The following is a 72,089-nucleotide window of genomic DNA, read 5'->3' on the forward strand; positions in this document are numbered from 1 at the left end:
GCATTCTGAGTTTTCTCTTCAGGGACACACTGGCTTTGTAAAACATTTGCTCTTTTCTTTAGTGTGACAGAACAGCAGAGCCCCGTACTTTCAGTCCCTCCTCCCTGGGAGCCACCCCACACGCCCAAGAACTGGCAGAGAACCCCAAAGCCGGCCCAGATACAGGGAACTGGGGGTCTCTGGGCTAGGTTCCAGCTCATGCAGCGGCACACAAGGGGTCGGCCCAACCGGTGGTGCTGGGGAACTGGATGCTGCCCTAGCTGAAGGTTCTGGAATGCAAGGGGCCGGCTGGGGAGACATTGCCAAGCAGCACGATGCATCCTCTGCAGGTAGTCGGCGGGGCGGCACAAGTGGGGGTGTAGGGGATTGGACTGGGGTGGAAGCCCCAGATATAAATAGGGGCATGCTGGCGCATAGGGGGAGGTGGAACGTCAGAGGAGACACAAGGAAGAAACGGAGGCACAGAAGGGGAGGAGCGGAGTAGACAAGCAAAAGAAGAAGGAGACAAAGAGGGGCATGGGAAGGAAAGGGCCACAATGCGGGAGGCCGTGGAGGAAAGGGTGTTATGTGTCAAGGACACCGGGAGAGAACACCAGGGGGCCATGGGACCCGTTGAGACAGAAGGGGGAGGAAGTGACCCAGGGCAGGGCTAAGGAGATAGGCCTGTGGACTGATGAGTTAAGGGTGACATCCCATCAGTCAGGTCACAGGGAGAGGAAAGGCTGCCCCTTGCCCTTAGGGACCTGGATCAGGACTCAGAGAGAGGGCGGGCCCAAGTCCCCCTTCCCTTTCTTCACCGCCTACTGTCCCAGTCAACTGGAGCAGTGTTTTTGGAAGCGGCCAAAAGGGGGGCCCGGTGAGGCCTGGCGGGATCAGCAACTCAGGACCAGACTTGAGTTAGCTAGCACAAGAAATACTTGATTCTAGACAAAATGAATCCACCTATGCACATTTCCTGCCTGAGTTTTCCTACCCACTCTTGAGCATCCTTTGGGATTAGGTCAAAGTTCTGTAAGGAATCTAGAATCGCCCTGCTCTCCCACCAGCTTTTAAAAGGCTGTGAAAGCATGCTTCTCTATTGTCCTTTCCTGTCCAAGGTTTCTGTGTCTCTGTGAATACCTCTGAATTGCCACATACCAAAACCCCTCAGGCACTGTGCTTTTAACAATCCAAATTCATACTTGATCTCTTTGTGCTAATTCAGAGGAAATGCCACCGCTCTAAACACTTGCCCAGACAAACTTGATTGGGTTGGTTCCCACCTCTGCATACATTATGCAAAAGGGGTCTCATCTGAATGTAATACCCCAGGGTTTAATACCCCTCTGTCATCCCTTATCTGGGGATATTTAACACAGCCCCGACACATTTGTCTAATTACATGTACACTGAGGCATCTGATGATACGACAGTTCTATAAGATAATCACATTCATAAGCTGTACATAGATTCCACAAATCATCGCACATATGGACCTGCATTGCCTAATAAAGGCTCACTTGAACTACATGCCCTTTAACTCAGCCACATACAAGGTCATACTTCTGGGAATGAAGAGCATAGGTTACACTTACAAGTAGGGGGGCTGTATCTCAGGAATGCAGTGACACTGAAAAGGATTTAGCAGTATAGTAGATAACCAATTAAATGTGCATTCTCTCTGTGTGATTACATAAGCAGGGGAATCTCAAATGGGAGTAGGGAGGTGGTATTACTTCTGTATATAGCATTAGTGAGAGCATTAATGCAATACTGGACATCCTTGGAATGTCCAGTTATGGTGTTCACATTTGAAAAAGGATGTTGACAAACTGGAAAAGGTTCAGAAAAAAGCTAGAAGAATAATTGGAAAATATGCCTGTACTGCATGAAACTAAAGATGTTGAATCCATTTAGTTTATTCAAGAGAAGGTTAACAGGTGATTTAATCATGATCCACATGTATCTACATGGGGAAGAGACTTCTAAAAGTAGACAGTGCTTTAATTTAGCAAAAAAGACATAATGAGATCCAGGGGCTGAAAGCTGAAGTTAGACAAATTCAGACTAGAAATAAGGTGCAAATTTTTAACAGGGAGAATAATGAACCATTGGAACAACTTACTAGGTATGTGGTCATTATCCATCCCTTGAAGTCTTTAAATCAAAACTGGATAGCTGTCCAAAAGATACGCTGTAGCTCAAACAGAGGTTATAGGCTTGATTTAGAAATTATTGGGTGAGGTTCTTTGCCCAGTGTTATGTATTAGGTCAGATTAGATGATCTAGCTTTAGAAGCCATGAATCTCTGTTGTATCTTAATTTAATGAACAGCAGAGCAGAAAACACACTATGCAATTCATCACACTACCCACAGCCCTCACTATTACATCATTTCCTAGTTCTGCGACTCAAGCCACTTAAAGATGCAGCTGTCCAAGTGACTACAGACAATATGTTTTAACAGTTATCTGTCTGTGGAAGCTTTCTAACTAAACTCAGAGCCTTAGGGCTGACCTTCAGAATGCTGTAGCTTGGCAGAAACAGAGCAGAGCAATGCACAGGCTGCCATCCACAATACTTTAGCCAAAAGTACATAGAAATAATGTTTTTAAAGAGCAACCTATATGTCATATCAGCCCATAAAGCAGAGAAAACTGTAATTAAAGTTTCACTGGCAGGGCCCTACTAAATTCATGGTCCATTTGGTCAATTTCATGGTCATAGGATTATAAAAGTAATACATTTCATGATTTCAGCTATTTAAATATGAAATTTCATTTGTTGTGTAATTCTAGGGATCTTGAGCCAAAAAGGAGTGGTGTAGGGGAGGGGATACAGGAAGTACCTTTAGCACTGCTGCTGGTGGAGGTGGTACCATTGCCTTCAGAGATGGGCAGCTGGAAATTAGCACCTGCAGCCCGGGAGTGCAGGTCTGAAGGCACAGCCACCTTCAGTAGCAGTGCAGAATAGTATGATATGGTACTGCACCCTAACTCATATGGTGCTGCTGGTGAGGTTCAGCCTTTAGAGTTGGGCAGTTGGCCAGCAGCTGCTTCTCTCCTGCCATCCAGCTCTGAAGGTAATGCAGAAGTAAGGGTGGCAATGCAGTAATCACCCTAAAATAACCTTGCGACCCCCACTTCCAATTTCCCTTTCGGTTAGGGCCCTCAGTTTGAGAAATGCTGATCTCCCTTGTGAAATTTGTATAATACAGGGTTAAAGCACAAAAAAGACCAGATTTCATGGTGTGAGAGACCAGATTTCATGACCTGTGACATGTTTTTCATGGCCAGGAATTTGGTAGGGCCCTAATTATTGGCTTTTGGAGTATAAACAATGCATGAAACCAATGCACATATGTGCATGTGATCTCCTAACACATCTCTCATTTTATTGTTCACTGATGTTTACTAACTTGTCTTCACTTCAACTGTTAACTTGAGTTACTGTGCTCAAGTTACTGCATTTCAAGTAGCTTAGCTTGTGTGAGGGAGACTGCTGTGTGAAACCTAACACTCCAGCTGCGGAGGATGATGTGAGTAGCAATAGCGTCATAGGATTAACATCAGGTCATATGAAACTTGGGCCGCTGCCTCTACACTCTAGCTCAAGTACCAACAGTAACCAGAGATTCAGTCAACCCACTTTGATGTGTGATCAGGAGTCAGGTTAGGGGCAAAACTCAAGTAATAGCTGGAGCTAACAAAGCCATGAAGACAAGCCCTTAGGGTATGTCTACATAGCAAAGTTATTTCAAAATAACAGCCCTTATTTCGAAATAACTTTCCTAACATCTACACAGCCAAACCGCTATTTAGAAATAAATTCGAAATAGCAGAGCCCTTATTTCAAATTTGGTAAACCTCATTCTACGAGGAATAACAACAAATTCGAAATAGCTATTTCAAAATAAGTGCTGTGTAGACACTTATTTCGAAATAGGGGGACTCCCGCCTTCCCAGGGAGACCTGGTGGCCACTCCAGCCTAAACCAAGAACACTCCACTACCTCCCCCCATCCTTGGAGCCCTTAAAGGGGTAGACTCTGGCCACAGTGCCTGTGCCAGCTCCAAGCCTGCCAGCCCAGAGCCAGCAGTCACTGCCCCGACCCAGTGTCCCCAAAACAGGAGCCAGCAAGCCACTGGCAGCCAGCCCTCCACCACTCCCCAGGCACAGACTGCCAGCTCACAGGAGCCTGCCAGGGTCTGGAGAAGGTGGACACCTTCCTGGTCCAGGATGGAGATCATGGACCTTATTCATGATCTCTGCACTAGACGGAGGAATGCAGCCATCTATGGCAGGATAGTTGTCAGCCTGGCCACCAAAGGCCACATGCGAACCCAAGAGCAGGTTTGCATGAAAATCAAGTTGGTCCAGTGAGACCCCCAACCCTGAGCCCTGAGCTTCCCCTCCCCCTTCTTCCCCTTCCTTCCCCCTTTCAGCTCCCTCCTCACAGGTTTCCCCCTCCCCTTTCCCAACCTCTCTTCTCCCCTCTCCCACCTCATTTCCCCAGTATCACCAGAGTTTTATTCCCCCCCTAGTTTTGTTAAATAAAGAGAGTTTGTGTTCATGAAAATACATGTATTTTATTTGACATCAGGAAGGAGGGTTAGGGAGGGGTAACTGGAAGGACATGAGGAAGGAATGAGGCACAATTCCCTAGTGGGGCAGACCAGGGAGGCTCTTAGGGTATGTCTACACTGCCACCCTAGTTTGAACTGGGGTGGCTAATGTAGTCATTCAAACTTGCAAATGAAGCCCGGGATTTAAATATCCCGGGATTTATTTGCATGTTCCCGGGAGCCGCCATTTTTAAATGCCCCGTAGTTCGAACTACCTGCCCACGACTACATGCGGCACGGGCTAGATAGTTCGAATTAAAGCTCCTAACTACCATTACTCCTCCTGCAATGAGGTCCTCAGGGTAGAAGCTCTCCCACAGGGCCTTCTAGACACTAACAGTCCCCCGATGGACCTCCTGGATGGCAGCCTGCAGAAAGTGCAGCCAGACTCGCAGCAACGCATCCACGAGAAGCAGCAGAGTGCCCAGGGGCAGCTCTAGCTTCATGTTGTAGTACTGTGGTGTCCCGAGTGAGGGCAACCAAAGCACACAGACAAAGTGCTTTGTTGTCCCTCATCAAGATAGACAAGCAAGCAGGGAAACCTGAGAACTGGCTGTTTGGGGGAGGAGGGAGTCCCTTTAAGTACAGACCTGAGAGAGCCTCAGGCAGCAGCTCCACACAATGGCTGTGTCTACACTGGGCCATTTATTCCGGAAAATCATCCGCTTTTCCGGAATAAGCTGCGAGCTGTCTACACTGGCCCTTGAATTTCTGGAAAAGCAACGATGCTCTATAGTACAAAATCAGCCGCTATTCCGGAAAAACTATTCTGCTCCCGCTCGGGCATAAGTCCTTATTCCGGAACACTGTTCCGGAAAAGGGCCAGTGTAGACAGCCCAGTAGTCTTTTCCGGAAAAGCGTGTCTACATTGGCCACAGACGATTTTCCGGAAAAAGGGCTTTTCCAGAAAAGCAGCCTGCCAATGTAGACGCTCCTTTTCCGGAAAAACTGAAAACGGAATAGTATTCCGTTTTAAGCATTTCCGGAAATTTATGCCAGTGTACACACAGCCCATAAGTCCTGACCTGGTGCCCTGCCGGAACTGGTTCCAGCCAGCCTTAAATGTGATTCAGCATCCACTCAGTGTGGATGCACTATTTTGAAATAGAAAAATGCTATTTCGAAATGCATTTTGTGTGTAGATGTGTTATTTTGAAAGAAGCTATTTTGAAATAACACTGTAGCGTAGACATAGCATAAGGGTATGTCTAGACTGCAAGCCTCTTTCGAAAGAGGCTTTTTCGAAAGATACTTTCGAAAAAGCCTCTTTTGAAAGAGAGCGTCTAGACTGCACATGGAACTTTTGAAAGAAAGCAGCAAGTGAGTCTGGATGCTCTCTTTCTAAAAAGCCTGTTTGCTTTCAAGAATGCCTTTTTTCAAAAGAGCACTTTCGAAAAAAGGTGTTCTTCCTCGTGGAATTAGATTTACCGCCGTCGAAAGAAAAGCCGCGTTCTTTTGATTTAATTTCAAAAGAACGTGGCTGCAATCTAGACGCAGGTGAAGTTTTTTCGAAAAAAGGCTACTTTTCTCGAAAAAACCCCTGAGTCTGGACACAGCCTTAGAGAGTTATGCTGGTGTGCCTTTTACTAATTACACCATGTCAGCAAACATCAATGCATTCCAGTGTGTTTGCTTAATAAGAGGCAACTAGGAATCTTTTAGTGAACATCATCCTCATGGTCCATCATGTGGTCCATGATGCAATGACTACAATTATCATAGCTCAGGGCACAGATTCACTGACAAACCTTCAGCCTCCTTGCATAGAAATCACCTGTTTAGAAGTAGACATTTTAATTTGTCCCAGGCATGGAGTAATGAAAACATAGACAATTCAGAATTCAGTTATGACATTACTAGCTGATGGGCAAGCCAACACCCAACCTTTACATATTCTGTTTAGAAAGTGTGTGGTGTCTACATTCTGCACCACTTAGCTAAGATATTGATGCCTACAAATGGAAGGATTACATGATTAACGCTAAAGAGATCTTTTTGCTTAATCATTTCTTGGGCTTAAGGTTGACAGTACCAACCACATAGGGAAATTAGAATAAGCTATTAGAGATCACAGACTCTAATTCATACACAAAGACTGAGCACATCATTTTCAGGACATTCTTGCATATTTTTCTTTAATCTGCAGAGTGATCCAGAGTACAGTTTCCCCCTGTTGTACAACATTGTCACGGTTCTCAAACTTCATGGAACTGCGATCTCCTCTGACAGCAAAAATTATGCACAACCCCAGAGGAAGGGTCCAAATCATGATCCCACCTGAATCCTGCTGCTCCAGGCTATGGGGGGCCCAACATTAAAGCCCAACACACTCACTGCCACCTGGGAGAGCCTGTATCCTGAGCTCCATCACCTGGGTGGGGGAGAAACCAAAACCTGATCACGGTTGCCCAAAGCTACGGCCCTTGAGCTGTGGCTTCAGGTCCAGATGGTGGGGCCTGGGCTTCAGCATTAGGCCACAGTAAGTCTTATGCTAGTCCTGGTGATCCCAGTAAAATGGGGTTGCAACCCACAGTTTGGGTATGTCTACACATCAGCGTTATTTCAGAATAACTGACATTATTCCTAAATAACATAGGGTATGTCTACACTACAATGTTAGTTCGAACTAACGGACGTTAGTTCGAACTAACATTCATAGGCGCTACACTAGCGCTCCGCTAGTTCGAATTTAAATCGAACTAGCGGAGCGCTTAGTTCGAACTAGGAAAACCTCATTTTACGAGGACTAAGCCTATTTCGAACTTACTAGTTCGAATTAAGGGGTGTGTAGCCCCTTAATTCGAACTAGTGGGAGGCTAGCCCTCCCCAGGTTTCCCTGGTGGCCACTCTGGCCAACACCAGGGAAACTCTATTGCCCCCCTCCCAGCCCCGGACCCCTTAAAGGGGCACGGGCTGGCTACGGTGCCCGTGCCAGGTGCAAGCCTGCCAGCACCCAGCCAGCAGACCCTGCACCTGGCACGGCACAGAGCCACCCACCCGATGCCCCCCAGCCCACCCCCTCTTCCCGGGACCAGGCTGGCGGCTCCCGGGAGCTTGCCCGGGACCGCAAGAGGCGGGCACCTTCCTGGGCTAGTGCAGACATCGTGGACCTCGTCCACGATCTCCGCACTAGGCACAGGAAAGTGGCTGGCTAGGGCAGGAGAGCTGCCAGCCTGGCCACCAAGGAGCAGGTGTGCAAGAGAATCAAGGGGGTCCACTGAGACCCCCGACCCTGAGCCCTGAGCTTACAATGGCCGTCCTGGGTCAGACCAAAGGTCCATCTAGCCCAGTAGCCTGTCTGCCGACAGCGGCCAACCCTAGGGACCTTGGAGGGGATGGACCGAAGACAGTGACCAAGCCATTTGTCTCATGCCATCCCTCTCCAGCCTTCCACAAACCTTGGGCAGGGACACCACTCCTACCCCCTGGCTAAGACTACTCCATGGACCCAACCTCCATGACTTGATCTCACTTCCCTTTCAACTCTGTTCTAGTTGTAGCCTTCACAGCCTCCTGCAGCAAGGAGTTCCACAGGTTAACTATTTGCTTTGTGAACAACAACTTTCTCTTACTAGTTTGAAGCCTGCTACCCATTCCTTTCCTTTGGTGTCCTCGGGTATGTCTACACTACCCCGCTAGTTCGAACTAGCTGGGTAATGTATGCATACCGAACTTGCTAATGAAGCCCAGGATTTGAATTTCCCGGGCTTCATTAGCATAAAGCCGGCGCCGCCATTTTTAAAAGCCGGCTAGTGCGAACCCCGTGCCACGCGGCTACATGCGGCACGGGCTAGATAGTTCGAACTACGTAGCCATTCCGAACTATCTGTACTCCTCGTGGAATGGGCTAGATAGTTCGAACGGGCTAGATAGTTCGAACTACGTAGCCATTCCGAACTATCTGTACTCCTCGTTCTACGAGGAGTACAGATAGTTCGGAATGGCTACGTAGTTCGAACTATCTAGCCCGTGCCGCGTGTAGTCGCGCGGCACGGGGTTCGCACTAGCCGGCTTTTAAAAATGGCGGCGCCGGCTTTATGCTAATGAAGCCTGGGAAATTCAAATCCTGGGCTTCATTAGCAAGTTCGGTATGCATACATTACCCCGCTAGTTCGAACTAGCGGGGTAGTGTAGACATACCCCTCTAGTCCTTCTTTATGGGAACTCATGAAGAACTTTTCTGAATGCACCCTCTCCACCCAACCCCTGCTTTTTCCTGTCCCACCTCCATCTCCTCTTTTCTAAGCTGAACAGTCCCAGTCTCTGTAGCCTCTCTTCATCTGGGACCTGTTCCCAACCCCTGATCATGTTAGTTGCCCTCCCCTCTCCCAACCTTTCTCTTCCCCTCTCCCACCTCCTTTTCCCAGTCTCCCCCAGTTTTGTTCAATAAAGACAGAGTCAGTGTTGGAAGAAACGTTATCTTTATTTTGTACATCAGGAAGGGGAGCTAGGGAGGGTAAGTGGAAGGAGGTGAGGGAGGAATGGGGTACGAGCCCCCGATGGGGAGGACTGGGCTGGCTCTGCGGGCTTCTGGGGATGGAATCTCTCCTGCAGCCCCCCAATTGCCCCCTCTCCCCAGATGGCAGCCTGCGGCAAGTGCAGCCGGTCTGATGGCCGAATGCTGTGATGTGCCCAGTGTGGGCACTCCAGGCACTCCAAGCCAGGACTGGTTTTCAAGCGGGGCACCCTGAGAACTGTCTGTCCGGGGTGGGGGTCGGGTCCCTTTAAGCGCAGCCCTCGGCTAGCCTGAGACAGCATATCCACGCTCTAAGTCCTCCTCTGATGCCCTGCCGGCACTGCTTCCAGCCATCCTTAAACCCTGTTCAGGGTCCACTCAATGTGGACATGCTAGTTCAAATTAGCAAAATGCTAATTCGAACTAGTTTTTAGTTCTAGACACGTTAGTTCGAATTAGCTTAGTTCGAATTAACTAATTCGAACTAAGTTAGTTCGAACTAACTCTGTAGTGTAGACATACCCATAGTGCGCGTTTACACTACAAGCCTTTATTTCACAATAATATCAAGCTGGAGAACTTTTTACTCTGACTCATATTAACCTTCATGTCATGAGGAGTAAGAGAAATCGAAGAAATAGTACTCTTCTTTCAACTTCCTGCTGAGTAGACAGCGCCAAAAACCGAATTCAGCTATTTCGACGTAAGCTATGCAATTGATGTAGCTGAAGTTGAGTAGCTGAATTTGACCTTAGCCCTGCTATGTAGACATCCCCTTTGAGAGCTGCTGTTAAGTATTGGATATTTTAAGCAATTTATTATCCCTTTTCTCCCAAGAATTCAAGTGATCCTTTCTCGCCACCCCATATAATGAAAATCAGAATCCCAAACATGGGATGGCACCTTGAAAATGAGAAATCTACTTCTGATATATTAAATATCTGGAATCTCATAACGTAAAACAGAACTATGGAGAAAATATTCCATCAGATGAAATGGGGATATATCATTTCTATGAAGTTTTACACAGCTATTTTTACAGTGCCAGTTAAATAAAACACTTTTAAAAATCAAATTAATGTACTGCTTTTGAAAAGTGCTGGATTGACAGCCCTGAAGAATGAAATCTGTGCACATGAGAGAAAAAGAAAAAGGTAAGCAACAGCAATTCAAGCTTCTCATGCATTTTCCTGAGGGAAAAAAAGTATTATAACCATATTCTGGAGAGACCAGGTGATTAGGTACATAGGTGCTGACAAATATCTAGCTCCCCACTTCCACCGTTACCACACGGGTGTCCATCTGCATCATGAGGAGTCAAAATAATTTTCAAAATGAAGCCCCAAGTCCAGAATACTATAGCTGAGATTAGTGGCCAGAGTAGCTGTAGTATGGGTTTTATAGTTATAAAACCTATGCCCATTCAGCACCTGGAATGGAGAGTGTTGATAAATGCAACTAATGGGGATCATGATTTTTATAAGGTGGATACATTTAAAATAAACATCAAATATAAAAGTCATTCAGTCACCTATGGATCAGGCCATCTCTGAGCATGTGACCTAATATGAGCTACTCCCTATTGTTATATTTAGCGTTAAAAAGCTTACTATTACTAATAAGCATGCATGAGATTTAATATCTTTTATAAGAACCTATTGCCAGGAATGTGTGTGCTAGACGCCCAATGCAACATGTTAAATATGAGTAGTGAAAACATCAGCAGGGGCCAATAAATAACATACCTATCAACAGAAAGATCCATTCCCAACAAGTGAGAAGAATGTGAAAAAACAAGATAGATAATAGTTACATAATACAGAAGGAAGCACAAATATGGTCAAAGACTGGCCAAGTGGAATAAAGAGAACTTCTGGTGTACTCTGAAGTAGGCATGAGAGAAAGAGAAAGGAACAAATATGTTGGCCCTTTGGTCCTGCATTGGGAATATTTCTGGAAGTGCTGCAGCCACTTCTTTTTGATGTTGGAATGTCATAAAGTCCATAAAGCCAGTCCATTTATACCAACTCTCATTTGGTGGTCTGGCCTGATGGTTTCGAGTGGGCTCTCAAAGTTGCCTGTTTTTAGAAGTTAACCCTTTCATGAATGTCTAATATACCACAGGTTTCTGCTAAGTCCTCTGAGCCTTCTAGACCCCGAGAGTATATCTACACTACAGAGAAAATTGAAGCTGCCCCCATCAATCTTCCAAGGTTTGAATTAGTGGGTCTAGCAAAACACGCTAATTCGAACTCAGAGGGGCACTCTAGTGGAAGCCAGTAATCCATCTTTCACGAGCAGTAAAGGAAGTCGAAGGGACAGCGTGGACAATGCCAAATGTCGAGTTAAGGTACTTTGACTTCAGCTACACAATTAACACAGCTGAAGTTGAGTATCTTAATTCAACCTTACTCTGTAGTAAGATTGCAGTTCTATATAGTTGAAACACATTATTATTATTGTATAGTACAAGCAGGAATAAAATTAATAAGTAAATTATGATTTTTACTGTTGTTGGTAAACCAGATAAATAAGATTGTGTGTCTCTGTCTAGGGACTTGGTATCAGGAGACTTGCATTATAGTCCTAATTTTTTAGTTGTCTTGATGTGCGATCTTGGGCAAGTCACTTATGTAAAACGTTTCAGGTGTCAATTAATTCCAAGTACTTGAGTTTTTTGAGAGTCCAACTTGAGATACACGGAGGCACTCAAAATTAGTAAGTGCTGTTGAAAAGGTTTTGATGCCTCTGTTCCTCCATCTGTACAATGAGAAGAATATCCATCTTTGCAAAGTCCACTGATAGCTTTAAGTGAAAAATCTCATATTAGCAGTGTTCACGATTTCATTATTATAAATAGACAGTGTAGATGAAATAGCATCTGATCCAAAAGTAATAGAAACCGAACAATTTCTAAAGTAAAAAAAAAAAGTCAATTTCTTTCCTGAGTCTTCACTTCTTGGTTGCAAGCAGGATTGGAAGCAAAGTAATGAAATACCACAAGAAAGGCTACTTTACAATTCCAATCATTATTAGAATCCCTTTTATCTAAAGATGTCCGAACTCTAGACAAATTAATGAACTAAATCTCATAGACCTCTGTATTGTCAGTAACTATTCTCCTTGTTGTACAGATGGAGGAAATAAAGATTTATTTCTTTATATATAAAAAAATGCTCAAGGTCACAAAGGAATTCTTTAGCATAGCTGAACTTACCTCACTGAAGTCTCAGCCCTCTGGTATAAACCATACAAGTGGCAAGAAGCAGGCGGTATATGACGTTCAGGCTCCCTTGTTAGATTTACAATCCAATGTCTGGCCAAAAGAGGTATTTATATGGTTTGAATAAGCATCTAAACTTTGAATCAAGCTGATGAATCTTCTGAGATTCACCCATCACTAACTTTTATATGAAGCTTATTCAACCAGGCCAGGGCTTCCTCACTAGCTTGATGGAGTGTTATTTTACTGCTTAGGCAGGCTCAAAGTAGGCAGGAGCTAACAACATGATTAGTGGGCTGCTGCATAGGTCAATGGCAGCTTCTTCCAGGAAGAATATGAATGACTCATTGCAGCCATGAGAGAAAAGGTGGTGAGGTAGTGCCTTTTATTGGACCAAATTCTGTTGAGAGAGACCTGCTTTTAAGTATAGACAGAGCTCTTCTTCAGGTCAATATACAGAGCTCTGTGCAATCTAAAAAACTTCTCTCTCTCACCAATAGAAAGTAGTCCAATGAAAGATATTACCTCACCCAAATTATCTCTCTAATATCCAAAGACTGACACTTGTCCACAAACATGCTATACAACCATGTCCATTTATGGAACAGTTCAAGGGAATTTATTCCTGCTGTGAGAGATGTCAGCCTGGCAGGGACCTGGGTAGTGACTTGCTCCACAGTTTTGTTTGCAGTTGCACTTATAGTAAATTCCTGACATCAAGGTAGAATTACCATAGTTCAGGCTCCCCAAAAGAGGACACACTTGAGTGAAGGTTAGTGATAGAAATGTAGCTGTGTTAGTCTGGTGTAACTGAAACAAAAAAACATGACTATGTAGCACTTTAAAGACTCACAAGATGGTTTATTAGGTGATGAGCTTTCATGGGCCAGACCCACTTCCTCAGATCAAATAGTGGAATAGAATTGTCACAACCATATATACCAAAGGATACAATTTAAAAAAATGAACACATATGAAAAGGACAAATCAAATTTCAAAACAGAAGCAGGATGGGGGGGGGGGGTAAATGTCTGTGAGCTAATGATATTAGAGGTGATAATTGGGGAAGCTATCTTTGTAATGGGTAAGATAATTAGAGTCTTTATTCAAACTTAAGTGTAAAGTGTCGAATTTTAGCATGAATGACAGTTTAGAGGATTCTTTTTCAAGTGTATTCTTAAAAGGCCTTTGAAGCAGGATGCAGGTAATCAAGTCGTTGAGACAATGTCCTTTCTGGTTGAAATGGCAAGAAACTGTTTTTTCTTTGTGATCCTGTCTAATATCTGTTTTGTGGGCATTGATCCTTTGGCGAAGTGTCTGAGACGTTTGTCCAATGTACATAGCAGATGGACACTTTCGGCACATGATAGCATAAATTATATTTCTGGATGCACAGGAATATGTGCTCTTGATCTTATAACTCTCTTGGTTAGGTCCAATAATGGTATCAGCAGAGTGAATATGTGGACAAAGCTGGCAACGGGGTTTGTTGCAAGGGAAGGTACCAGGGTTGGTATTAGTGTGGTATGTCCTGTGGTTGTTGGTAAGAATCATCTTGAGGTTAGGTGGTTGTCTATAGGAGACTATGGGTCTGTCTCCCAGAGCCTCTTGGAGTTTAGTATCCTGTTCCAGTATAGGCTGTAGTTTATTGATAATGTGTTGGACAGGTTTAAGTTGGCGGCTGTAGGTGATGTCACGTGGTGTTCTATTGTTGGTTTTCTTGGGTCTTAAAATAGATGGTTTCTAGGTATTTGTCTGGCTCTTTCAATTTGCTTTTTTATTTCTCCGGGAGGGTAGTTGAGTGAAGGTGACTGGAGTGAATCTGGAAGATATTTCGAGGGTGCCAGAGGGATGGGTGTATAATGTGAAGGGATATATGTGGGTACTGGAGTTGTGTGTGTGTGTGTGTGTGTGTGTGTGTGTGTGTATGTACTGGGAGGAGGATTTAGAGAGTGCTGGAGGGGTGTTAGTACTGGGAAGGGATATTTTGGAGAGTGTTGGAGAGGTGTGTGTGTGTATGTACTGGGAGGGAGGTATATGGCGAGTGCCAAATGGGCTATTTGAGGGGTACTGGAGGGAGTGCTGCTGGGGTGTGTATATACTGGGAGCAGGTATTTGAGAGGTACTTGAAGGGATATATGTGGGATGCTGGCGGTGTGTGCATTTATTGGAAGGGTATTTGGGGGCGCTGGAAGTATGTATGTACTGAAAGGGGGTATTTAGGAAGTTTCTGGAGGAGATTTGATTGAAATTGTAAATAAATGTTTATGTCTTGCTTTTGCAATGGCATGTACATGTATGTGAATTGCTGCCCTCAACTGGATGGCATTCGATTCATTTTGTTCTATACAGTGTCTTATACTTCCTTCATTAGAAGTAACTAAGCAATTTCCAGGAGTACATTACACAACATGACTAATATTTGACATGTGTGGTTTTTTTTAAATCTCATCCTGTCTCCGGGGTGGGGGGGAGAATTATATTTACAATGCACTGTATTGATTTGGTAAGGTTTTTTTTAAATGGACCCACTGCTATGTTTCTGTATGAGAAAGCAAAGTCAAAAATCACATCTTATGTGTGGCTTGGAATGGTCCCTAGTTCCTGTGGGAGTTCCACAGATTATGACCAGCCCCCAGAGAAATCTGTTTCCTGAATGATCAGACAAACCTTATCTATAGTGAAGAAAATCCAGTTGTGCCCAGGAAACAGAAATGTTGACTATGGTTCTCATCCTGGAGTCTTAGGTAGTCTTAGATATCCTGGGCCCAAGCTATTGAGTACCATGGAGACCTGAGACACTGAATTTGATGCCATATTCTGTTGGAATCCAGTGCCGGGAATGCAAGTTTGGTGGGCTTGTGGTACCCTACATTGCAGAAGTGCATTGCAGCATTCTATACTAGTTGGGAGTTTCCAAAGAGTTGGTGGCAACATGCCCAGTATATTGCATTACTATGGTCCAGAAGGAAGGTGACAAAGGTATGAATAACTAAGGCCAGTCCACCATCTACCAGACTTGGATGGAATCTCCCAGCCAGAATGAGCTGGTAGAAAGCTTTCCTGGTTGCTGTGTCAGCATATCTGAACATATAAACCACAATATTATTTTCTGAAGAGAGATTCTTCTTTGTTATCTCATTGGTTAGAAGCCTGGACTTTTGGAGCAAGAATTCTCAGCTATGACTGTGAAGTCTCATATATTCATTTATCCATAATAGCCTATTTGCCTATGTTTTATGCAAATAGCTTTATCTGTCCTTAACAAGATTTTATTTCTCTGTCACTAGAAATTCACTTTGTCCTTTAACATTGAAATAAAAACATTCTGAGCTCACTTTGAAGAGAAAGATGCCATAGAAATCTTTTAGACTTTTTAACTCATGGGGTAATTGAGTTTTACTGAAATTAATTTTGTTTACAACAAAAAAGAGAGCAGAGGTGCTTAATATTTGTGTTCAATATGACTTCCAATCTCAGAATCTCAGATTTCCCATAATACTAAGTGTTGTAAAGTGCTTTGACTAATGTAATTGTTAGATATTCCCTGACTAGCTAATGACTGTATATTCATATTGATATTATGGGATGGTCCCTTAGGGAGAAGCCTCATATTGTTTCCTGTCAGCGTGAGTCAGCTCGCCTGCTGAAATTAAGTGCTACAGGCAATTCAGAATGTTCAAGAATAAAGCCTGATTAGTTGAAGCTGAGGTGTACATGGCAAATAGAACACTAAATGTGAGCTAATAATCCAAGAGGTTGCATAGAAATAAATATCAAGATACCACTCAGTCATTTTCCATAAATAAAAATTAAGTGGGTGAACGTCTTTCAAACCTCCCATGTTGTGAAAATCTGGTCATAATGCTGTTCATTGTGCTTGTGTAAAAAGAAAGAGGTAAATAGAGTGTGGCGAATGAAGTCTGGAATAACATCTTGCTTCAGTCCAGTCTCAAATGTAGAGGATAGTTCCCTGGAAGACAAAATTCTGCTAGTATATTCACTTCTTATGTGTATTAATAGAGAGAATCAGTTTATTTTGGTAATATACAAAACTCCAGTGCCAGGAAGAGCTGATAGAAATGTTGACTGAATGTGGACAGTGTTGGCATCCCCAAGCTCATGGCCTTGGAAAACCATAGCACTCACAGACAATAACCCAAAACCTCCTGTCTATCATGTGTCTCACACAAGTGATCTCTGGACTGATTCACACAACCTAAACTAGCTGTTAAATTGGTTATTTGGTCTAGAAGTGGACATAGGGAATGTAAGCAGCACACCAAAATTCTGATCAAACCACTGCAGAAACAGGAAGAACGTTTTGAACCTTTTTAGTGGGTATGTCTACACTGCAGAGTTTTTTTTGGAAAAACAGCCATTTTTCAAAAAAAAACTACACTTACGTCCACACTGCAATTGCATTCTTTTGACAGAAAGTCAAAAGAATGCAGGGGTTTTTCCAACAGCGGTAAACCTCTTTCTACAAGGAAGAAGCCTTTCGGAAAAAGGACAGGGAAGAGGCCTCCAGGAAAAAGTACAGGTACCCTGATGGCCACTTAATCTGTAGTAATCACAACTTAAGTGCGAGATAGCCTCCACATTGATTGGATGCTATCTTTTGAAAAAGCAGATTGCTTTTTTGATGTGCTTTTGCTGTGTAGATGCTCTCTTTCTAAAGAAGTTTTTCCAGAAGATCTCTTCTAGAAAAGCTTCTTCCAGAAGAAGCCTGCATTCTAAACATAACGGGCTCGTCTACACTGGCCCCTTTTCCGAAAGGGGCATGCTAATTTCACAGGTCGTAATAGGGAAATCCGCGGGGGATTTAAATATCCCCCGCGGCATTTAAATAAAAATGTCCGCCGCTTTTTTCCGGCTTTTAGAAAAGCCGGAAAAGAGCGTCTACCCTGGCCAGATCCTCCGGAAAAAAGCCCTTTTCCGGAGGATCTCTTATTCTCTTATTCCTACTTTGAAGTAGGATTTCCCTATTACGACCTGTGAAATTAGCATGCCCCTTTCGGAAAAGGGGCCAGTATAGACGTAGCCAACGAGTGTGTCCTGACAAGCACATGACACCAGTCAAATTTCACTACAGTACCAGCAGAAAAAGTACAAATCTCCCTTCCTTCAGAATAAAATGCAAGGTCTGCTTCTTGACTGTTGCTTATGATGGATGAAAAAACAACAATGAAAGAGAAGGGAGAAATAGAATGTGAGAAAGAAGAAGAGGAAGGAGGAAAAATGTAAGCACACAAATTTATCACAAATGTTCTTCATGGTTCCCGACAGGTCATTTAAATCAGATTTTTCACAGAGGGTTACTAATAGGGCTTTCCTCATTTTCTTGGGTGTCTAACTTGAGATCTTGGTGTGTGATTTCCACAGGAACTGAGCAGTGTTCCCCTGAGTGGAGCACTTGGATAGTCACCCAGGAGCAATTCAAATGCCACCCAGCTGATTAGCAGAGCATTCACAGCTGGCAGTATGTGTTTATACTGGTGGTGCACATCGGCACATTCCTTGGCACACATAACAAAATTTATTCCATACATGAATGGAAAAAATAGTTACTGTGTTATGAGTTACAATTGAGTTGCACTGTTAGGGTATGTCTAGACTACATGGCTCCGTCGACGGAGTCATGTAGATGAGTTGACTACACATAGGAAAATGAAGCGGCAATTTAAATAATCGCTGCTTCATTTACATCAAAATGGCCGCTGCGCTGTGCTGATCAGCTGTTTGGCGGCACAGCAGGGCAGTCTGGACGCACCGTGGTTGACAACGGAAGCCGTTGTCGACTGCTCTGTTATGCCTCATGAAATGAGGTTTACTGGAGCGACCAACAAAGGCTCCCGGTGTCAACCGCGGAGTATCCAGTCTGCCCCACTGTGCTGCCAAATAGGTGATCGGCACAGCGCAGCAGCCATTTTGATGTAAATGAAGCAGCGATTATTTAAATTGCCGCTTCATTTTCCTATCTAGTAAACTCATCTACATGGCTCCGCTGACAGAGCCATGTAGTCTACACATACCCTTACATCGTAATGCTATGTTCATAATCTCAAGATAAAAAAAACCCAAAAAAACAAAAACAATAAGCAACCTAAAATAATCTATCTGTTCAGCTTTACTTTAAATATATTTACATCATATCTGCTGTTCTCCAGAGCCCATCTCATTTCTCTTGTTCTGTAATAGCATTTGGCTATTTATTTAATATGCATTATATTGGTTCACTATGGGTATCTTTCATACTAATGTGATAATGAATGGGCCTGATTATCTCTGTGACTACAAGTAGCAGAATGAGCCTCTGTAAATGGAGCAATTCCGAAACTTCATTTAAAAAAATCCATGCTGTCAAATTTCAACAATATCAAACTCAGCCTGATCTGAAGTCCACTAAAGTCCATGGAAAATGTCTTTTTTGTGCTAGCTGTACTATATATTGTTTTAGAACCAGAGGGTATATTATCTTTAGATTCTGTTGCCATACCTCAGACACTCCACCGGTTCTCCTGTAACCCTATTGACTATGCTCATGCATCAAAACTGCTGTCCAACTTGGTTCCATAGCATGCAGGTGTTTGTAAAGTTCCATGTGCAGACTGACTCTTTACTTCCAGGCCCACACTTGCACTGGAACCAGAGCAAGGTAGCATGTGACCACTTTAAAGAACATAAGTATGCCCATTGAAATCGGTAGAACTATTCACATTATATAAAATTAGGCACACAGGTCAGGCCTCTGTTTTAACAGAAGATTAAAAGTTTCAATGGTCAATTAACTAATATTTCACCATGGAATCAATTCCATTTTACTCCACTAGTGTTTCTTTTTGATGTATTTTCTTGTGGAGCAACTACTGATATTGCATGTTATTTTAGAAATCCCACTGAGCGTAGTTATAATCACCCCCACAAATTTCTGTTCTTAATTTTATATTTGTTATATGAAACTCTGTGGAAATAATAATAAAAGTTAATTAAAGCTCCATGGTACAACACAGCATTTCCAGTTGAACAGATGGAAGCTACAACTTAACTCCCCTGCACCCTGTAAATACACATTTAGTTCTTTGACTTTGATATGAAATGGCCAGCCACTGTTTCCTCTGGGGAAATATTCTCAGCAGAAAAGCTGGGAATCCTACAGTCGATAAAAAAATAAATAAATAAAAGTGAAAAACAGGAAAAAGAATTTCTGAATAAATACAGCTATGAAGAAAAGACTGATATGCTTACAAACACTTTTTATACTATCCGTTACATCTTTTTATCAGAGAACTGTTCAACAGTGTGAGACTCGTTTTGATGCTATGTCATTCAAAAGAATACAAAATTTCCAAAGGCTGTAACTGATATGAAATCTCTCTTTTAAAATCTAGCTGGTACTGTTATATCAACTGTACAGTTGTAGCACAAGTTAAAGTAACTATAAACAGTAATGTTTTCAACTAATAATATCTTGAATAGTTTTTTTATCTTGTAATAGGCAAGTTCAGATCACCCCATAACCAGAGTGTAATGAAATTGTCAACATTTTCTTCATTTCTTCTTTTCCTGACAAATGGTGTGAACATATCACCTTTTTCTCTTAATGGAAAACCTAACTGGAATACATCAAAATGCTATTAGGTTTTTCATTTTCTACCACAATTTAATGCTGGGGAATGCATGCAACCTTCATCTACGCACCACTGTAAAATATACCCTGTCCCTGATAAAATGACTGCAATGGAAAATCAAACAGAATTGTTCTCTGTTTTGTATTGCTATTCCTTTGTTACAGTGTCTTTTTTGAGTATGTGGTGGGGGGAGAGGGGGGACAGAGGAGGGGGAGGGAAGGAGGGTGGACTAACAGGGCTACATGAATACACATTGGTTATGTTAACTAAAATGTGTTTAAAATATTCTTACATAATTTTAAAGTGCAAATATGTTTAATTAAAAAGTCTTCAGCACTAACGCTACTTATGTATACACTGCATTTTTTATAGAAAGGATGAAGCAGAAATCTACTTACCATAAATTTTAGAGGATGCTGATTGGAGTATTATGTGGAAAAGGGAGAAAAAAGATCAAGTACCTTTATCCCAAGGGAAATATCTGTAACCTATTCATTGTTTAATTCATTTTATCATGGACTAAACCAATAATGGGATATACAATAAATCCAAGCTTGCATGCACAAAATGTATAAGTCAGTGCAGGGACAGAAAGGAAAATTCTTTCACCTATAAAATTATACCTCCCAAGGCCTATTCCTATATTTATTGAAGGTGTCTGCCTTTAATGGGAGCAGGATTGGGCCCTTGTATTTTACCTTAAATGAAAAAATAGAAAGCTGTAGGTCAGCATGTTTGCTAGAATCACAGTTCAACCTGAGTACAAAGTGCAGGAGCATGATAGTCAACTTCATAAGTAATTGTACTTTCCTAGGGCAGAGAAATTTAAAAAGAAAAGAAAACAGGTACAGTTCTAGCAGCTCTAAACCAATTGATTACATTTTTAAAATTCAGATTTATTTGATAATGCAGAAATTAGTTGCATCCTTCAAGCCAAATTGAAACTAATGAAGCAAAAGAAAACAAAAATCTTTCTAATGATTGAAAAAGCAAAACAAAACCCATCAGAGAAAAGAAACAAATTGCAGAAACAGCTTGATGTGACACAGAAGAACTAAAATGAGACTTCAAACATAAGGTTTCAAGAATAAAAAACACTTAAGCGTTTTGAAAAAACCATCAAAGTTACAAGCTAGTATTTGACTAAAGGTAAGATTGGATGTGCAAAGTAGCTTCCTACAATCCAGATTGCAATGTCTGAATAAAAATATCTCAAAATAAAATTAAGATGTTTGATTTTTTTCAATGAGGTAAGTACCTCAGGATACTCTATAAAGTAATTTTGATACCAAGAATTGTGTATATATATGGTTTAGTTTTATTTTGTTTCAGTATGAATGCTGCTGCACATCAGATATAGTTTTTCTGCTAAGATGTGAAGAAAAATAATCAGAACTGTCTTAGAACTCTTGATCTGATTTATTTTGAAAGTTCTGCATAACAGAACTCATTTAAAGTTTTGGTCAGATGTTACAATGTAAAATAACATCATCAACTTTTGCTGATGAATTGGCAGTTAAAGGTGTAACATTTCTGAGCATCAGAAACATAAATCAATTCCTTTGAAAATACTGGGTAAATAAAATATGCTTTCTCTATACTAAACCACAGAGTGTACAATTTTACACTCACCCTGAAAAATAAATAATGTAGATAGGACAAAAGATTAAAGTTATTGAAAAACACTTTTTAAAATACAAAATTGAATATAAAAAGTCATTCTGTTGAATATTGTGTAGATTTAAGTGCTGCCTTTGTTGCAGTGCTGCAGCATCTGGATCTGGTCCACTGAGGCTGCAACAGTGGCTATAGACAGTGGTTCTCCTCTTCTCCATACTCATCACAGTGATGTAGCTATTGTCTCAGTCAGAGATATTGTCAGCCCTTAGGAAAACCAGAGATCAAATGTAGAGGTCATTAGCTAACACCTTGTGGTCTTGCTGTAATCACATCCCAATTGCATACATCGCAATTTACATAGCATTACCCATTATGCTTTGTGCTGCAATTTTGCTTTTGGAGGTCGCTCTAACTTGATTAACTCTTTTTAAAAAGTGCACTTGCTTAGCATCAAAGCCATGCATTTACAAGTTGTATGATATCCCTTTATGGCAGTTTCTATGAAACCAAAGTGCTGTGTTAAATTGTACTGGGACTCCTGAAAATGTAACCATATTGGAGAGAAAAAAAAAAAGAGGTAAGACCCAGAATCTTCAAAAACATGTCCATTGTAGGATTAGTCCATTCCTGTATTTGTAAACCACAATAGAGGTATTTTAGAATAGCTTTTTATAACCTACTTGTTTGTTTTATTTTTAATTAGAGACCTGAACTGTATTCCTCCCTTATTTATTTTCTTCAGCATTAGCTGTTCATAGTGGATGTTCAATCCACTAGGTATGTGTCAGAATTTGGATTGGATACCCATTATCGAGATTGATAGCAGTTATCAAACCTCAAAAAATGTGTGTGTTCTCTTTTAAATATTAGCTGTCATGGTATGATAAGTTGTGTTGGATTGTATGTTGCACAGTATAACGCATAGCCCAGTGGGGCACAGTTTTAAAGATGAACACACAATATTTTAACTTCATGACAAAATATAGAAACAATGCACACACACAAAATTCCAGGAGTCAGTATCTATTCAAGATACATTAAAATTGTTCACCACTATCTTTTGTGTTCTATCTTGATTTAATTGAATTAGTAATATGGAAATTGTGTTTTCGCATCTGATAGACTGGATAAAATTTGCTGAAAATTTGAATAATTAGTTAAGCAGAATCTGTACAAAGGTTATAAGCTACAGATAAATGCAAAATACAGGAAAGAGCAAGTGCAAATTGACCTGTATTATATAGGAGGGAGGGGATAATCAAGCTCTGTTATGCATTTTACAGGATATTGGTCAGCCAAAACAATGTGAGATGCTTGGAAAAGGTAATCCATAATGCATTTTCTGGATATATGTAAAATCCTTCCCATTTTGAAAGAGTAAAATCATTTTTTGTGCAGAGTAATTTCTTTTTTATTTGATTTAATTAGAAAATCTTGGTGACAAGTTATTGTATTTAGCAACAAAAATTAATACTGTTACTGCTTAAGATGAAATATGCACAGGTGCATTCAAGCCCTAATAGCATCATTTTAGTCTGGTAGTGCAGTCCTTTTCTTACACGCTTAAATAATCTCAAAACATTTTACATAGATTTTTCTGCAGAAATTTACACATTAATGCAGTCTAATTGGCTACTATTGCAGCCTTGAATGCTATCTGCAATGTTCAGACATCTTTAATAAGGAAGCTCCAGAACAGTTTTTGGCTTTTAAATGGGGACTTTAAAAGTACGTAATTGTCCCTTTGTGCGTACAAACTAACAAAAACACTTTTATACTGACAGAGGTTTGCTGCTCTTATTTATTTTTTTTATTTTTTATTTCTTTGAAAGGTACTGGTGAAGAGTTCACTTCTGGCAAAGTAAAATGTGGTGTTCTAATTAAGTGGAAAACTTGAAAAGGGAGGCTTTTTGCAGAGGGGTCTCAATTGCTTCTTGTAACCTTTCTGAAAAGGGCAGAGTGTTAAAACAAACCTCCCACTTTTATTTCAAAAGGAAAAAAAATCAGAAGCTAAAGATAATCTCTCCATTAGTATTATTAATAGTGTTCAGCTTTCTTCACATGCTTTAGAAACAGACAGACTTGTCATGAGCATCACATTTGCAAGCGCTGTCACAGCTACTGAAGGCTCTGGTAAAAGCACAGAAGTGTGTTAACAGTAACTGCAAGCAGCCTTTGGGGAACAATAGGCTTACCTATACTGTGCCCAGCTATTCAAAAAAACAAGTTGCTTTATTATACTCCATACTCGCTTTAGTGCTCATATAGTGCTTGACCCAGCCTCATTTTTTGAAGTACTGTCACCAGTTCTAAACACCTTTTTCATTCCCTTTGGATTAGCTAATTTGACTGTTTCAACATTCACCAAAGAACATTGAATTCACTGTCCAATAGATTCTAGTACTAGAGAAAGGAACCTTACTTCAGAGGTTCTTCCATTTTTCCTCTGCAAACACATTTTAAGATTTGGTTTTCTTTATCTAAAAATTATTTAATTATCTTGACAGATACATGTTGCCGCTAATTATCTAGGAAAAGTTCTTGGCATTAAGACAACAGCAAAAAGTAACCCAGAATTTTGAAAACAATTGTAATAGTATCATTAGTGCCATAAAACTTCTCAAGCACGTCAGGATCATTCAGCAATAACAATGTAGGATACAATTATAAAAGCCTTGCCTAACTAGGAAGTAATTTATGTTTGGATTTGGCTTGTTGTTTAGGTAATTAATCTGCCCTGTGTTGGGGGCATGGTTGAACAAAAATGCATTTTAACATGCTTTGTGGATGTTCATGTCTTAAACTGTGCTATGGAAAGCAGGCTAGCTTTGCATGACTATACTTTGTTTGCTGCAATAAAGCAATTGATGCAGCATAATCAAGTTGAATAACTAATCAGCTGGAAAAGGGTGAGAGATCTTTTTTGTTTGGTTCTTAAATCAAGTAAGTCCCTAACTGGCATACTTGACAGGATTAAGCAAGAAGTAACTGTGTAGGCAATCTAATAATCTGTTTTAGGCAGAAGTTAATTTTGTCTACCTTCTACATCTATTGGGAGGCAAAGCTATATAGTAGGTAAACAAGGCATACTGTATTTAAGTATGGCAAACGAAACAAATGGGACTTGAGCAGTTTTTATGGGAATTTGGTATTCTATTTCAATTAAGGTATAGCAAAGAAAAAATATATACTGCCAAATGGTATTTTAAATATTCTGAGAGCAAGGCCTATATATGTAGACTTTAACTACCTTGGGCAAGATGCTCCAGAAAGGTCTTATCCCTGAGAAATTTTTGTAATACAGGAAGGACAGCCTCATTCTAAGACCAACAGCTATTGCCTGTGTACCCTCTGCATTTCAGTTCCTTGGGTAAGCAAGAAGCAATGGGCTTCTCAAAATCTGACCAAATATTTGTATGATAGGATGAAACCATCACACAGAAAAAAAATCCGTCTTTGCAATTTTTTTTCCACATTTCTGCTTCTCATCAATGAGTAGGTGGGAAGGCATCTAGTCAAACGATACTTCAGAGAAACAGAAGCACAAGGGAATAATTATCCCTGCTGTAAGGATACTATATTGAATGGTTTCTTATCTGCAGAGACTAAAAATGTGAACAAGTCCCATGACCACACAGATTCTCCAACTGTTAAAAAATTAAGAGCTGAATAAGGCAGTTTCAGATAATCAGGAAAAAAATAGTTTTCCTCATCCACATTAAGATCCCCAACGGGGAAATTGAGCAGGTGGCCAACAGATAGTCGAAAGCAGTGCCCAATGGTCCTCAGGACTAGAGCTATATAAATGTTGTGCTGCAAGGCAGGTGCTACGAAGGAAATATATAATTCCGGATTCAGGAAGTGGGCTATTTGCCAGTTTTATAAAACAGCCAGCACCAGCCAACCAATGAACCAAAACATCCTTCATATCAAGGGAATGATTTTAACCAACTTTTTATCTCAAGAAATTTTGCTTTGGGTATGTCTGAGGTCAGAAGTGAAATGAAATGTCAGCCAAAGCTTCACCTTCCATATAATATAGAATAATATTGTTAGGATAGTCTGATTACCAATTGCCTTTTTATGAAATGAAGCCTCAGATTTAATATCGTGGGATCCTGATATTTCCCCGCTAGCAGAGGATGGGCCCCTTTAGCAACAACTATGAGTTCCTTATGTAAAATAAAGTGCAAAGAATGCATTTCTTCCTGCCATGAGTTACACCTGGCTTGTGGATAAAGATAATGGCTCTAGTCCCTGTTGCTTCCATTTCTTCTTTTCTTGTGATGACTTAATTCATCACAAACAGGGAAAGCAATAAAAAATATGGAAGAAGCAAGTGCAGCAGCATGAACATAAAATGCACCTTTTATATATTCAAATTCATATCCAGTTGTAGAAATATTCATGACTAATATTAAACTAAGCCCAGAATTAAGCGAAATGCAACAGACATATATTGAAGTGAGCATTTTATTATGTGCCATGTCAGTCAGATTAAAGAAAAGAGTGCATGACACCGACAGGATATTGCATGTATATCAAGCAATCTATTTATATATGACAGGGAGGGTTTGATTTCTGGAAGGAGTGACAACCCAGTGAAATAACTGCTCGCCTTCAAAATTACTATAGCATAAATGTATGCCCTTTAGAATACAATTTTAAATTACAATTAACAAAATGTAGATAAATATGTTTTGGAATCAATAGTGACATACTGAATAGAGGAAGAAGAAATAATCTGTAAAGATACAGAGAGGTTGCTTAGAGTCATCAGCACCCAAGATCTAAAATACTGAATGAGAGAAGCAAAGAGTAGGTCTTTGAAAGTAACTTAATACAAGTGATGATTCATTAAAGGCCTTGAAGTGTGTGTCTGTGTGGCTCTGGTTGCCTTTGTTTCATAACCTAGAGATAAAATATAGAGATAAATCTGCTGTCTTTTAGCAATAAGTGATCTGTATGTTAGCCTGTTTATAAAAATAAGCAATAACATCTTACTTGCCTTACTACTGTTTCCAGTCCAATTACAGTTTTAGTTTTATTACATACATGTTTTTGCTTATTTCTTCCCAGGTGTACCATTGAGTAAACAACTGAAGAAACAGGCTCATATGCTAAAAATTGGTAATTATTGCATCTTTCTTCTCTTTTTTCCCCTCTCCTACAAAAAACCTTTTCTGGAAAAATAAGCAAGAATGAAAGCTGAACCCACTAACTTAATTTCTATGATGATAAAGTCCACTGGAAGAGAATGTTTTTGAGTTCACAATCATTAACCTTGGATGCTTATACAAGGCACAGAGATAAAGAACACACAGTGGTCCATTGACTTTATTTCCTTTTTTCTAGAATTATAATTTGTTGTATGACTCTTACATGTTCCCAGGTTTTTCTGCATAGAACACATATAGAGACCATCTGACCAGCAGTCCATAAAATATGTTAAATAGAAAAGAGGAAATTCTGCGCGAAATACATCAAGCTGCATTCTGTAAGCAGTAATGAGAATGACTGTAGTCAACTCTCTTCCTGTTATTTCCATGAGGTTTCAGCAATATCAAAGTGGTACATTTGGGGGAGCTATAGGACAGATTCAATCAGGGCTGGCTTTATATATCAATAATTTCAAACTGTATTTTCTCATAACCTTTCCTTCTTTGTTCAAAAGGGGACTTCCATTTTAAATTGTAATCTATGACTTTTGAAACGAATGTTAAAGTGTCTCGCCGACAAATTCTTCTGGTTGGTTTTCTTCTCTCTCCTTTCTTTCTCTCCTTTTGCTGTATTGAAAAGCCATCATGGTAGTATTATATGGAGGTGAAAGGTACTAGACTTTTAGGTGACAATTAAGCCCCCATTTGTTGGTGGGATTGCTATGGGGATTATGTATTTAGGAGATGCTAATCAGAGTTCTACACGGATGTCAAAATTTAGCATATATTAGCTACTTACAGCTAGAGATTAAACCATTTCTACAACCCACTGCTAACATTTTAGTCTGAATACTTTTTACTTTCAAATCTCACTCTACATTAAGCTTGATTACTTGTGGCTTCGTAATGCATTTGCTAATATCACCTTAATCCTTCTGTGGCATTATATAGTATAACAATGAATAATGACCCACATACAGGAGCAGTTGTATCACAAGATCCAAGGAAGATTTAGTACAAGGAAGCAAAAAATCCAGGGTTGTCATGCTAATAATTATATCTTGGGCTCAGAAAATCCTGGCCTCTGACTAGATAAAAGCAGCTAACATTCAAGGAGAATATTTACCTTTGTTTAACAGATCCCAAACTTCTGTTACAAACAGGTGTTTCCTGTACCAGCGCTTCACACTGGTGTGGATGCAGATTTATAAACTGTTTCAACTTGGGCTATGGAAGTTATTTAAAAAAAACAAAAACTAAAATGAGAGTGGCTTAATTTTAGTAACATTTTAAAGGTAATATTTTAGATTAAAGTGTATATTTCTAATTTAATAAATATGCTTTGGAATTTACAATTCCCTTTTTCATTTTTTTGAGTTAGTAAAACATTAAATTAAAAGTGGGGTACTGTGGTTGAAACTGCTATGTACCTTAGTGAAATTTTACCTTAACTGTTTGGACAGAGATACCAAAGCTCATGTAAATGTAAATAAATGTTGGTTTACTACTAGGCCTGCCAATGGGGAATGGGGAGGAACTGGGACAGTTACTCTGAGGCCTGATAATTAAAAGGGGCCTGGGGATGTGGTTACTCTGCTCCTGTGGAGAGCAACTTTAAATAATTGGTATGCTCTCCTTCAGAAGTGGCTGCATTTCATGTAAATTAACTAATATAACTCTCATTTTGAAGAGAAATAACTTTTGGGGTCAAAGAGAATATATCAAAGCAAAATGTACTTTATAGTTATGAAAGGATTTAATGTAAACTCTTATAGCTTTGGTCAGCTCTTAAATTAGGGGATTTATCATCAAAGCTTCTGATTCTCTGTGAGCAAGTTGGGACCAAACCATGGCGCTAACCCTTTAAAGGTGCATTAGAGAGAGAGAGAGAGAGAGAAAGAGAGCGAGAATAATAAGAAACAAAAGTGTAGATTCACAAAAATGTTTAGACACCTCTCTCATATTCATTTCAGTGGTATTTAAGTACCTAAGTACATTTGGGAATCAAGGTCAAACAGTCTTTTTCACTTCTACTTGGAGCAAGTATAAGAACATAAGAACTGCCATACTGGGTCAGACCAAAGGTCTATATAGCCCAGTATCCTGTCTTCCAACAATGGCCAATGCCAGATGCCTCAGAGGGAGTGAACAGAACAGGTAATCATCATGTGATCCCTCTCCTGACATCCATTTCCAGACACACAGAGGCTAGGAAAACCATTCCTACCCAACCTGGCTAATAGCCATTGATGGACCTAACCTCCATGAATGTATCTAGTTCCTTTTTGGACCCTGTTGAAGTCCTGGTCTTCATAATATCCTCTGGAAAGGAGTTCCACAGGTTGACTTCAGGTTTTCCTGCGGGAAGAAAAACTTCCTTTTGTTTGTTTTAAATCTGCTACCTATTAATTTTCATAAATTTCAATTAATAGTGGATATATGGAGAACAGGCATTGCAGAACTGGAATTGAACCACAAACCTTCCAGAGAATCCCATTGCAGCAGGGTCCATCATAAAGAAGGCCTTGAATTGTAAACAGATGTTCAGTGTCTCAATTTACCCAGACGTGAAATGGACTAATTGTGGATGATATACTGATGTACGAGTCTCTTGTGTCTGTAATATACCTCTTTGGTTTTTTCAGACTCTTTCAAGTCATGTAGTTTCAGGAGATAAATGTTTTGGATTCCTTTGAGTCAGAGTTGGATTTCCATTTAAAGTTGTTAGGATTTTGATTTTTGAACATACAGAGGGAAAGGAATTGATCAGCTGTCATTTATCAGTACATGTGCACTAAGTCTTATTTATTACTACATGTACTAGTGTTTGTTATTCTCACATCTACGTTGATTAGAGAGATCTTCTGGTCCTCACTTTTTTATTTTTCCTCTGAGGTTTTACCATCATTGATGCTTTGTTTGAATTTTATTTTTGTGGAAGGAATGGAGATTTTTAGCCCAGTAAGGGACATACATTTGCAGGATCATTCTCATTTCTCAAATTCTCTGTCGAGAAAGCTAATCAGCCAAGACTGTGTGTTGTGCATTGAGAGATTGCCACTTCTCTGGACTTCTAACATATACAAATCAGTCTTAACATATATGCAGTTTATTTCTGATTTCTAAGAAAGTAATTTTTTCCTTGGAACAATGAAGATATAGTTAACCATTCTCAGGTGAAGTGACAAACCAGTTCTGTTCTTCTGTCCACTGACATCAAAAGGTAAATATCCATTGATTTCAATACAGAATTTGGGAACTAAAGTAATAAATGGTACCTTCATACAGTAAGAGGAACAAAAACAAGTTACAAGAACATAATGGTTGCTTGGTTAGGCACTTATGAGTGATGAAACTCATACAACCTGAATCCTCCCATTGAGCGTATAAATTATGTTACAGTCTTTAGTGACATGGTCACATACTATGCATAAATAAAATATATGATGGTGTGTGTTACTCACAACACATCATATTATACAAAATGTACTGCAATCTTAGATATGTGTTTGTAACATTCTAAATATTTTTCATTATTGTACACATATAGCAAGTAGTGTATATTCTAATTTAGAGGTGGGCAATCATTTTTAAAAGGGGGCCACTTCAAACATTTTTGAAGTGGTCTCAGGCCACCCCGGAAGGCTCGGGCCTAGGGCAGAAGGGGTGGTTGCCAGGAGACTTCTCGTGTTCCCCCACCCATAGATTCTGATTGGCCTGGGAGTAAGGGAGCATGTGAAGTCTTTGCCCCCTGCTCCTGGCACCGAGAAACAGTCACCAGCTTTTTTTAAATATCTGGCGGTTCCTTCTAGGTGCTGCAGTGGGAGGAGACTTCATGTGGTTCCCTCTCCCCCAGGCAAATCAGGACCTGGAGGCAGGGGGCGTATGTGAAGTATCTCTCCTCCTGCCCCCATGCTGCCAGGGTTGCGTGGTGGCTAGAGAGAAACACTGGCTGTTTTAAAACTTTGCTTTCTCCCTTGCCAAGGTTTCGTTTGGCCTGAGGGTAGGGGAGTGGCAAGGCAGCCTCAGGCCAGATCCACTGGCTTGGCTAGCCAGATTCAGCCTGCAGAGGCCCCTTTGCATAGGTCCCTGTGCTAGTGAAACTGAGTCCACTGATAAGAAAAATATAGTCATAGACATATCAACTTTAAGGTGAGAAGGGACCACCATGATCATCTAGTCTGACTTCCTGCACATCACCTAACTCACCTACTGCTATAACAGATTCCTAAATCCATGGTTTTTAAAACCATGTTGTATTTTATCCAAATTATGATTTATCTCCTTAACTACTTGCTCTTTCAAACATTTTTCTAAGACTTGCATGCTATTGAGGTAAAATGAACAGGCCTGTAGTTTCTTGGATCGCAATTTCCCCCCTTTCTTAAAAATATGTACTGTGTTAGCAATTCTGAAGTCATAAGGTGCAACCCTCAAGTTTACAGATTCATTAAAAAACTGAGTCCACTGATATGAAAAGTCTACCATGAGCTTCTTTTTAATCCAACAGTCTACAGGCCAAGTCTAGCAGTGTAATAGAAATCTTTCCTGGCATATATAGGCCACCTAAGATTTAGCTAAACTTTTTCATCATAAATTCCCTTATTCCCTGCATTGCACCTAAGGAAGGCTACACTACATGAGCAGTTCAAATTACTTTAGCGCTAACTGCTTTTATCTATGGCCACAGGGTTCACCGGAATTATCGTTCTGATCCAAAGCCCATTAAAATGAACAGGAGTCTTTCTAATGATTTCAGTGAGCTTTGGATCAGACCTAAGCATTTGGACTGAATCCTGCTTCCATTAAAGTAAATGGCAAAACTAATATTGATATCTTTGACAATAGCATGACACCCTTGTAAATAAAAATAAACTAGGAAAAATTCTTTAATTTACTTCCACACATTTCTCTTCCAACAAAGAATTAACCTGATTGAGACATCCATTTCCTTCTTGACTAGAAACTAGTGCACTATAAATATCTACTTAAACTCTGTACAGTTGATACACATATCTGTTTTCAAATTTATACCAATTATATATTGGCACTGTGTTTTTAAAACTTCATTTCTAGGAGCAAATTTATACTCACCCACATGGCAAAAACAATGATAGTTTTATTTTCTTATGAACTTTCACTTCATTAGCGATTAATTCCCACTTAAATTTGCTATCCTAATTAATCATTTACATTACTGTTTCAGGTGTTCTGGCTAATTAATATTATAACCTTCATTGTATTGTGTCCAACAGAGAAGATTTTTGTGGACATAAATTTCTCAGATTTTGCAGTATGCAGATGCCTTAGCTACCTGTGTTAACCTCTTAAAAGAAGAATTGTTGCTAATCTTATTTCATTTCAGCTGATGTTTTTTGTTCTTCTGAATTTTCTTGAAGAACTGTCATGGATTTTCTTGTAGAAGTTATCTTCCCTCATTCTTTCTTAGAGAATCTGCATTCCTTTTCTTCTTAAAGTAATCTTATGTGTACTATAATTGAACTTTGTCCTTACCTTCCTCTTGTCCATGTTAGAAAATCGTGGAGCTTTCATTTAACTTTTTTGTAACTTTGCCTAATTCTTAGTTATGGTCTAATTTCAGTAGTTCTGTCTTCTCTTCCCTCTTTTTTCCCCTTTCCAAACTAGGCCAACAATATTCTTTTGTGCAGTTTTGCCTCATCTTCTCATACTCAATTTCTTTTCTTTCCTAATCAATGATTGCTTGGGATATCCAAGTCTAATGAGTTTTTTTCATAAATCAGACATATTTTAACTGTCACTTGAGTGTGCTGGGTTTTATATTCAACCAGTGGCACACTCCACAGGTAGAGTAATTGAGAATGGTCAGTAGCTTCTAATCTCTGCTCTCAGAAGCACTGCTAGAAACTCCTGGCCATTTTAGACTGTGGCTAATGCTATCTTGTATTGGAATCCTTGACTACTCTTGCCAACAATGACTTATGCTGCTGTGACTTCTCCAGAAAGCTAAGGAATGCCAGCCTTTTCTTTATTATTAGGGTTTTGCTCCAGTCTCCCATGCCTGTTCAACTCAAGGTTGGACAACTGCTGTGCTCTTTATTAGGAATTATACCATAGACATATTTATACCTCCAGGAATGGTCCTCCAGCTGTACAACTAGCTTCCTCTGGATATCTAATGTGTTAACTGTCTCAGATGAAGGGATAAAGCCAATCTTGCTGGTCATACATTGGTTTAACTATGAACCCTGAATAGAGTATATTTGTTGTTTTTGACTGAAGCAGGATTAAGCATAGGGAAAAGGGCAGTTGTTTTTGTTGTCTGCTGTGGACAGTTTTAATTCAGCTTTCATTTAGTGTTTTTCATGCATGCATATGCTCCAAACTATAATATAACAGTCAGTGGGCAGGAATAATATGAAGAAATGCACATATGCCAACGGCACAACACTCTGAAAGTTTGTCAGTACAAATTATAAGAACTATATCCAAGCAGTTTTCGGAGGAAATCTCGGTTTCTGCAGTGTAATACATAAATTCAGAGTAGAAAGGATCAGGTTTAAAGAAGGTAAAAGGGATTATGTCCTAAGTGATCACAAACTGAAATATCCTATTTATTTTACATTTTTCATTACGCTTCAACAGATGTATAGCAGAATCCATACATGACAAATTTGCTCCAGATATGATTGCAAAAAAATGAAGGAGACAGAACCAGCAAATGATTCAATAGATAAAGAAGTTAGGATATGTTTCATGAAGTGTTCCAAATATGCATTTCAGTGGAGCGAGGATGATTTGAAGCAGCTCATGTGATTCAGAGAACAGGCCATGATTGTGTCTCCTTTATAAAGTAGGCTATGAGAATCTTTCTTTTCTCTGAGGTACTACCACCAGTTTACACTCATCAACATTAAATGAGGCATAGTTGTACATAGAAGTTTATAGAGTAGTTAGGAGCAAATGCTATGTGAGAATGTGAACAGATTGTGCCTTTGGCAGTCAGCTAATCTGTGACTTTCACTACTTCTAATAAAGCTAATGTCTAAGTAGACCTGCTCCTGATCTTTCACTTGCATATATTTGAGGCCAATATATAATGTGACCATGTTCATTTTTGCATAACAGTCCTTATTTTTTGAATATGCAGCACAACTGATCTCTTAAATCTGAACTTAACAAAAAATAACCTAAGGGTTTGATTTCTACGCAGGGATAAAACATGGAACAATGCAGTAATGAGCCCCCAAGCTTTAATGATTGGGATGAAGACATCTAAAATGTAAAACCAGTTTAAACCAGTATAGTGGTCTGATTCTGCGCTAATGTACTGTATTGTTGCTGAATGCAGTGGCAGATACCAGTATGGGTCATGGGGCAGAAAGTTACCTTCAAGGTATGGTAGCAGGGGGCTAAAGTTTTCAGCTACTTATTTAAAAGTGATCTTCCTTCCTGTCCAAACTGAGGAGGGGGAAAAGAGAATTAATAGTTTCAAAGAATTCAAGGACAAAAAGAGACCATCTAGTTTGTCCTCCTGTATAATGCATTTCACCCAGTTATTCTGATATTGATCCAAAGACTTGTATTAGGCTAAAGCCCAGAAAATAAGTCAGTCTTGATTTGAAGACATCAAAGGATCACCCTCACTCTTGAAATGCTGTGCTGAATTTTTAATTTGAATTTTTTACTTTCATTTCTAAGCATTAGCTATTGTTTTACTTTTTTTCCTGCTAGATTTGGCACACCTTTAGCACTTACACCATAATCATGCCAATCTTTTTGAGAAACTGAAGAGATTTAACAATTCAAGCTGCTGCTTCCTTTTGTCAGGCATCTCAACTGCACCTTGATTGCCCCAAATCCCCACCCCTACACTTTCCTCTGGGCCAAAAGACTCCATCTGCCCTCCAATCACTTACAAAAATTTCCATCTTTGCCTGAACAACTTTTACAACATGGCCACACATGTACAGTACAAACCTCAGTGGCATATGGAAAACTGAAAATCTGGGGGCAATATAAATAAGTTGATATCAAAATAAAAGAACAAGGGGCACTCTCTTTATCAGGCTGGTATGGGTATTTGCAAGTCTGCAAGTAAAGACGTAATATTCCTGAGGGAACAAGGGATGGTGGGTGGTGATGTGAGGAGATGAAAAGATTACTTTAAATTTTCATTTCCCCCCATCCTGTATCTTTCCATAGTGAGAGCCTAATACCTTAATCCATTCGGTTCTGGAAAGGGGAGTGAATGTATATGAGATAACATTTAGCTGTTGGAAATATTGTCCTGGTAAATATGAGCTACTACCAGCACTGGAGATTAATACCTCAAATGAGGAGGAATCAAGCTCAGGAGGCTGATCTTTAGGTGTGTCCTTAGCGTTCAATAAAGAGAAGTTTGGAGAAGCAAGGAGATTAAAATTCAAACGATCCATCATTCTTTTTGGACTGGCCCATAAAGAACTGAAGATTGGATTTCTTTTCAGGAGGCTGACAGAGTTGAGCAGAGGATAGATTGGATGTCACAGGCTAGCAAGGCAATTGCAAGCCAAAGCAGGGGCACTATGGGCAGAGAAGGACTATCTATGATTCCTCCCTCTTCCTTTCCATCTGAGATGGAAATTAGGATTTTACATCTACTTTGCCCTTCAGTTGGGCATGTGCAGGAAGGATCCCCTGAGGATCTTGGGTCCCATTCATAGTTTGGCCACAGACATCTTGTATGACTCTGGGCAAGTCATGTAATCAGTTCTGTGTCTCAGTTCCCTGTTATACGACTGTGGAACTAGGGTGCAGCATAAATTGACTTTTGCAAGATCACATATGTAACATTCAACTTTTTTTCAAACTAGGGTACAGCGATATACCAAGTGCCTTTAACAGCTATACCTGGAATGGAAGGGCCGATCTGAAACAAAGTCAGGTCTACGACTCCTCCCTCCTCCCTTCCATATGAGATGGCTGCACTGATAGACAAGGTGGAACAAGGGGTGCCTCTTGCCACATTTTCTGAAAAGCCAGGAGACAGACACCTTTTCCCTCCTTTACAGCAGCTCAGTCAAAGGAGTAACAGTTCGTTACTAAGAATGTCTTCTTCCAGAAACTTCCCTGTTTGCTTAGGAAGGGGACAAGGAAAAAGTGTCATACTCTAAAGCTTAAGTACTTCGCAAGTACCATGATATTCAGCCTATCCTTCAGAAAGTATTCTTTTGCTGTCTGGTACACAAAAGATACTAAATATTGCAGTAATCCCAACAGCTAAGATAGCAGCAGTAACCATAAAGAACATCAACAGCCAACAGATGTTCCTCTCACTTAACGAAAAGGCAACACACAGAAACCTGTCAGGGAACATTTTAACTTGTCCACACACTCATTAATGGATTTTAAAGTCACCAAATTGTTTCAGGCCAATTCCACAAGCCAGCTACATAGGGAAGCCTTAGAACTTAACTTCATTTACAGGTTTGATTCCTATCACAAAGATATGAATAAAGACATTGGCTGGGTGACCCACAACATTCCACATCCCAATGACATAAAAAAACCAAACAATGAGTGCTTAAGAACAATTTGCACCTTCTCTATCAGTTTCATGTATTCTAATCAACTATTTTGTTCCCCTTTCTTCTTCTTTTTCCTTCTCTCCCCACTCCATCCCCTATTTATTTAGAAATGGGACCTTTAATAACTCCATTCATCTGAAGAAGTGGGTTGTGCCCACAAAAGCTCATGATAGCATCTACATGTTTTGTTAGTCTTTAAGTTGCTAAAAGACTATTTGTTGTTTTTTAAGTTTTTAACGAAGATAGTTTGAGTTGATGTTATATAACATGCAGAGCCAGTTGAAGTGGAAACCTTGGTAGTATAGCTGTGTCTATTTAGTTTTATTGGGGTGGAGGGAGGGGAGATGAGGAAAAGGGTTATCCTTTTCCATGATGGTTTAGAGATTTGTTCCAGACTAGTAGCCTATGGGCTGAGGAGATGAGAATTCAGTCAGATATAGAATGCACAAAAAAAGTATGACAAATTGCAATGACAAGGTTGTGTTAGTAGCTTATGATGTAGTGAAATGAAATCCTGACCCAGGGAATACAGACAGTCATGTGCTATGTGCTGGGTTCAGAGAGAGAATGATGTAGCCAGAAAAATCACCACTACCCTCACTGTCAACCTATAACACTCGGCTCATCAGTAAATTAAGTCATTTCTCTTGCACCCAATATTAAAGAGTAGAATGATGCATTTGGTATTTAAACATCATGAAGTACGTTATTAGATATGCACTGCTGGAATTGAAAGAAGTACAATGTTTTGGTCGTGAGCCTTCAAGCTTGCTGACTGAAACATTTAACATTTTTATGGCCACATGTGTGTGTCCGACAGATGCAGCTTTAACAGAAACACCAGAGAGAGACATCCAGGAACTTTGGGAAGTTCAGATGCAGATTCTGAATCTCTTAGAACACACTCACAATTTCTTCTCTATTCATTGTAGCCCAAGGTCCAGTGTGCTTCAGCAGCAGCACGTGAAACTACGAGCTGTGAACTACAAACTGTAGCATGTTGGGAGAATTTCCTGCTTCCTGCCAGAATATGCCCTCTGCCTCCCCTGCAGGATCTCCACACTGACTGAGCTGGAAGCATGTAGGCTGCAAGTAGAGAAGAGGCTGCTGAACTGTAATTCTGTTCCATGTTCTTTACAGAATAAAGGCTCTTCCTGGTTGTTTGTTGGACTGGGCCTGGTTTGAGGTGCGCACACACAGACACATAATGCAGGACACATAAAGGAGCCTCAGGCCTAGTCTCACAGGCTATGTCTATACTGCAGAGCTTTTCTGAGATACCAGAGGTATCCCAGAAAAGCTCTGCCACGTCCAAAGACAAGCGGACATGGTTTTTTTGGCATCCCTGTAAACCTAATTCAGGGATGTTCCAAAAGAGGTCCCCCCCCCCTGACATTTGGCCCCGTGTAGAAGGGCCAAATATCGGAAAAGCCTCTTTTGGAAGAAAAACAAAAAGATACGCAAATTGGTCTACACTGGGACCTTACTCCGAAATTAGCCCCCAAGGCAAAATTTGTAAGTGATGCATCTGCACTACCAAACCTGTCATTTCAGAATAAGGGGCTGTGGAATTCGAACTCTGTAGTCCTATTTTTCACAAGGAAACATATTCCTTGTGAAATATTCCTATTCCTGAACTTGTAAGTCTGAAATAACTTGAGTGTGGATGCTCTGGTGCTGCTGATTCAAACTAATTGGCCTCTGAGAGGCCTCTTGCAGCTCCCCAAAGTGCTTCCTGGGGCTCTGAGTCTGAGATCACGCGTCCACATTAACAGAGCCTGCCTGAGACTACATTCAATTCTTCCCTGTAAGTGAGGACATCGGACTTTGACAACAGAGGCATGTAGATTAGACTATCCGGCATAGGAAAATGAAGCGGTGATTTAAATAATTGCCGCTTCGTTTAAATTTACATGGCTGCCGCGCTGAGCCGATCAGCTGTTTGTCGGCTCAGCGCGGTAGTCTGGACACGCGGGGGTCAACATCAAAGGCATTTGTCGACCACCCAGGTATGAGAAATCTCAACTGCATACCTGGATGGTCGACAAATGCCTTTGATGTCGACCCCCGCGCATCCAGACAACAACGCTGAGCCGACAAACAGCTGATCGGCTCAGCGCGGCAGCCATGTAAATTTAAACAAAGCGGCGATTATTTAAATCGCCGCTTCATTTTCCTATGCCGGGTAGTCTAATCTACATGCCTCTGTCACCAGAGGCATGTAGTCTAGACGTACCCTAAGTGGCGTCCTTGAAGTCAAGGGGACTATTCATGTGAATAATAACTATTCATGTCTCTAAGGGTTTGTAGGTTCATGCCCTATATTTTACTAGAAAGAGAGTCAAGCTGCAAAGTTCATACCTTGATTTCTGGCACCCTAATCTTCAAATAAGTTTGGCTCCAAGATGTTAAATGGCCCGTTTTAAGAGGGGGCATCTTTTACAAAATTTAGATCTGGATTCAGGTTCATGTTTGAATATCTCTTAAATTTGCAGGTGGCCAGATCTGGGATTATGATTTGGGCCTGTCTCTGTAAGTTTTATCATAAAACTCTTTTAAACCTGTTGTATCATACTGGTTTACATCTTGCAAAGATGAAGTGTGCAAAGCTAAATTAAAATATTCTCCAAGAGAAAAAACAACCTCTCTCTTCAAGTAGGTCTTGTATAATGTGGACTGAATTTTTCACAAGCGATCATACACATCTCTTGAGGTGAGAGGGCAATGTCTCATCCAGAGAAGCTAAGCAGTTCTAGCAGAAGAAGACATGTGGTGCACTTGTCCTTAGTAGAATTAATTTAGATACGGGTTGGACCTTCCTGGTCCAGCACCCTCGGGACCTGACCAGTCCCAAATGAGGGAATTTGCCGGATTAGGGGAGGTCCCCTACCACCAGTCTCCCAGGATACTGCCCCTCCCTCTGGCTGGCTCTGCTCCAGCCTCATGGCCACAGGGTTCCAGCCTTGCTGCTACAGGGCTTGGCCTCAACATGGTGCTATCAGTCATCTGGGGATCTCCAGGGACGTGGCTCCCCAGCCACCGTGGCCCCACTTCTGCCCTGCCTGGACAAGGGTCCTTGGGGACAGGGCTCTGTGGCTTCCTTACTTCTGTCCCACCTGGTGCTTCCCGAGGACTAGGTTTTGCAGTTGCCCCACTGCTAGTGCTCCCTACCAGGGTTTCCCAGGGACTGTGCTCACTGGCTGCTGGTGACCTTGCTGCTGCCACATCCTGCCAGGGCTCCCCTGGGATGGGACTCTGCCGGTGTCCTGATGCTGCTGTGCAGAAATGGGGCTCTGAAGGGGCAGGGCTCACTGGTCCTGCTACTGTCCTGCCTGACCGGGACTCTTCAGGGTTGGGGCTCACCAGTCTGATGGCGGGGATCCCCTCTGCTGGACTCCCTGGCTGGGTTGCATTCCCAAACACTGGGGCTCTCTAGTCCAGCAACATCTGTGATCTTGCTGGACCACAGATGTTGTTGGACCAGAGACTCCTGTATTTAAGTATCAGATGAATAGCTGTGTTAGTCTGGATCTGCAAAAGCGACAAGGAGTCCTGTGGCACCTTATAGACTAACAGATGTATTGGAGCATAAGCTTTCGTGAGCAAAGACCCACTTTGTCAGATGCATGTGGTGGAAATTTCCAGAGGTATATATAAATATGCAGGCTAGAATAACACTAGAAATAACTATGTTAATTCAGTCAGGGAGGGTGAGGCCCACTTCTAGCAACTGATCTGGAGGTATGAACTGCTTTTGTAGTTGGCTAACCATTCACAGTCTTTGTTTAATCCTAAACCGATGGTGTCAGATTTGCAGATGAACTGTAGCTCAGCAGTTTCTCTTTGAAGTCTGGTCTTGAAGTTTTTTTGCTGCAGTATGACTACCTTTAAATCTGCTACTGTGTGTCCAGGGAGATTGAAGTGGTCTCCTACAGGTTTTTGTATACTGCCATTCCTAATATCTGAGTTGTGTCCATTTATTCTTTTACATAGGGACTGTCCAGTTTGGCCGATGTACAGAGCAGAGGGGCATTACTGGCACATGATAGCGTATATTACATTGGTAGCTATGCAGGTGAATGAACCAGTGATGGTGTGGCTGATCTGGTTAGGTCCTGTGATGGTGTCACTGGTGTAGATATGTGAGCAGAGTTGGCAACTACACTTGTTGCATGGATTGGTTCCTGAATTAGAGTTATTGTGGTGGGGTGTATAGTAACTGCAGAGCTACAGTTCATCTGCAAATTTGACACCATCAGTTTAGGATTAAACAAAGACTGTGAATAGCTAGCCAACTACAAAAGCAGTTTCTCCTCTCTTGGTGCCTCACCCTCCCTAACTGAATTAACCTCGTTATCTCTAGCCTTATTCTAGCCTGCATATTTATACGTGCCTCTGGAAATTTCCACTACATGCATCTGACGAAGTGGGTCTTTGCCCACGAAAGCTTATGCTCCAATACATCTGTTAGTCTATAAAGTGCCACTGGACTCCTTGTCACTCCTGATTTAAGAGGTTCAAGCTGTACCACCAAATTCCCTAGATCTATTTTAAGGTTGAAGACAGGGATATATCTTGCTGAAGTTTGGAGCACCCTGCTCTGTGCTTCTTATTCATACTGTGTTATAATATAATATAATATAATATAATATAATATAATATAATATAATATAATATAATATAATATAATATAATATAATATAATATAATATAATATAATACAGCAGTGAAAAAAACCATGAATCTGCATGTTTTTGCAATTTCACACATGCCCGGGTTGTGTGAATTCCATGTTTTTCACTATAGATGGTATAAGAAATGTATAGACCCATGGAGTGTGTGCCACTCTGTAAATTATATTAACATTTGATTAAGTAAATGTTGACTAAACCTGACCTCAAACTGGATTTTTTTTTCAACAAAATTACAATGAGACCACATGTGTCTGACCAATTTAAATTAAACAAATTCATTTTTTCACAGACCCACATAAAGTATTTTAAGGGAAAATGCCACTTAATAGTATAAGGCCTACTTCCTGGCTTTATTACTGATTGAAATTGCCCAAGATAAATTCAGTATTCAAAGAATTTCCTGTGACATGAACATGACTGGAGAAATAATTTTCGACATTAAATTTGGTGAACTGCTGAACTTTGTTAATATTTTTTGCAGTGTTCAATTCATTTTTAATAAATTGTACAAGCACTGGCAGCACAATGAAGTCCAAAGCCCTAAGATTGAAAGTCTGAACAGGTCAAAAGAAAAAAAAAGTTGGCTTGAGATCTTGTGCCTGTTAAAACACTAACTAGAAAATTAGGCAGGAAAAACAGTTACAAAAATATTGAAAGTATCTTTGATCAGCTGGTTGAAGAGAAGTATCATGACAAACAGGAAATTACAAAGAATAACTATTTTGACTGTAGTGGAAATAGCGACTTAGGTAGCTTCAATTCAAACTAGGTACAGAATATTTTCCTGGAATTTAAAGGAAAGGTATCCAGATGTCTAAACATTCTACTCAATGTGGCTTTTATTTCAGTTTTGGCAAGTCTTCAGAAAACTGGTAGACAAGTTTAGCTGGAAGACTTTTTCCAGCATATTTACATAATTTCATACATATTTTATGCTTCTGCATTACATCTTTTGGCAGTGGTCATATTTAATTTTAAGATTCTCTTAAAATATTACATATATTTGTATGAATTATTTCATTGCCCCATGTCAAAGTACTTTATATATTAAGAAAACATTTAGGCCTGTGAATGGCTACAGTAAACACAAATGAGGGTAATCTCTGGAGAAAGACATTACCAAGTATTCAGTGAAGTGTCCCTATGTAACTATAACATACTGTTCTCAAATGAGTTAAAAATGAACAGTGGTGGAATAAAATTGTTGTATTTCATTAGGCTACAACCACGTTTTGTACTCTGTATTTCTAAAATAAAATGTCAAGTCACCAAACTTTGTGGGTCCACTGAAAAATCAAAATAATGGCTCTTGCTTGGAAAACCAGGAGAGAGAAACCTGACACCACAGCAAATAGCACACCCAGATAATAAAATAAATGCAAATATGAAACAAAACAGGTGGGGTCAGCAATTATGTACTTGAGAGCAACTTCTTTTAGCTAGCAGCTGTTGCATAATAAATAGCAAGGACAATATAGCACTTTATGCCCCAATCCTACAAGTTTTTGAATGACATCTGATCTCACTGATATCAGGTAGGGCAACCAGCAGCTTCCAGGTAATGCTTAATAAATTGTTCATTTGGGCCCCTATAGTTTATTGGAATTTCCTCCCCTCCTTGCCATGAATCTACTTGTCTGTCTAGCTTCCCTGGTCTTTCACACTGGGGCCTTTATTTGTCTCATAATTATTTTAAGTTTGAGTCCAAAACACTTTAAAAAAATCTATTTTTCAAATAAATGTATCTGTCACACTATGTCCCTGGAAAAAAAAGACATCTGGCTTTTCTTGAATGTTTATCCATATTTTACATTCTGTGTTTTTAATTAAATGAAGAGTGTAGAAGGGACTGTTTATACAATATGTGTATATGCAATTAAGGGGGAAGAGAGGCCCCTTTCAAACATAATCAACTGGGAGATAGCAAAATTATTATTCTGGATCTTGTTCAGAATTACATACAACTCAGATGAGTAAAACAGCAGATACTATTGAAAACCAACTTTATTTTCCTCCTCTGTCTCGCAACAAAGACAATGGGAAAAAGACAGAGATCTAAGTATAGATATAATAATAATTTAATAATACTGTGTGCTTGTACGGTACCTCCATCTGATGATAACAATACACTTTACAATGAATATTTAATCCTTGTTAATTAAGGTATGTATTTTGTTCCTTCTTCAGATGAAGAAACTAAAGGCTAGAAAAATGTAAGACCACAACTTCCAGCTTAATTTAACTTCATTGGGGTTGCTGGATACTCTGGGTATGTCTAGACTACATGGCTCTGATGACAGAGCCATGTAGATTAGTTTACTAGACATTTGCAAATGAAGCTGTGATTTAAATAATCGCCACTTCATTTAAATTAAAATGGCTGCCGCGCTGAGCCGATCAGCTGTTTGGTGGCACAGTGCAGTAGTCTGGACACTCTGCGGTCGACATCAAAGGCATTTGTCGACTGCCCCGGTAAACCTCATCCCACGAGGCATAACGGGGCGGTTGACAAATGCCTTTGATGTCGACCGCGGAGCATCCAGACTACCGCGCTGTGCTGCCAAACAGCTGATCGGCACAGCACGGCAGCCATTTTAATTTAAATGAAGTGGCGATTATTTAAATCTCTGCTTCATTTGCGTATGTTTAGTAAACTAATCTACATGGCTCTGGTGACAGAGCTTTGTAGTCTAGACATACCCTCGGTGACCACTTTCAAATTAAATTTAGCCTGAGGACCAGATTCTTGAAGGTTTTTAAAATCAGGTTTCATTAAAATCAGTGGCTCTGGGTAGAAATGTCTTAGCCCAGGTCCCAGAGGAATGGCATAGCTTGGTATGGATCTCAGAGCTTCTGACTCCTACACTTTAAAAAAACTCTCTAAAGTGAAAGCGGCTATTCTAAATTCTTACAACCGGAGAGTGACTGGGAAAGTTATGAGCCTTTTCATTTGCAGCAAATGTATTTGTTTGGTTGTTAATTCAATATGATGATGCCAGGAGCTCCTGATGCGCTCTAATACAGTACAGTTTCACTCCCCCTCTGTGTTACTCATCAAGAGGGAATATTTGATATTTGATATACTATGTTTGTAACTTGCCTGGGGACTGAGAGAGACACCTGAGCTGACAACATTTTAAGTAAAATAGAAGTCCACACAGCTACGCTTGCTTGCACTTTCAGTCTTCTGATAGATGTATAGAAACCGCATAATATTTCAGTTCACCACTGTTTAAAGCCTACAACAGCTCAGCTTTGTCCTCGTCAACCTGCAATCATATAAAAAGTGTGGGCCAGAGGCAGGGCCATATTAAGGCACAGTCATTAAACAACCATGCCTAGAACTTCAGCTACAGGCATAGGATGACTCACCCTCTCTGTTTTTTTAAAAAAAATCTAGTCTGGAAGAAAGATATGAAAATGTGAACCGATGCCTGAGTTTGCAGCCTTCTTAAAGTAATAGCTCAAGAGCTGTGACCTTCCCCATTAATCTGAACTATTAAACTTGGTGGCATTTTAAGGAGAGGTGGGGACATGACAGGAGGTGGAATCATTGTGGAGTACATTTGGAGCGTTCCACAAGCCCTATATTGTCTTTGCTTAACCATGGAAACACACGGAATATGGATGCTGCAGGCCCCAAATATCCGTGAAAACCTTCGAAGTAGGAATAAGAGATCTTCCGGAAAAGGGCTTATTTTCTGGAGAATCACGTCTAGACTGGCGCTTTTCTCCGGCTTATCCCCAAGCCGGAAAAAAGCGGCAGCCATGTTAATGCAAATACCACGGGGGATATTTAAATCCCCCGTGGATTTTGCTATTCCGAAGTCTACATTAGCATCCCTTTTCCGGAAAGGGGTGCCAATGTAGACACAGCCCCACTGAGAAGTGAGTTATCCTATAAGCCATGTTTTTCAACAAGTTTTCTTCTTCTATACATTCAGAATAATAACAGCCTGTAGCATGAAGGCATAGAAAGTGCTATCATACTCCACCTCCTTAGTTGTAATGATTTTAAACAACCAGTTGCTTCTACCTTGCCTATTCTACAGCTGAAGGATGAAACAACCATGTTTTCCTGCATCTTGACAGATCCTCAGAATTGAAAACTGGAAGAGCTATTTTAAGAATAGTGATAGTTGTTTCATCTGCAGACTCAGGGATAACTCTGTGAGATGATAATGGTGTCAATTGGAAATGAAACTGCTTAAGATCAACCCTTGAACTCCCTCACAATTCAATCCCGGTCATTTTAGAACAATTGCTTTTCATTATGGGCACTTTAATTCCCTTGCCTCTAAACCAAATCATTTTTGTTTATATACGAAGTGTCAACAGATACTGTACATATTGAACTCATAAAAGTCTTGTGTAACACACTGCTCAGAAAAACAAAATGAACTGAGGCCTACACAAACAGGCTAGTCAAAACTGTTAAATCATACTTTTAAGGGTCCCACTGCAGAGAAGGTCTTGCTATTTTCTTTCTCCAAGCACAGGCAGCTAACATAAATGCTTAAAAAAGACGGGGAGGAAAGGAAAAAAGAAAAGAAAAGCAATAGCATTAAATTCTTGCTAATCCTGATTTTTTTCTTTCTTGTCTCTTACCAGAAGGTTATTTTGCAATGGAGGTCAAAGAGTTCAGCATCAGCAGTTTATGTTGAGAGACCCGAAGGAGAAAAATTGAGCTATTTTCAAAGAATCTGGCAGCTAACATAACTATCTAGAGATTATACTGTAGTTTTTTTTTTTTTTTTTTTTTTTTTTTTTTTGCAAATCTTCAAGATCAGGAAAGAGTATAGGGTCTGTTTTGCATGCATTCTTTGAACAGAAAATCTCTTTGATTTTAATATTTTTGGAGGACTATTGATGTAAGAGCAAACCTTCTTTAAATAGTTAGGGATAAAATATTGAAGTAATACAATACAGCAGTTTTGGGACAAGTACTGCATAAATCAGCTAAAGTCCTTTTAAAGCATATAACTGGCTGGCAAGACCAGACCCATTTCAAAACTGTCATAACACCAGCTTGTTTTTCAGTTCTGTAATTCAGAATGTCTGGATTTGAGTAACTTTTTTTCTCTTCAGGATACAACACCAATAGTGTAACAAGAATAACTGTACAATTGGTGTACATTCGAGTAGACACATATAAAATAGTTCCCATCTCTTCTCTAATTCTTATGTGTATAAATTAATTAACATTTCTGGCGTCAGCAATAATATGTGAAGCACTCACCAAACATAAAAGAAGGTATAGCCTCAGCTTTCAGTTGTTTAGGGTATTAGGCCCTGATCCAGCTCTGTTCTTTATATGCATGGACTGCTGTAGAGCCCCACAACTACCCACATGGAGTTCATTGCAAGATTATAATGGGTTGTATTACGTACCCACTCGTACCTATTGTACAGTGTGTCCAGAGTCACACAAAAATGCAATGGTTTCAAACAGAATGAATCTCATGAATGTACTAGATGACTCACAAAAACAGAAGTTTTAGGGCTGGTATGGCATTAATTCACTTGCATTCTCTTTATCACTAGTAAACCAACTGCATATTTCAGAGATATGTTTCAAATTAGTCAGAATGTTAAATAAACCTGCACAGATTATATAATTTGTAAAAATGCATTTTGCTGATTGCATAGTTTTTGCAAACAATGACTGTTTTAGGGTATATCATGACAACCAGCCGAAACTAGACCAAACTTTTCCATTGGATAATCAGAAAGAATTAGAGTTAGAACAGATATAAGCACTAACATTATGGGGTCATGGAAATAGAGTTTATTAGCTGGAATTCCTTAGTAATATGATGATTCATATAGTCTCAAACAAATCTGGGTTGTGTTAATAACTGTTCTCCCAGGCTATGTCTAGACTGCAGGCTTCTTTCGGAAAAAGCTTTTCCAGAAGAGATCCTTCAAAAAAACTTCTTCTGAGAGTGTCAACACGGCCAAAGCAAATCGAAAAAACTATCTGCTTTTTTGAAACATAGTGTTCACACTGAATGGACGCTATCTTACATTTAAGCTGTGATTACTATGGACAGAGTGGCCACCTGGGCACCTGTGCTTTTTCCTCTTTCCTCTTTTTTCAAAAGAACCCCCTCTTCCCTGTCCATTCATGCCTTTTTCCGGAAGAGCTCTTTCAGAAAAAGGCTTCCTCATACAAAGAGGTTTACCAATGTTGGAAAAAGCCCTCTGTTCTTTCAATTTTTTTCAAAAGAACTCTATTGCAGTGTGGACGTAAGTGAAGGTTTTTTTTTTAAAAACGGCCGTTTTTCCAAAAAACTCTGTAGTGTAGACATAGCCCAACTCACTAGTGTCTCGTGGCACCATAGTTGGTAGACAAGACCAGGAATGCTGTAGCCGAGTATAAACAGATATTGCATGATGAGAGTTGAATATGATAAATAGTATAAAATACTTCTTTTCAAATTAATGACAATATTTTTCTGTTTTTTTCTGCGACTAATTATTAGATTCGAACAAATGCCCCATGAATATTAGCTTGAATAAAAAACTGTATTCATTTCATCATTGTTTCTGGCCTTTTCGTGGTTGTGATTATCCTAATGAGTGAGTTTACTAGCAGTAAAGTTTGTAGGAACAGCAAATATTAAATGCATATCAGAGATTATTCGCAGAAATAGAATGTTGAAGTTATAAACACAAAGATTAATATGGGTTAACACCGGTCATCTGAAGAAGTGGGCTGTGCCCACGAAAGCTCATGATACCATCTACATGTTCTGTTAGGGTATGTCTACACTACAACGTTAATTCGAACTAACTTAGTTCGAATTAGTTAATTCGAACTAAGCTAATTCAAACTAACGGATCCAGACTAAAAAACTAGTTTGAATTAGCGTTTTGCTAATTCGAACTAGCATGTCCACACTGAGTGGACCCTGAACCGGGCTTAAGGATGGCCGGAAGCAGTGCCGGCAGGGCATCAGAGGAGGACTTAGAGCATGGAGATGCTGTCTCAGGCTAGCCGAGGGCTGTGCTTAAAGGGTCCCGACCCCCACCCCAGACAGACAGTTCTCAGGGGTGCCCCGCTTGCAAAGCAGTCCTGGCTTGGAGTGCCTGGAGTACCCACACAGAGCACATCACACCACTCGGCCATCAGCCTGGTTGCACTTGCCGCAGGCTGCCATCTGAGGAGAGGGGGCAATTGGGGGGCTGCAGGAGAGCTTCCACCCCCAGAAGCCCGCAGAGCCAGCCCAGTCCTCCCCATCGGGGGCTCGTACCCCATTCCTCCCTCACCTCCTTCCACTTACCCCTTCCTAGCCCCTCTTCTTGATGTACAAAATAAAGATAATGTGTCTTCCAAAATGGAATCTGTCTTTATTGAACAAAACTAGGGGAGACTGGGAAAAGGAGGTGGGAGAGGGGAAGAGAGAGGCTGGAAGAGGGGAGGGCAACTAAAATGATCAGGGGTTGGGAACAGGTCCCATATGAAGAGAGGCTAAAGAGACTGGGACTTTTCAGCTTAGAAAAGAGGAGACGGAGGGGGGACAGGATAGAGGTCTCTAAAAGCAGGAGTTGGGTGGAGAGGGTGCATACAGAAAAGTTCTTCATTAGTTCCCATAAAGAAGGACTAGAGGAAAGGAAATGGGTAGCGGGTTTCAAACTAGTAACAGAAAGTTCTTCTTCACAAAGCAAAGAGTCAACCTGTGGAACTCCTTGCTGCAGGAGGCTGTGAAGGCTACAACTAGAACAGAGTTGAAAGGGAAGTGAGATCAAGTCATGGAGGTTGGGTCCATGGAGTAGTCTTAGCCAGGGGGTAGGAGTGGTGTCCCTGCCCAAGGTTTGTGGAAGGCTGGAGAGGGATGGCACGAGACAAATGGCTTGGTCACTGTCTTCGGTCCATCCCCTCCAGGGTCCCTAGGGTTGGCCACTGTCGGCAGACAGGCTACTGGGCTAGATGGACCTTTGGTCTGACCCAGGACAGCCATTGTAAGCTCAGGGCTCAGGGTCGGGGGTCTCAGTGGACCCCCTTGATTCTCTTGCACACCTGCTCCTGGGTGGCCAGGCTGGCAGCTCTCCTGCCCTAGCCGGCCACTTTCCTGTGCCTAGTGCGGAGATCGTGGACGAGGTCCACGATCTCTGCACTAGCCCAGGCAGGTGCCCGCCTCTTGCGGTCCCGGGCAAGCTCCCGGGAGCCTCCAGCCTGGTCCCAGGAAGAGGGGAGGGCTGGGGGGCATCGGGTGGGTGGCTCGATCCTTGCCAGGTGCAGGGTCTGCTGGCTGGGTGCTGGCAGGCTTGCACCTGGCACGGGCACCGTAACCAGCCCGTGCCCCTTTAAGGGGTCTGGGGCCAGGAGGGGGGCAGACGAGTTTCCCTGGTGTTGGCCAGAGTGGCCACCAGGGAAAGCTGGGGAGGGCTAGCCTCCCACTAGTTCGAATTAAGGGGCTACACACCCCTTAAGTCGAACTAGCTAGTTCAAACTAGGCTTAATCCTCGTAAAATGAGGTTTTCCTAGTTCGAACTAGCGGAGCGCTAGTGTAGCGCCTATGAAAGTTAGTTCGAACTAACGTCCGTTAGTTCGAACTAACTTTGTAGTGTAGACATACCCTTAGTCTATAAAGTGCTACCAGACCATTTTTTGTTTTTTCTGTAACAGACTAACTCGGCTACCCCCTGAAGCTCACGGGTTACCTGATTATACTCACATACTCAAGGATAAAAGCATAGCATGTGACTTTTTTTTTACCAAACTAAAACATTGATTGAGACTCATTAAAAGATCATGTTAGTTAAGAATCTACAGACTAAGAATTATTTGAAAAAGCTATTCAGCAAATAATCTGATTAATGAATGTACAAACACAAAAAAGTACAAACTTCTCATGGACAATTCTCAAAGACAGAGACATTACATTTGTTCACTAAATTATACATTGCAAACTGTTCACTTAGCTCTCCTCATTATTTAATTAATCATTTGAACAGTGAGCTTAACAAGTTTATATTTCCCTCTAGAAGAAGAGTTGTCAGGTAGTGATGGAAGAAGAAGAAGGTATGGAGGAGGGGAACTCTAAAGGCAAGGGAATGAGACAAGCAATTAGTGAAAGAAATAGTAGGGAAAAAGTGGGAAAAGATCTGATTCATTCCTAGGCAAAGTCAGGCAAAATAGCAAACATTTGAGAATGTTTCTTCCATTCAGATTTTAAATAGTCACATTCTGCAGGTTTTTACCATATCAAATTGTACATTTAGATCAGTAGGAGTTTTAATTAGCTAAGGACCACAAAAGGTACCTACAATATTGAATATTTTCATAGTATTTATATAGTGAAAATCTTTATTCTACAAGGATGTGCAAACAGTAAGTCATTTTTTTCTCTGTTATACTGATGCAACTCCCATTGAAGTTATTTTAGAAGAAGTTGTAATGTTACTGAGAGGAGAATTTGACTTAAGGTGATTATTATACTGTGAATGACGAGAAAAATGGTCTGCTGTCTCTAATTACACTGGTGCCAATTGAACCTGATATAACTTCCTGGAATTCAGTTAAGTTACATCAAGGATGTAATAATCAAGGATGTAATAATCCCATTATAATTTTTTTTGTTGTAAAAACAATCTCAACTAAAGTTGATGTAAAACTTTAAAATAATTCCCTTTTAAAATGATTGCTTTAATATTAAATTTTAAATTGTGAAAAGTGTATGTCTGATTGAATAATGCTTAACCAATACAACCTGACAGACGTTGACAGATACTGTCTAATATCGCTGCATGAAGGTTGGATTGTGAGTCATAAAGATCAAGGTCATGTGTCTATAGCTACCTAGAAGGGTCTGTTCTCTACTTGATGTGGAAATGTAACTCATATTATTGTTAATGCACAACACAGATGCACACTGGAAAGAGAATTGACCAGTCTTAAAAAATACAGTGTAATCAGGGGTAAAGTGATTCATAACTAGCCCCTCACTTGTGGTAACTTATTTTATTTTGATGAAATAAAACTCAGACAACAATGAATGTATCACTATATATTAAAAGATATACCTGGGATATACTATTACACCTTTTTAGAAAAACGTTTCTTTTTCTCCCCAAGAAAATGATTCAATGTAGTTTTTTTCCATTTCTGTCAGAACTTTCAATGGAAAATTTGTATTTTTTTGCAAAATATTTAGCCTGAAAATCAAAATATATTAACTCAACTGACATTATAGTACCTCATTGAGTTGTAATTCAGATGTCTTATGCTTATATTATACTCCCATTCTCCACTGGGCCGGGCACTCTGGTTTGAACAACATTACCCATGGTGCTCCACTTTCTCTCTTGTTGGTGAGGACATATACATAATGGAATCCATGGTACATTATGGAACATATGATCCATCTAGAGCAGTGGTTCCCAAATGTTTTGGTATCATGCCTCCCTTTTGATTTTTGAAAAAACCCTGACGCCCCCCACCCCACGCCAAAAAAAAAAAAAGCAGCAAAACTTGTTGAGGAAAAAAAAAAGGAACTGAGTGCCTCGTGCCCAACATGGAATTTCTTCACGTCCCCACCAGGGGGGCATGCCCCCCAGTTTGGGAACCCATGATCTAGAGACCTTAGCATAAAACAAAGAATCGTACATAAGGCTCCCCAGCTACAATGTCTGGCTCTGTTTCATACCTAAATATTTTGGATTTTAGCCAAACTATTTCTGGGTGGGGGCTTTTTAGGGGGGGCATGTTGCAAGTGTTGCTCAGTCCTTGACTCAATTAATTTTCTTTTTTTGGAAAATAAAATGAAAATGTACATGCTCATTTAAATCATTGCACTGGGGTGGGGCTGGAGATAAGGGATTCAGTATGTAGGCTGCCCCCGGGAGAGAGAGGACTATTCCAGCCCTCTCTCACTGAAGCAGTTTGGGGCCAGTGAGAAGTACCTCTCAATGGCTATTGAAGCTTCTGTGGGTACAGCCGGGGAGGGGTCCATGTCTTCTGGCTGGGGCAGGTCTGAAGTCTTCTGCTCCCTGCGCTTCCCAGCCAGTGTGAGAAATGCAGCGAACTGTGCACTTTCTCCCTGCCAAAGAGGCACTGCCAGCAATCTTCCCATATGAAGTGGGCTGGGGGGAGCTTCAGCCTCCCTGCCCTCTATAGAGGGTGCCTGGGAAGTGGGAGTCTTGGGGCTGGGGCAGTCCCTAAGCGGGGCTGGGTGTTCACCCTCAGGCAGCCCCTTTCATCTGCCTGGTGGTTCTGTCTTTTTTTCTGTATGGTTTTCTGAGAAGCATTACCATTCCAGGCACACCTCATTTTCCTGGCACAGACCCTTACCGTGCTTTATGTTATGATAAAAGGAAACTGTATATCAAATGTGGTAGTCCTAGATCTTACCATTTAGGAGATCTTGAACAGAAAGACAAACCAACAAACACACAGGCAGACAGACATACAAACAGACTCACAGACATATAAACTCTCTGAAATATATGGTAGATTATTCTACAGAAAGCAAACACTTTTTGCAAAAAAGTTTTTAGTCAAAAACCCAGTTTTCCATTAAAAAACCCAGTGTTGATGACTTTTTTTTTTTACCAGCCCTCTACATACTATAAAAGTGAAAAGTTTAACATATACTGTTACCAGATTTGCCCAATACTCTGGGGTATGCTCATTTATCAGGGTTACCCTTATGGGACTGGGGGAAGGTTAACAGTTCTATCAGTGGGCTGTTGGTGCTTACTTGGGCTCTCATATGGAGCTGAATTCTCCCTGCTGCCAATTCCCCCTCCCACTGGAGCTCTCCTGCAGGAACTAGGTTCCTCAGGATGGGGTTCTTCCCACCTTAGCAACACACAGAGACACTCACACACACTAATCAGAGCACGTCTGAGAGGACTGGGTACTCAGCACTCACAAGCTGACCCCCTCATATGTCCCTGGACTCAGCTGGCTGGGTTTCACAGCAATGCCACACTGCACCCTCATGTGCCTTTGACTCCGTGGGCTGGATTAAACAGCACTTTAAGCTGCCATCCTCATAAGCCCCCAGGTTCAGCACCCCCTATCCCCACTTTCACACCACAGTCATTCACTGGTAAACCACACGATGAGCAAACCCCACAGGATTTTGGGCACTACAGGGATCTTTTGCTTGGGTACAAGAAGCGTTGTTGCAGAGCGAATGGGGAAGCCAAAACAACACCCCTTAAGGAAGAGTGAGCAAAAGAGAAAGAAAGAGAGAGAAGCAACCAGTTTAACAATGAAAGTGATTTATTTCTGAGTAGTGAATAGATATCAAACAGTTACAATATTAAATCTAACAATTACAATATTAAATCTAAATTGAAGCTGATTACACATGTTAGGTAACCATATAACAGTTTACACAGGGCAGGGTCAGGAGGCTATGCTTAGAGAGATAGTTGAGAGAGAGAGAAAGAGAGAGAGAGAGAGAGAGAGAGAGAGAGAGACCTCACCTCACCACTCCACGGAGCTTGCACTGATCGGGGTTCCCAGATGATGATGGTAGCCGGGGGTCCAGAGGGCAGGAGAAAAGCAGGACAGAGCCCCTAGCACGATCAGACAGGAGATGAAGAAGTCTCAATGGAACTGATGCAGTTTAAATCCAGGTATCAGAACAGTTTTCTTGGGGCAAGGATAGGAGTTTTATAGAGATAGTTCAAAGAGAAAGAGGAGAGACAATAGAGACTGATCACACCTGGTTATGGGTGATGTTCCTTGAACGAGCTCACAATGCAACTTGGCAGTTTCAGTATTTTAGATGTCAATAGGATCATTACTAGAATTGGTCTGATAATGACTAATTTGGGTGTGAGCAGGCCTAGGTTCATTAGCATCTGGAGCAGGGATTTCCCATCAGGCAGTGCTTCTCTGCTTTCGGTGTCCCATAGTTCAGTGCGGTTCCTGCCTTGGAAGAGCTGCTCTCCATTCTGTATGCTAATGAGATGTCCCTCTGTTCCATCTTTAATGCAAATGAGGCTGGGGTGTTTCCTTAATTGTATCACCCTTGTCTGAAGCAGTTTAGGTGTGTCTTCCCTGGCCTTTTCTTTGCTTTGTCTTTGATTCTAGCAGAGGCCTGAGGGAGGGGGATGATTTTCCATGAATGTCACTCCCTGACTCCCAAGAGCACAAGGCTGACAGGCGACCATGTTCTGGTTCCCCAATAATCACAGAGCTGGTGGGTAACAATACTCACCTTTGTTCATGGTCTTTCTTGCATCATCTTTCTTTTTTCTTCTCGTCCACCCATCTTAGTTCCTCTATAGCTAATGTTATCCCTTTATTTCTTCAGCAAGTGTTTTCTCTCATTCCCACTTCTTCCTATTTTTTTAACTAGCCCCCCTCTCTTAAGATTACATTATCTCCTTTTCATTTCATTTTGTCATTTGTTCTTCATCTTCTTTCTTATGATCTCCTTTCTGCTGACAATATCCCACACTTCTGCCTCTCACCTTCTTCTTGACTTTCTCCCAGGGCAGCATAGGGAGTTGGGTCAGAGGAGTAAAATGAATCTTTATTCAATTTTTCATATTCTTCTCAACAAACAGCTCCCTAATGCTCAACATTTTATTAGTGTTTAGGGCTGCATACACCTAATTGTGCCCTTCTTTAGGCTGCTTTCTACTATTCTATGGTTGAGAATGATTGCTACATAGGGTCTCTGCTCTCATTAGTATGGAACAGAGAATTCCATCTACTTGACATCTCTGTATGTCTACAGGGTTTCACAAAAGATCCAAGATCCTAGGAGCCCAAGTGCTTACAGGGGCTACAATTATTGTGCTAATATATCAACAAGGCCTAAAATTTTCAATAGTGAATTCAGTTTTTACTTTTATGAGTGCCATTTAGAAACCTGGATGAGATTGTGTACATATAGGCTACGTCTACACTGGCATGATTTTCCGGAAATGCTTTTAACGGAAAAGTTTTCTGTTAAAACATTTTCGGAAAAGTGCGTTTACATTGGCAGGACGCTTTGCCGTAAAAGCACTTTTTGCAGAAAAGCGTCTGTGCCAATCTAGACGCGCTTTTCTGCAAAAAAGCCCAGATCGCCATTTTCGCGATCAGGGCTTTTTTGCGGAAAACAGTACTGTGCTGTTTACACTGGCCCTCTTGCGCAAATGACAAAGTGTTGACAGCTGGCAAGTTTTTCGCAAAAGCAGATGATTTTGCGGAAAAACTTGCCAGTCTAAACACAGTCATAGACTGTATGGAATGTGGATTGATCTGCTAGATTCAGTTTGCCTTAACAAAGTTTCTCCTTAATATACAGAAGCAGCACCAGTACCAGCAGCAATAACTATTTTCAATGAGGCCTCTCAAAAAAAGCAAAAAACTCTAATGGCTGGTCTCTGCTAATAGCTTTCTATCCTACATAATGTCTCTCAGCCTTGCTACAATTCATGAAATTTGAATGATGCATGAAGGAAAATGTAGATTCTAAGGTGCACCATGAACTCCTGAGAATCACTAGCTTGAAGTGATCATGTGTCATCAGAGCAATAATGATGCCCTACCATGTGGCTCGCAGATCCACTCAGATATTACCAGAGGTAAGGACTGAGAGCAGGATGGGCTGAGAGTAGGAAAATATCTCAACAGGTCTCAGTCCTGACAAAGAAAGGGTTGAGTTTGATTTAGGGATAGTAGAATTTTTTTATTATTATTTTTTCCTGACTGTAGTGCCACAAACAGCAGATTATTAAACAGCTGACTGATTCTATTAGGAGAACTGTTATTAAAAAGGCCATCTCTTTGCGGAGATAGTATTACACTTTTGGCTGGTCCTGTGAAATAATTTTACTGCCTAGTCCCCTCTCTAAATGTAACTGAACCTTCCCAACAATTGTCATACTGCTCAGGCAGGCTAAGGCTATTGGGTAGAGGTAGTAACATGATTCTTTGAGGTACATCCCTTGATGCATTTACATACATATAAAAAGGTGTAGGTGTAAGTGAGATCTCTATCTCCCCCCCCCCCATCCTCCTGAAGATGTGGAACCCCACTGCTTGTTCCTTTTCATCTCAGTTGTCATTTTATATCAATTTATATTTTCAAGCCTATCTCTTTAAGGAAAAGGCTGGGAACATACATAATTTTTTTTTCATGGAAGCGAGTTTCTCTTTACATTTTGGGATGACTCCCTGAACTGATGTTTTGAGGGGTACAAAAATCAGCTCATTCTCTAATTACACAAAAATATCAGACTATTCAGCATTCTGGGAAACAAAGGGCATACAAATATGGAACAATTTAATGGTGAGTTATTGAAAATTGGTAGCTGGCAGCAGCACTCTATCAAGGAATCTCTGGATCAGCTTTATACTTTAGGCCACAGTGGTTCTGAAAGAGGACAATAAATGGAATCTGATCTTGTATTGAAACAGAAACTCCTTGTATTCACAGCCTTTGAGACATCAACATTTTCCCCCCATAATCTGCTATTTTCTCAAAATGCCTCCCCCTCCCACTTTTAGAAGGTGCATTTGTAAAAGTATCTGCACTAAATCAGGTCAGAGTTTATTCTCAGTGGCTCCTTCTTTAGAAAGTGTGTGTGAATGTAGTGCTCATGTAAGGAAGGGACTAATTGTGCTAGCTTGAGACATGCAGTGCAGGAAGACATCATGCGAGCTTCCCCTGTACAGCTTTTCCAATGCACCTCAGTCTTGACCTGCAGCAACTCTGCTATTTCTGTCCCAGAGCTCTTTTGAGGAGAAACTGCCAATCAAATAAAACTGTGTGGTTGTTTTGTGAAATGCTCAAAGGATGAAACCATCAAACTCATTTTCACTTTTGGCTCAACCCAGTGAACTCTGGTCACCAGAAGTAGAACACATACTGTTCCTAATAAAAATACAGTCAGAATGAGAAAGTCTTACTTTGGAAGCACACCTGGGCATGAGTACTATTAATTCCCTTCTAAAATGATCTGTTCAGCACAAAATACATACCAGTAACACAATCGACGACCTGAGCATATCGATAATGATGAGTAGGGCCAGGAGCAATAAGAAAAGGAAGTACAATGAAGAGATTACAATCAGAAAGCATATTAAGGGAAAGCTTGCTTAATGAGGCTATTGGTACCAACTACATTATTCATAGGGACTTCTGATTAGAGACAAATGTCAAATGTAATGTATATTCCTGGGTGGCAAGTCCTCATTTACATTTCAAATAAATACTTACAGTTCCAAGCTTTCTGGTAGTAAACTGTAGTTTTAATATTGAATAACTTTTGTGACATGCCCAACTGACCTCTAGTCAATAATGCAATAGCAGGATAGAGGTGTTCGGTATAAAATCTCATTTGGACTGAAAGGTCACACACAAAGACGCTTACACCCAAAAGCTCCCCAATATTTTCTCAGTCAGGGACCTATCAACTGGAATAGGGCTGTGTGAAGCAATACAAATTTTCCTTCCTTTCCTCCTATGTTTTTTCTCATCTTTCCTTCTCTTTCCTGTCAGTATTATGACCAATGTGTTTCCATATTTAAGAAACCCATGGCAGCTCTGAAGATACAAGGCACTATGGCCCTCTCTCCCGGGCTTGATAAGCATTTCCCCCCCCCATTCCTCCTTGCAAAAAAGTGTTCTCAGCACAAGCTGTGTAGTTCTTCTTACCCTTCTGTGCCTGGCACAAGTTTTGTATTTTCCTTTGGCCTGCTTCTGAGGTTGCCAATCCTCTTGGATTGTGTAGGAATCTGCTGGAATTTGAATCACTCTCATCTGCTAGTGGCTACTGAAACCAATTGGGAATAATTTAATAGACTAAGTCCAGCAGTGGTGCAGTGGGGCTAAAGCAGGCTCCCTAACAACCCTGACTCTGAGTGTTTCCCAGAGGTAACTAGCACATCTCTCTGACTTCTAGACACTGGGGCATCCTGTGGCAGCATTCCCTGTAAGCTGCACACTTGTACAGCCACTCAGGAGAGATTCCAGCTGATTAGCAGAGCACCTACAGCTAGGTTTGTGTTTCTGCTGGTGGTACATATTCACAGCTGCATCAGTTCACATAACAAAACTTATTCTACACATGGATGGAAAAATCCATACATGGATGGAAAAGATTTGAGGGAACATTGGAAAGGGGGGCCTCTGCATGTTTCCCTTGCCCCCACTCACTCTGCAGTTCCCATTGACTGGAAAACACAGCCAATGGGAGCTGTGGGCCGGAGCCTGCAAGCAGGGGCAACACACAGAGCCACCTAGACTAGGAGCTGGATTTCATGGTGCTTCCAGGAGCTGCATGGAGCCAGGTCAGGCAGAGAGCCTACTTTAGCCCTGCTGTGCTGCTGAGTGGGAGTTGCCTGAGCTTGCACTCCAACCCTTTGCTCCCACCTCAGTGTATCTCAGCAGTGTTAGCTCTGAGGGCTAGCTCAGTTGTTTGAGCATTGGTCTGCCAAACCTAGGGTTGGGAGCTCAATCCTTGTGGAGGCCATTTGGGGCAAAAACTTGTCAGGGATGGTACTTGGTCCTGCTATGAAGGCAGGGGACTGGACTTGGTGACCTTTCAAGGTCCCTTCCAGTCCTAGGAGATAGGTAATCTCCATTAATTTCTATTTCACTGGGAGTCCCCTCCTGCACTCAAATTTCCTCCCAGAGCTTGCATCCCTCTCCCCATCTTGCACTCCAACTCCTCACCCCACCCCTGAGCCCCACATTTAAACTCCATCCCAGAGCCCACACTCCAAACCCCCTTCATTCTCCCCCTGGCCTCAGTCTGATAAAAGGGAGTGAAGGTGGGGGTGAGCAAGTGTTGGAGGGAGAGAGGATGGAGTGTGTAGGGGGCAAGGCCTTGTAGGGGTAGGGAAGAGGTGTGGTCTTGGGGAAGTGGCGTTATAGGAGGCGGGCAAGGGAGTTTGGGTTTATGCAGTTAGACAGTTGGCAAACCTACCTGGTCTTCATCTTTCCCCCTTTTGTATCTTTTGTTTTCTTTTCCAATAATAATGTCTTCTGTTTCAGTGTCACCACTTCATATACATTTGGCTCCCTTCATCAGATAGGTATGTTGGTGTATGACTCTCCCCAAAGCAAGCATGATTATATGGTGCAGCATAACTACATGTCGGGTTCAGCTATGCCCTAAAGAACTAGTAGGTCTGTGTTGAAATGAAGTCTCTCGCCCAGCATGTCTTCAAATATCCTGTGAGATACAATATTTCTTTCCAGGATTTTGAAACAACCTATTAAGACCCTGTCCCAGAATAATTCTTTCCAGCCCAGTGCAGAATAGGATAGAACTTTCAGAATTACAGTCAGTTCTGTGTGAATATTTACACAGTGCAGACATGATCAGTGAAGCTCATAATTTAAGTCTCAATGACTCGACTAAAAGAGCTTTTTTACTAACTTGGGACTTAATATTAAGAGGTAGCTCAGCTTTTCTCAAAGCCAATTTGACACATACATATGTACATGCACAATTTAGGGAAACAATTGGTTTCAGTGACTTCAGAATACACAGTAAATAGAGTCAACACAAACATTTCTTTTTTCAATAATTGCTAAAAGGATGCCATCGCTGTAGTTATAATTTGATATGAATAACCGTGATAATAATTAGCGCTGTTGCTTTAATTGAGTAAAATATAGGATGGCATTTATTCTGACTCTGATTAACTCCATGTGCTACTTGTTTGGCAACACTTTATAAAAAGAGACACTATCACTATTACCTTCTTTGGTATTCATTGTTGGAATATGAATCATGCAGAATTGGTTTGGGATTCATGTGGCTGTAAAATGTAATTCTATAGAAATCTCATTGTAATTTTACTAAAGCATTAATTAATACTATATAAAGATGAGAAGATACATTGCATACGGAGATGAAGCAGAAAGAACCATGAATTTAAACTTCCTAATTATAGCATTTTCAATTGTGATGCCTACCAAGAGTGGCTGCAGACATGTGAAGAAAATATCAAATGTGTGCAGTGACTAGTTAGCCAGTCAGATGAATGCTATATCACAGACACAAGCAATTTGTTACAGTGCCTTTCTCCCGGAGGATAGAGTCAGAACTGGCAGCATGGATTCTCCTAACACTTACCCTATCACTTGAAATATATTTATGTGGGCTGTCAGAGCTAAGGATGGTAAGGACTAGTCAACTATCCGATAAGCAAATGCTTATCGGATAGTCGAGTTGACTAGTCGATTCCCCCCCTTGCTGCCTCTATCAGATAGAGGCAACAATGGAGGGGGGAAGAGGGAGTACTTCAAATCAGCAGCACTTCACGGAGCCCGTACCCGAGCTCCATGCAGCGCTGCCCCTTTGAAACACCGCCGCAGCGTTTGCATGGAGCTCTAGGTCAGCTGGAGAGTCCCCAGCTGATCCCGGGTTCTGCGGAAATGCCGCAGGGAGCCTGGGATCAGCTGGGGAGTCCCTAGATAACCTGGGCTTCATGTGGTATTTCAAAGCAGCATAGAGTCCAGGGTCAGCAAGGCACTTTGAGTCCCCCACTGACCCCAGGCTCCATGAAGGTGCTTCCATTTTGAAATTCATGAGATCCCCCACTGGGCTTCATTTTCATAATCTCTGCTTGAGGCTTTTTGCGTAAGAGGTTTTTGAGCAAAAAGAAGCAGTATAGACGGATCTGTTTTGTGCAAAAAAACCCTTTTGTGCAAGATCTGTATACCTCCTTTTTTGAGGCAAAAGGGCATTGTGTCTGTGCTGGCCACTTCCTCCTTGTCATGATCCTAGTCATCCTCCTCTACAGCCACGCCCTCCACTAGGCTGCTGACAGGCGTTTCCTCACCAGAGTTGATGACGAGGGTAGGGGAAGTGACCCGCACCCTCCCAGGATGCCATCCAGCTAGGTGAAGAAGCAGAAGGTTTGGGGAGCTGCTCCCAATCGGGAACTTCTTTCTCTGGCCTTGGCATAGGCCTGGCAGAGTTCTTTTATTTTCATTCACTCCTGGTACAGAGTGCAGCTGTGCCCCTCCTGGGCCAGGCTGTTGGTCATCCGGCTGTAGACACCTGCATTTCACCATCTGGCATGGAAATCCTGGTTGTTGGAGTGTTTGCCCCAGATCTCAGTTAGATCCAGGATCTCCGCGTCAGTCCATGAGGGTACCCTCCTCTTTCACCCTATGCAGGGGCTTGGGAGGTGACTGCCTGCTCCCTTGCATCCGTGGGGGCCTCAGAGGGAGCACAGGGATCTGCCATAGCAGCAGTGAAAACAGTCAGGGCTTTGCTGTGTGGCACGGTGTGAGCTGGGCCTGCTTTGTGCCACAAGTCCTTTTCCCTATGGCTACAGCTTTAAGGGCTTCAGGGGAAGGGAAACTATAGAGTTCTGATGAGTGTGTAGGGAGTGGCCAGCAGGGCACCTGTGACAAGCCCATGTTAGTTTGAAATAGTTTCAGCTGCGCTGTATATACACACCCTATATCGAAATAACTATTTCAAAATAGGCATTATTCCTCATAAAATGAGGGTTACAGTATTAAGAATAAGAAGCTGGTCATTTCAAAATTATTTCAAAATAACAGGCTTGCCGTGTAGATGCTCACTTTGTTATTTCACAATAACGCTACTCTGTAGACATGCCCATAGTGTGTTGTAGATTTTAACCCCACCTTGTTGCTCACTAAGCCCTGAGTAACAGCATGTTTGTATATATGATCACAGTTTGTTAACTGTCTACATTCAGAATACCTGCAAAGAGAACAGAATTAAAAGTGCTATGTGAACTTTAGGTTCAAGATCTTAAAAAGTGACAAGATTGTGTCAGTTTTGGGATTGCCAGAAAAATGTCATAAAAGGACTTGCTTTTTCAGGGATGGATACTCAGCACTCTCTGAAAATCAGATCCCAGTAAGGTGTCTCTCGTTGCATACTTCAAAATTCAAGCACCTAAAACGCTTTTGGAAATCTTGGCTTTGGTATGAATTTGACTTGGAAATTCAAGCGAGACCATTAAAATTCCATGAAGGTAGGTTTTTTGCACTGAATTTTTAAAGAGTAAGAAAAAAAGCACTCATGTAAAAAAAAAGATCAAATGAAGAATGATCCTAAAATAACATTTGCATGATTTTAGCATTTTTAATCAGTGCAATTGAAGAATTGTCCTTCATGTGATGTTTTTAAGACCAGAATCTTAGAGTAAAAAATGATAGTCATGGTGCTTTGTTAAAAATGTCAGATGATCTACTTTGTGCACTGAATGTTCTTAAGTGTATATCTCTATTTTAAAGTGTTAGATTGCATTAGTATTGGTGTTTTACAACTCACTGTGCTTGTCAAGACATCATTTTATAGTTATCCTTACTTTAATGCTTTTATGGTCAATCTTTAATAATGGCAAAGGAAGAATTATTCTTCATTTGGCATATGTAGCCATCTAGCTAAGTGTGAAAATGTTTTCCAATCTGTATAGTTTATATACAGATAATATTATGTACATAATATTAAATCAGCCAACCATGACTGTTTGAGTGGCAGATGTTGTCTGGATGGGCAACTGACTTAATCTTGATCTAGGTAACACAGAAGTCATTCTTTTTGGTCTAAGAAATGTGCAAATGGATTATGCATCTGCTACTTAAAGGAAAAAGCCTCAATTTTCGATGCAGGTCCTATTTATTGGGTCACAATGACTTGTTCTCTCCGTGGACATCCATCCTATCTCTAAGTTTTCTGGAAATTTATGCTTTCTCTCCTTAACTTGACTTGCAACACTATTCATCCTACCATCACCTCCTGGCTAAACTATAGCCTATTTCACCTAAGTAAGATTTTTTAAAATTAATCTCAAGGTTGCAGGCATTAAAGAACATTGATGTCCATGTTCCCTTTGGCAAGTGCATTAGGAATACCACTCCCATATCTCCTTTGGTTGTCAGAAAAGCAAAGGATTATATTGAAGATTTTATTGGTTATAAGCTTGGTTGGTAGCAATACCTCGTAATAATGTTGTCCGAAACTCCCCATTAACAGATTCTGTTTTTCCCTGCATTTAGCTTTGCCAAATTTTAACTTGTTAAACTGAGATTTTGCCTGGCATTTGCTTGCCTCAGGGTGAATTTTTGGGGTAAAATGTATAATAAAATAGTTCAGCTCCTTCTATTTCTGAAAACAAAGCTAGTTGTAGGAGAAAGTAGCCTGATTTGAATGTAGAGGGGAGACGAGCAGGACCTAGAGGTGTGATGAGGTATGATTCAGTAGAGTAGATTGAGACAAGGAGCCTGGGGACACACTGAGATGACTGGGACTGGAGGCAGATATAGGGTGAGGAAGAGAGAAACTGATATTGGGAGGAGGGGTGGCAGTGATTAGGACTGGTTAGACAATGAGACTAGGATTGAGAATCAAGCGGGGAGACTCAGATTGGCCGGGGAAAGAGACTGGACCTGGGAGCGGGAAATGAAAATGAAGAGTGCAGGAGGCAGAATGGATGAGGAGCCCACAAAAGAAACTGGGAATAGCTGGGCAAGGAGACCAGGAATTGGAACGAGTGGAGAAGGGAGATGGCAGTTAAAACATCTCTGAAGACAAGGCAGAGCATTGGTGGCAAAGAGCAAGGGAGCTGGGGGTGGAGATGTGGATTCCAGGGAGGGAGACTAGGATTGAGAGACGGGGAGAGGAATCACTATAATTGGGATTGGTGGGGACCAGTTGGAAAAAGGACAGAAAGAGACAACTTTGGATTAACAAGCAGAGTAGTCTGTGCCCACTAGAACGTCTCCTGTAGAGCCTGGAATGGTACTCACAGTTTCTGAGGATATGTCTACACTTGCACCCTAGTTCGAAGTAGGGATGCAAATGCAAGCATTCGAAATAGTCAATGAAGCAGGTATTTAAATATCCCATGCTTCATTAGCATGATCTCACCGGCACTCTAGTTAAAATCACAGCTGACTTGAACCAGAAAGTGCACACCGGGACGCATTAGTTCGAATCAAACCCCTTGTTTCTGACTCACTGTCAATAGAAACTTGTTATAGAGTTTGGCACAAACTAACGCATCCTAGTGCGCACTTCCTGGTTCTAATCAGCTGTGATTCAAACTAGCACACCGGCAAGGTCATGCTAATGAAGCGCGGGATATTTAAATACCTGCTTCATTGACTATTTCGAATGCCTGCATTTGCATCCCTACTTCGAACTAGGGTGCAAGTATAGACATACCCACAGTTTCACCATTCCTCTACTGTTAGCAGCTATTTCTGAAAGTCACTGATACCACACAAATGGACTTTCTGGGAGGGCGTGTTTCAGTTTACTTTTAAAAACCTGAGAAATTATGCACCAAAAGAAATGCTGTAAAGCAACATTATTAAGGCTGCCTCGGCTTCAGTGAGTGTTCTGGAGGTGAATCAGGGTTGAGTAGTGAAGGACACTGTTGTCTCTAGGATGCGTACTGAAAAGCTATGCATATATACAGTCAATCTTACTTCTGGCAATTCCTAATGCTCGACCTTGCAACCTTGATAAAGTTTTAATGTCATTTTGTGCTGTGTTATTATAGATGCAGCTCATAAGAATCTAAGTTTGAGTCATCTGAGCAATTGGCTCTATCCATCTTTTCCTCCAAGTTAACTTGAAATGAGTCAGACACTCTTTCTCTCTATACCAAGGTTCTATTGACGGTGAGTCAGATGCAGGGCTGGCTCATTTTGATTGGATGTTTTTGTGAACAATCAGTTCTAGGAATTATTTGTAGGGAGAGGGATTCTATGGTCTGTGTTCTACAGAAGGTCAGACTACATGATCACAATGGTCCCTTCTGACCTTGGGATTTATGACTCTAGCAAATTTAGCAATCTATGAACTTCCCTACCTGAGAATGGCTACTGTGTTCTTTTGGTGATTGTTTTCAAGACTCAGTACAAATACTTTCTGTTTGGGTCAGTTAATAGTTTTTTCATTTTATCCTTTCAGTTTCCACCAGATTCTTCATGTTTAGAATGGGGTTTTATTCCATTTTGTTTTTATGCTGGTCTCTGCAGGCAGTAAGCCTCGTCTATCTATCTATCTATCTATCTATCTATCTATCTATCTATCTATCTATCTATCTATCTATCTATCTATCTATCTATCTATCTATCTATTCATCCCAGATACTGCTGTGAGATGAGCCCTTTAACAATTAATGAAGTAATCAACTAAATAACACATAATGTAACATTTTCATGATCGCCATAATATTAAAAATATCAAATGAAGTTAGCCTTTCATTTGTTGTTTTTATAGCTAGATATACTGAAAACGTAAGATGAGGATAATCTTTAATTTGGCTTGTTCACTTGGGAATAAGATTCTTTTATGTTTACTTTATGCCACATGGCTGAAAAAGATTTTACATTTGGTATGTGTTGTCTGTCCAGTACCTTTCCTTCCCTCCACCTTTTATCCCCTCTTTCATGTTTCAAACTCTTTGTTCCTCTCTGCCTGATCAGCACTTTCCTTTCACTTTTCTTCACACCGTGTCACTGTACTTCTTCATCTCCCACTAAAAATATAAAAAATAAACTACAACTTTTAGAATGCGTCTACACTACACCCTTAGCTTGAAATAAGCTATGCAATTTTGAGTTAATTTCAAAATAACTTATTTTGAAATTTGGTGCTGTCTACATAGTGCCAAATTTCAAAATAGACAGCTACTCTGAAACAACGAGGTTTATGGGGATGTCGGAATGGCTTGTCCATTATTTCAAAATAATGGGCGTGCTGTCAAGACACAGAAAACACTATTTTGAGATACCAGAAGTATCCTGAAATAGTGCCACTGTCTAGATATACCCATAGGTACTTGAAAATGTTCACCTCGGAGTACTTCCTTTTTCTTTAATGCTCTTTCTAAGTGGGCTGGTCTCCAATATTTTGGCCATGCTGCCAGGCTATATAAAGTAAGCTGATATGGTATATTGGTGTCTTCAATCCCTCACTGTAATGATTCATTCTGGACATAAAATCTACAAATAGTGGAGTGTTGAATAGGGATGATATGTTCTTAGATCATAGGCTAGAATCTTGGTGAAAAATGCTGATTGGGAAGGGCAAAGACAACTTAATGTGGCTTAACATTTAAACAGTCAAAAGTGTGATACTATTGTAACTGTCTGTAAATGTTCTTTTCAGAGGGGTTAGGTATGCTCAGATGCTGTTTTAATAAGCAACATAGTGTGGAATCAAAGAACTGGGGGTATGTCTACACTACCACCCTAGTTCGAACTAGCGGGGTAATGTAGGCATACCGCACTTGCAAATGAAGCCCGGGATTTGAATTTCCCGGGCTTCATTTGCATAAGCCGGCCGGCGCCATTTTTAAATGCCGGCTTGTTCGAACCCCGTGCCGCGCGGCTACACGCGGCACGGGCTAGATAGTTCGAACTAGCAAGCCATTCTGCACTATCTGTACACCTCGTTCCAAGTGCGGTATGCCTACATTACCCCGCTAGTTTGAACTAGCGGGGTAGTGTAGACATACCCTGGGTGACTAAGTACCTGTGTGTGTCACCCACAATCTACATCAAGATGGGGAACCTAAGACCCAGGGGTCGGATCTAGCCCTTGGCTTGCCTGAATCCAGCCCCCAAGGCTCAGGGCTCCCTCCCCCCCCAACATTGGGGAGCCCCCATTGGTGCTCCAGCCCCCTTCAGCCCCATTGTGGGTTGGAGCACACAAAATCGAATAGCCTGGGCCCTCCTAGGCTCTAGTGTGTGAGGAGAATGTGGGGAGAGTCCTTCTCCTCAGTCAGGGGGCCAACGTCAGTGAGGGTTTAGTTTTTCTTTTTTTGCTTCTCACTTGTGTCTGGCCCCTGACTGATTTTTCTGTGGGTCAGCAGCCCCTGTCCCAAAAAAAGTTCCCCATCCCTGATAAACATTAACATAGATTACCTCAGTGAGAGCTATGGATGCTCAATACTTTTGAAAACCAGGCCTTATTTAGATGGCTAAATATGGATTTAGAAAAACCAAATTCTAGGTACTCATATTTGTAATGTGTTGTCAATTTTTCTAAGAAGCTTCCAGAGCTACTTCTGAAAATTTATTAGTGTATTTGTTCAAAGGCACCAACATGTAAAAGGTGCATGTAAAATAGTTAATTGTAAATGCTTATGGGACTAGGGTAAATTTTGCTAGTTCAAAAATAGGATTTTTAAATATAATACTGAAAGGCTAATTGGAACATTGGAAAACAAATTCCACAATATAACATATGTATGGCCAGCTTGCTGTGTGACACATATGTTATTACATATATCAGACAATAGTTATTCTATGTAATCATCTCTTTCTCATTTCCCTGATCATAATTTTACTTTTTTGTTCTGATAGATCCTGAATATATACCCCTACGTGTCAATATAAATTGCTGTACAATGCTTTTTATAGTGACGGGCTTACTGTTGAGTTCAGTCTATTGTGTGTGGAAATTAAATTGGCATGATAGATTTTTAATACTAAAATAAGTTGAACCCCTGGTCTGAAACTATGGTGTAGAAAGTCAAGGTAACATTCTTTTGTGCTGACATAAGTCAATGCATTTACAACCAGCAGCATTGCCAATTCTTGCCCATTGCTTGGGCTTTTAGTTTTTCACTTTCTGTGCTACTCATTATTGTCTTCAACAGCACACCTCACCAGAAGAAGACATCCTTCTTGATTGTGAATGAAGAGGAGACAAATTCCAGAAATTCCTTCTCCTATCTCTTTAAGTTATGGTGTGCTCACTTTTTTCTGGGGATGTCTGTATAAAATTACCCGCATAACAGTAACCTTAATAACAACAAGATTGAAAACAAGGAGTAAATGGAATTAAAATAAAACAAACTGTTTCCTTAATGTATCCAGATTTATATTTTTCATATGGTGAACCAGATAAGGCACTCTTGTCTTAGTGACAAGGGAGGAAAAAGGGAAACCACACAGCTTACATCCCTTGAAAGCAATCTTCTCTTGCTGACTGCTTCTCAGGAGTAGTCAATTGTTTTTTGTCAAGGTCCATATTTTCTAGTCATGGTATAGTGAAGATCTAGACTCCTGAGAAACATTTTTCATACCACAATAACAATAATGATGATAATAAATAAATAACAAGATTTTGTGGTCCATTCAGAGACATCTGGCAGTCTGAATTTAGCCTGCGGTTTGCCAATTGACTACTCCTGGCTTAAGTCCCCTAGTCAGCATAGCATTGCTGTCCAAGGACAGATGTGAGTCTCCCTTACTCAGACTGCTTATGAAGCTGCCTCTCCTCTTGTGCTCCTTTTCTAGGGCAACAGAAGCCACTTTCTAAACCAGTGATCTCCAACCTTTTTAAGTATGAGATCACTTTCTGAATTTTAATGCAATACAGGATCCACCTCAAACCCAAACCCCTTGCCCTACCTCCTTCCCGCCCCTTATCCAAGGCCCCGCCCCTGCTCACCCCATCCTCCCTCCCTCCCCAGTTCTCACTCCCTTTTCTCAGGCTGAGGACAGACAGTTGGGGTGCTGGGTAGGAGATGCGGACTCTGATCTTGGGCTAAAGGATTTGGAGTGTGGGAGGGGCTCTGGGCTGAGCCTGGGGCAGGGAGTTGAGGTGCAGGAGGAGGTTCAGGATGCAGGCTCTGGGAAGGAGTTTGGGTGCAGGGGGACTCTGGGCTAGGACAGGGGTTTGGGTTGCAGGAGGGGTTCAGGACTGAAGCTGGGGTTTGGAATGCAGCCTCCAGCTGGGCACCACTTACCACAGGTGCCTTCTGGATGGTGGTGCAGGGGGCTAAGGCAGGCTCACCACTACTCTGGCCCTGCATCACTCCCAAAAGTAGCCAGAAAACTCTCTCCATCCCTGCTCCCCATTCCCCCACTCCCGCTCTGTGGAGATGGGGTACAGGGTGGATGGAGGGGCACCTTGACATTAGCACCCCCCCTTCTTCCTGTGCCATGCACAACAAGCAAGAGGCTCCAAGGCAAAGGGCAGGAGCAACACGGCAGTGCTTAAAGGTGCAGATGGAGGGCGGGCACATGAAAGCCTGCTGGCCAAACCTGTCAGGATCACCTGTCAAAGGCTCAAAGATTTACCAGTAGATCCTAATCCCAATCTACTGGTTGGTGACCACTGTTCTAAACAGTGTTCTCCATATACTTGGATATAACATTGGCACTTGGTGATCCCTTGTGTTCTCCATCAGATAAGGCACTGAAGATACACAGGCCCTTTCAAAGACAGAGACTACGTCTAGACTGGCCACAAATTCCGGAAAAGGGATGCAAATCAGGTAAGTCAGCATAGGGAAATCCGCGGGGGAAATCAGCATGGGGAAATCCTACTTGAAAGTAGGAATAAGAGATCCTCTGGAAAAGGGCTTTATTCCGGAGGACCGCGCCAGTCTAGACCCTTTTTTTCCGGCTTTTCCCCAAGCCGGAAAAAAAGCGGTGGACATGTTTATTTAAATCCGCGGGGGATATTTAAATCCCCTGCGGATTTCCCTATGCTGACTTACCCGATTTGCATCCCTTTTCCGGAATTTGTGGCCAGTCTAGACGTAGCCTTAATGACTTTGCTTAGAGGCCAGATTGTTGTATCTGATAAGAACCTAACGCATCCTTTCCTTTTTAATAGCAATTTAATAGCTAAGCAATTTTCCCTTTGCTAAACAAACTACAGGTTGAACCTCTCTGGTCCCGGATTCTCTGAGGATCCAGCAACATCCATGGTCCAGCAGAACCAAGGATGTTGCTGGACCAGAGAGCCCCTGAACCAGAGAGCTGTGGCTTGGTGTAGGGGAGTCCTGGAATCCCAGGGAAGCCTCAGGGCTATGGAGTGCCAGCGGCCCACAGATGGCCATGGAGATCCACCGGGCCCAGAGCAGCTGAGCTCCAGCAGCCCCAGAGCAGCAGAGCCCTGGTGGCTTTGGAACAGCAAAGTCCCAGCAGCCCTGGGGCAGTGGACCCCTAGAGCAGTAGAGCATCAGAACCCCAGGATAGTGGAACCCCTATGGCTCCAGACCAGCTGAGTCCTGCAGCCTTGGGGCAGTGGAGCCCCAGCAGCCTTGAGGCTGGCCAAGGAGTTAGGAGCCCATGGCCCAGGGACAGGGGAGCCCGTCCATTTGCTGACAGATCCAGGGAAAGCCCAGATTCTGTCCGCAGATGAGCCAACCTCGCTTGGTCCAGCAAACTACCTCCTTTGGGACTGGTCAGGTTGCAAGAGTGCTGGACCAGGGAGATCCAACCTGTATAGGCAGAGCCCGAATTCCTCCATTACACCAATGTTTTCCAAACTTTTGAAAGCTGATTTGTCCTTCAGGAAGATGAAACCAATTGTGTCTCACCTTCAACTCCTCATTAAAGAAAGACCTTCCACTCTTCATATGTACATCTTCTGGATTTTGTGGCTAGTCTGATGTAGCACTGCAAGGGGGTATATTACAGCTATTTTAGTCAGCCTCTTTGGGCCTCTCTTGGGCAGACATTGCTGCACAATTTTCATGTTCTGAAGATTTTTTTTGCAATCACAACAGCTAGAGACCATCTTTTTTTAAAAAAAAAAAAACCCTGAAACTCTGAAGAACAAACATCTGATCTCTTTCCTTCACATACTGCCTCGGTAGGCCCCACACTTTGGGAAAAGACTAAATTATTTTCTACATTTTTTTATCTTTTTAAAAATAATCTTCATGAGAGAAAATAATTTGTACTAAACACAAGAATAACATCTACTCTGCAAATTAATAGAGGCCAAGTGAAGCCAAAGATATACATTTAAACTCTCCAATATTTTTTTAATATTGGATAAATACCAGAACACCAACCACAAACATTTAGTAATGAACAAGTCAGCTATATTACTTCTAAACTGAAGTGTCTTGGGTCTGAGTGAAATTCCCATGTAGGAAAGAGAATCAGAAGAAATTATCCAGTTCAGAAACATGAGAGCAGGGGATGGAGGGGGGAATCTTCTTTCTGGACTTGAAGCTCTTTTTGAAGACACTAACAAGGGGGACAGAAAGAAAGCAACAAAGGCCACATTTCCAGAAAATGGAGGCCCTCACCCTCATACAATGTTATGGTAATATTTATATGTAAAACAGCCTTGGTTGTTTGAATAAATGGCCAGTCAGGCTTTTAAATGGCCCGTGCATTCAATTGCAATAACTGCAGGTACACAGTTGGATTTTTGTTTAGAGATCTAAACTCCATACAGTGCAACTAGATGCCTTAAAATACTCTGAAGGCTAGATAGCGGGAGTTTATACAGTCACAGGCAGTTTGCTGCACCTTGCAGTCATTACACTTCTTTTCACTTTCTACCTTCCAGTCCTCTTGCTAATCTTCATTCCTTTAACCTTGCCATTGCCATTTATTGTGTTAACAAACATTAATAGGTATCTCACTGGTGAAGCAGAAGCCAGAGTATAGCAAAGACAAGTGAGAGTTTCATACTTCATTTAAAAATAGAACAGAAAAGCATCATAAAATTAATGAGTAGTGGCTGATTTTTCTAGCAGTAACTGTGTAATCATACTGCCCTTGGGAGCAAAAAGTTATGCTGATTGTGAAATAATGCCTTCGCAATATACAGTAACGTGTCCTTAGAGCACAGCAGTGTATCTGTTTCCTTCGGGCATGCAGAATTCATTTTTGCAATGGAGAAGGCTCACATGCAAGCCCCCTTTTTAACAGAAGAATCTATTGGTCCCAAGAAGGAGAAGTTGACCTTTTTATTTTAAAAGAAAAATAGAAGCCTGTGGCCTTTCCGTTGCAAAGATCACAAGTTTGAGTGGCTGTAAATAAATGGTAAGAGTAGAGAGGAACAACCAGGAGAAGGTTCCTGTGGGAGGTTGTGGGAGCAGGTGCTATCAACCATAATTCCTTGTGCAAAATTAAAAACTTCAGGCTGGGGTGTTTCTCACAATCCTCCCTACAATTCTCAAGCAAGGGCTGCACAGAATAGTGCAATCACAGTGAATTAGTCAGTAGGATTGTTTGAAAAGGCTAATCAAAAATGACATGGTGAGCTCTGAATGTTAACATTTTCAGTACTCTCCAGCTGGGACTGTAGCAGCTGCTAAGACATAGGTTTATCCTCCATTCCTGCAGAATCTGCAACCAGAGAAACACCCTACTTCATTCCCAACAGCACACCACCCAATATACCAGGCCTAAACTCCTCTCAATGCACCATGGTATATGCAGAATCTAATCTCCTGCATTCTATCCCACTCTTCCC

At 41.2% G+C, this 72,089-nt stretch overlaps 1 long non-coding RNA gene across 1 annotated transcript; it reads left to right on the forward strand.

Moving 5' to 3' along the window:
• The first annotated feature begins 20,702 nt into the window (after positions 1–20,702).
• LOC142826709 (uncharacterized) lies at positions 20,703–38,065 on the forward strand. Its single transcript, XR_012900915.2, has 3 exons — positions 20,703–21,062; positions 26,613–26,663; positions 37,173–38,065. It is a non-coding gene; the product is annotated as an uncharacterized LOC142826709 (long non-coding RNA).
• The last annotated feature ends 34,024 nt before the right edge of the window (positions 38,066–72,089 follow it).

This window comes from Pelodiscus sinensis, chromosome 2 (genome assembly GCF_052426305.1).
Source record: "Pelodiscus sinensis isolate ZL-2025 chromosome 2, ASM5242630v1, whole genome shotgun sequence".
Lineage (NCBI taxonomy): Eukaryota > Metazoa > Chordata > Testudines > Trionychidae > Pelodiscus > Pelodiscus sinensis.